Below are 72,089 nucleotides of genomic sequence, written 5' to 3'. Positions count from 1 at the left end.
GAAATGGTATGGTGAAAGTGGATCCAGAAGATTAAGACTGTGCAGAGACGAGCCATAGGTTGGACACTTTCAGTGTTAGCAACTGTAGCAGTAGAAATGGAAACAACTGATTTGTTGCGTTAATAGCAAGTCTCAATATTATGGCCAAATCGTTTGCAAAAATTGCAAAAATTTTTGTTGGATTGTCGACGACGATTGTTGTAAAAGGAAGAAGACTTGTCTTTATTCTTCATTTAGAAGAAAAATATGCAAAAATAGATTGCAAAAATGAAATCTACGTGAAAAACTGGGTAAGGAGCACCAAGACTGCAAAAATTCAACTCTAGGAAAAAGTCGACGGTCAACCCTACTAAAAGTTAACGGTCAAATCTCCAGAAGTCAAATGATGACGTCATCAGCTGACGCAGGCAAGTGACGTCAACGATGACACAAGCAAGTGACGTCAGCGATGACGTAACTAGGGCTGACGTGGCAGAATGACGTCAACAGGAGCGTTAAGGTGTGTGAGGCATGTGAGGGCGCATGATCTAAAGATGCGGTGCGTGGGAGCACATGGATGTACAACCCAGATGTGCAGTGGCGCGTAGGGTGCATGGGCTGCTGCTCAGAAACTTTGAGCGGTGCATGGGGGCGTGTGTGGTCTCCTTCCATGAGTTTGTATATCGGCGCAAGATGATCTTAGTGGTACTTGCAGAAAATTAATTGGAGCAATATTCGCGGCAATGATGCAAAGGGCAGTGGTCTTTGCGGTGTGAAACTCCTTAATTGCGGTAGCTGTAGGTTCGAAACCCAAGGACAACGGTTGAAAGATGTTGGAGGTTCAAGGCTGCGACGGTTGTTGTGATGGCGAAAGCAATGTTGAGAATGGAGTAACACCAATAAAGATAAGATTGCTAAGATAAAGTTAGAGCAGTGGCTCTGATACCATGTTAGAAATACTGAATAAGTGTATTATATTTCTCAAGTAATAGAATATACATGAGTGCCTTTATATAGGAGGCAAAGTGTGCAATACAAGTAAACGTGATATACAAGTAAACAAGGTGGGCTTAAAGCCCACATACCTTAATACACATTAACATTAATAATGATGAGAAAAGAGACTTGAGATTAATTTGTTGCAATTAATTATCTATTCAAAAAAATGAATATGCTGATGCAAGTTCATTGTAATATTGACGTCTTTGTTTTTCTTTTCTTTGCCGAATAATTAATTGCATATGGTTAACTTGCTTATTTTTAGTAAAACTGGTTGGTCACCTACTCACCATGCATTTGGGATAGATTATTAGGTACTTCCGGAGTACTATAAACGCGTAATACCCCCTCTCACATGAATGGTGGGTTTCATCATAAATTTAATTAGTGAGATTTACCATTTATGTGAGAGGAGAGAGTACGCATTTATGGTATTTCAGGAGTACAAAATGATTTTCCTCCTTCCACTACCTTTAGTCTTTAGAAGAAAAAAGAAAAAAAAGAAGTAAAACATGATATTTGAGCTAATTTTTTATTGGTAATTATTATGGAGTATCGAATAGTAGGGAGGATCAATACACTTGATTCCACTATTGACATTGACCTTCGCATAAAAGAATGAGTGATGTTTATTTTACACCGTTTATGAATTCACGATTTTAGTGCCAAAAAAAAAAAATGTTTGTGTGTAATAAGCATTAAGCAACGTGTATTGATACTGGGCAAAAATGGCCCATTACCATCAATTTTGGAAATAATTTGCCCAGAAACACTGTTTCTGAACTATATAGCAATATACCACTTTTTCTGGTACTTCTCAAAAAAAAAAAAAAAAAACGCCGCTATAGGGCCCGAAAACGTCACTATAGGGCTTAAAAACGCCACTATAGGGCCCCTTGAACCTGTTATGGGGACTTATAAAAAAATTTTGCAGGAAAACGCCGCTATAGGGCCCAAAAACGTCACTATAGGGATTAAAAACACCACTATAGGGCCCCTTGAACCTGTTATGGGCCTTATAAAAATTTTTTTGCAGGAAAACGCCGCTATAGGGCCCGAAAACGTCACTATAGGGCCCCTTAACCTGGTATGGGGGCTTAAAAATGCTGCTATAGGGCCCGAAAACGTCACTATAGGGCTTAAAAACGCCACTATAGGGCTCCTTGAATATGGGGCGACAGTGGATTAAAAAAACAAGCTCGAGTACCAGAAAAAGTGGTACATTGCTATATAGTTGAGAAACAGTGTTTCTAGGCAAATTATTTCTAAAATTGATGGTAATAGGCCATTTTTACCCTGATACTGACCCGCTAATTTCTGTAACTCCGTGACCCAAAAACAACAATGTCCTACATTTAAGCCCATCATAAATTAATAAAAAAGAGAGAAACATCGACGAAAAAAAGTAGTGATAGACCAAGACTGCAACCGAGAAATTTGCATCCACATTACAAGTAAACGAAATTACATTTCACATAAAGAAAAAGGAATCATGTTGGTTGTTGAATGAAGAATGGTCAATCAAAGTATTCAAACGTAAAAGACAAACCTCTATTGTAAAAGCAATGCTTGGAAGATTTTGGTAAGCATCAATATGATTTAAAAAGATGACTTTAAAGGCGGCTTTGTTGACTTCAGCCAAAGAATCAAAAGTTGCTTTATGATCTGTACGGTCGCCCACCTTACAAATCTCATCATTTATTGAGGGAAAAAAAAAATCTTATCTTTTATAATTGGCTTTTTATTTTTATTTTTATTTTTTTTATTTTTTAGGTTAACGGACACTTTAGGGTATTAGTTTAATGAATATTTTTGAAAAATAGTAATTAACTTATTTAACAATTTTTTATATTTTCTATGAAAGTGGTATTAAGGATCCGTTTAAATATAATTAAAAATTGAAAAATAATGTAGTAAAATAATTTTTAAATGTGTGAATAGTACCGTGAACAGTGAGATTTGTGGGTGCACGGACCCACTGATGTGCTAAAAAGGATTGAAAAGTCAAATATTATGGCTACTGTTCATGCACTGAACAATGCATGAATAGTAGCCGCCACAGTGAATTTGTCTCCTAAACGCGTGCCCAAAAAAAAGAAAAACGTCAGATGCAGACGCGCTGGCTTTTTTAGCCGAATCCAAACGTAACCTAAAACTTTTCTAAAAATGTTAAGTAACAAATGCCTTAAAAGTATCCATTAATATGAATTTTTTTTAGCATAAAATATTTATATTTGGAATTGGATAATAGACATTAGTGTACCTTTTTATTTGTCAAGGTTGCATTAATTTTTCTAAAATACCCTTTTGCTTTTGCGGGATTAAGAAAAGTGAGTGACACTCCACTTGTCTAATAAAAGCATAGAAAAGTGATTATTATAGTAGGACCACAAATGTTTTATTATCCAATGATCTAGGACACCTATTATAATTTGAGTACATTTACAGATCTAATCTAAATATTTGGAATAGAATTATTTAATGTCCATTTTCCATACGACTCTAAATTAATTGAGGTATTTATGAACCATTCAAGTTTGAATCGAAAGGAGGTTTGTATGTTCATTTATTTAACAAATACGTCAAGTTCAAGATTATGTTTAGGCTTAACTATTTTATTTATTTATTTATTTTTTTGATTGGAGGCTCAACTATTAAAAGGGCTAAATCAAGTTGTTTATGAATAAAAAAATCATGATCATAATCATTTATTTAGCAAACAATCTAAGTTTAAACCCAAGTTTAGGTATGACTTTTAAACGAGTAAGTTTAAACATAATAATGTGTTTGCGAAAAAAACTTGTAAATATGTGGCTCAATTTGGGTATATATGTGTGTATAAAATATACTTTTATATATATATATATATATATATCTAAGCTTTAATTATTTAAATTTGTAAATAAGCTCATAAGATATTAAAATAATTATTTATAGTTTAACTGGGAGAGGAAATAATTAAAAAAATCATAATTGTGGTTAATAAGGAGACAAAGTGCCAGTCGGCATGCTATGTCCTAGTTCGGTATACAGAGTGCCAAACAACACCCTATTCTATAATTTCTTATATATAACATATACCCTTTTATATTTTTTGAAGGATAATTCAAATCTTGTTTCCCTTAGCTGATTAGACTCTAAATATGATGTGATTGATCCTAAATGAAATTAAAGTCATTTAAATTATCCATACAATTGTCTTTTCTTGAATATATATAAATTCAATTGTAATACCAAGTGGAGCAAAAAGGATTCAAATCACTAAAACCAAAGTACTAGATTGGCTTTTAGCACATTTAGGACCAATCAAACTAGGAAGGATTAACCCTAGTCATTCCAATTCAATTTAGAACCGAAATTTATCAATTATAAGTTGAGCTTTTGAACATTTATTTTTTATTCTGGAAAACAAGTATTTTTCCATTGGTTTCTGTGAGGGATTTCACAATTCGCTCCAATACCAATAGGCATGGTCTGCAATCGAATGTTATAAAAGATTTGTGTCCCCTCATCCTTTACCAATTGGTCGTTGGATGGTTTGGTAAGGCACACGGTCTGACAGTTTTGATGATGACCAATTATAATTTAAATTTCTACTCAAGATCAAAGTTGGAGTTTTTGTATTATGTGAAATGAACATTTTTTTTTTCCTTTTAGTTGCTTGTGTTGAAAATTGAATTTTCTCAAGATGCAAAGTGCAATATTTACAATGAGAGAGAGAGAGAGAGAGAGAGAGAGAGCAATACTAAACGGTGGTGTTAAGGAGGCATTAGAATGGCGTTAAGGGATATGGATGATAGTGATTGATTGAGTGAGAGAATCGAAAATCGAGCAAGAAGCTTAAGAAATGAGATTAGGATTTTAGATTTCAAAGAATTGGGGGGTATAATGGCGTGTAAAAGTCATGTGTACTTATTAGTCAATAGGGTTGTGTTTGATTGGTAAATTTTTCTTCTGCTTGACACCCGATTAATCATCTATTTTATCTTCTTCCAAAAACCAAACCCGATGCTCGATTGATAGCACAATTGAAACTGTCATTATCCTTTGACTATGACAGGTGGTTTGGGCTTGCCGAGTCTTTTTAACATTCCTAAGTGCATTGAATGGCACCTAGACACCATGAGTTAAATTAATTCAAAATACATTTTTTTTTTTTGGTAAAAGTTATAATTTGTAATTACAATAGGGTAGAGAGGTTTGAACTATGGACGTCTTTATTGAAAATATAAAAACTTCTAATTGAGTTATAAGAGTCTTGCGTCTTGGTAATTCAAAATGAAGTTTTGGTTTAGTAGAAAATCATAAATGAATCAAATAGAGATTGATTAGATGTTTGGGAACTGGGAAAGGGATGCTTAAAGGCCCAAAGTTTCATTTAATCAACAGCAATAAAGGACAGCTATATGAAATTAAGGTCTCTGGACTCTGGCCCAGTTTGGGTGTCCAAAGTCCAAAGTCCAAAACGCCAACGATAAGGGAGAACCCAAAGAGCTCTGCTCTTCTCTGCTGTCCGAGGCCAGTGCCTGTGAATGGAGGTTCTCGCAAGCTCTTCTACTGCTTTGTTATCTCCTCATTTCGCTATCTCTTATACCTACAAGAACCCTAACTTCACCGCCAAGGCAGCCACTCCACAGGTACTCATTTCAATCAAATCCAATTTCATAGTATTGCCTTTCCTATTGTTTCTAAGAAAATGAAATATGGTTTTACTGATTTCTTATGTTTTATTTTGTTGCTGTGGATTTTGTGGAGTTAATGTTGGAAAAAAAATGACGTGATTGGGTTTTGTTTGTTGGCTTAGTTATGCGAATTTCAAGCTTGGCTTAGATGAATTTGTTTGCTGCTTGCTTGGATTTCGTCCAATTTGATTAATTTAAGCTTGGTTTTAGATTGAACCTATGAGACTTAAAAGCTTGAATGAATCAACAACCTGATAAAGTTTTTTTATCTTTATATTTTTGAATTGGTTGCGGAGAAATGTGGTGAATGCAATGTAATCTGATTCCAATTCAGCAGATTTGGCCAAGGGCCTTGTAGGTCTGTGGCATATCCTGCTCTCACAATTGCTCAAATCCCCCCACCCCTGTTGTTGTAACTAACGAATTATCAACAAAAGAATAAATTCCGCGGATTTGCTTTGTGGGGAGTCTGGCTTCTTGGATTTCTTTTATGTTATCTTGAGCTTACTGCTTTTAATTGAAACTGTTTCCTTCTTAATATGTGGATTTTGAAGAAAATGAGAACTTGTACGCATAAGCTTAACTGTTTTTTTTTTGGGGGGTGGGGTTGGGTGTGGCGTATGAAACAAAAATTTTGGCCTTATTACTAGACCCGGTTTACAACTTCAATTTTGTACTCACGGTGAGCCATGTTGCAAGAAAGATTACTTGTAACTGGATCATTACTACAATTTTAATGTATGGCACTGTATGCTTTTTGTTCCTATTAAATAAATCCATTCTGGCAGTCTCAACTTCCAATTTCCTTATACTGTACTTTGGTGAAAGGTCTCGGAAATTCAGTGTATCCTGAAAAATAGTGCTGTATGAATGTCTGCATGTGAGCCTTTTGAATTGTAGTCAAGGGGCTATTTTACAATTTCAGTTGGACTCTTTCCAGGTGCTGCCATGGAAACCTTACCCCATTAGGATTGTAGAAGCTCAATTAAGGAGTCGCTTACTGTGTAAAAGGACAAATGCCAGAAACAAGCCAAGGAATTTTAGTAATACTGATGGAACTTCTAAACATTATTTCTTGCTTCAATCTATATCAAGCCTTCATAAGAATTTATCTTCAAAGTGTGGCTTTTTTTCAATAAGTTATGGACACTTCAAATTGAGGAGATACTCGGGCACTCTTCAAAAAGTGATAGACTGTTATGAAAAAATTAGGTGGCAAGTCTCTGTTCTTTCCGTCCATTTACTCGTTGGAGTGATGCTGGTCATGTCACTTTCTGTTTCTGTTAGTAAGAGTCCATCCTGTAAGTTTAATCTCTTATAATAATTTTCTGGGAAATTCCAAATATTGAAGAATTAGATTTTTTTTATTTTTATTTTTCATTGTAATACTTATAGTCATTGTTCAGGGGCCCTCACCGAAGAGAATCTCCTCTTCTTAGAGGCATGGAGAACAATTGATCGTGCATATGTTGACAAAACTTTTAATGGACAGAGTTGGTTTCGGTACAGAGAAAATGCACTGCGCAATGAACCAATGAACACACGAGAACAGACATGTATGGCTTGCATTATTTGTAATAATTTAATTATGGTGGTTTTCTGTCTTACCAGTGAGAAAGGGTTTATATGCCCAAATAATAGTCTAGTATTTATGTGGTAACCTGGAGTTATATACTGAATGTGCGGAAAGGATTCAGCAGTGGTTCCAGATGGGATAAATCATATTTTTATTGCATAGTCTCATGCTCATTTGCCTGATGTACTTTTATGATTAAACATAATGAGCATCTTGTTTGGATTTGAACCAATGATTCACTCACCATCTCTTTGTTATGGAGGCTGAATATGTGATATGCCTAGATGCCATTGATTTACCACCTCTTTAATGGTTTTTCAGATTACGATAAATCAATGTGCTGAACGTGTACAATGAACTTCTGCATGTCATGCCTCCTTTGATTTCTAAAAATGTTAGGACAGTTAATTTCTTGGAAAGCTTAGCCGCAGAAACTCTTCATTTAGGAATTTTAAAGATTGCTTGAATAGACTGTTTTCTGGAGATCCCACCATGTCTTTGAATAGGCTATTGTTTCTTCTACCTCAACTTTAGGGCAATGTGAATTCAAATTCGATTGCTAATTCTACTTGTTGCAGTATGTGATTGTGTTAAATGTGTTGGAGAGAGAATGAATTTTCTAGAAGAAATATGATTGGGAATTTACCTTGTTTCGATACATAGATGGTTTTGTGATATGCTGTATTTGATTTTTTGTAATTCAATACGAGTAACTTTAAACCTGTTCTATCATTTCATTGCAATTACTTATTAGTTAAAATTAGTACTTCTGTCTTCCCTATGTACTTCCTCGCTAAATCCTAGTGGTGTATTTGCATTCAGATACGGCAATAAGGAAGATGCTTGCCACACTGGATGATCCTTTTACTCGGTTTCTGGAGCCTGAAAAGTTCAAGAGTTTGCGCGTATGATGCTATTTCTTCATGCCATCTTGGTATACTGCATCTTTGGCTTGCAAACAGAAACTCCTATATATTGAAGAAATGTATACTTAATGGATTAAATTATTTTTTAATTAATATCCTCAATTAGTTGGTTCTGACAATATCTTATGAAATTATACTAAGATAGCATAACTACATAAGCATGTTGCTAAATTGGAATATAGTGAAAGAAGTAATCTAACATATGTACGTGTTCTTTTTGTCTTTTCTGTTTATGTCCTCTTTATTTATGTGTTTTATGCCAAATTTATAATACTTTTTTTTTTCATTTCTGTATTTTATATATTTTGTGCCTTAAATTACTAGCTATGCTATACAAAATTTTGATACTGTCTACTTAAGTGGGTTTTAGATGCATATAAAAATTATCCCTAAAATCTGTTAATATATTCTTTGAAGGCAGTCTGGGACTCAAGGTGCTCTTACAGGTGTAGGCCTGTCAATTGGCTATCCCACACAATTTGATGGATCACCTGCAGGACTTGTTGTTATTTCAGCTGCTCCAGGAGGTCCTGCAACCAGGGCTGGAATTTTGTCTGGTGATGTTATTCTGGCAATTGATGATACAAGTACAGAAATGATGGGCATATATGACGCAGCAGAGCGGTTGCAGTGAGTTTCTTACATTGCCAACCTCTTAACCTGTCAAATATCTGCTATTTTTCTGATATAGTAAATGCAATAATGTTGTTGCATTGTAACTTATTGCTGAAGTCCCATTCTTCGGTTATCACACACTTCCATGCGCAAAAAGAGAAAAGAATATGCAGACTCTTGGATGGGTTGTTTTTTTTTTTTTTGGTGTGTGTGTGTGCGTGCTTTACTGTTTAGTTAGTTCTCCTTGATGTAGTTTGCAAATTGAAATGTACCAAGAAGCAATTCAAAGTAGCCCAACTTTATGCCATGGTGTCTTCGATGGCGATATTGATAAATGTCCATAAGGTGCCTGAGTTTTAGCACTAGGAGTATTTTCCAAATGAATATTGAAATTCCATATCATGAATCCCTCTTAACATTGTCGAGTTTATGCCACATCTCATGTCATAATAAGCCTATAATTACAGAACAGATTATCCAATTCCCACTTTTTGCGTAGAAAATAATGCATGTATTGTAGCCTTTATTGAATCTGTAAAGAATTAAGTTCCTTCAGTTTGTAATGAATTTGAATCATTAACCTTTTCTTGATTTTGAAGTATGCTTTCCTTTTGAGACGATTCCTGGTAATATGCATACCAGAAGGCAAGACCGGGGTGGTCAGAGTTTAGCTCCGTGTTAAGCATACTAACGCATCTTGAGGAACTCTCATAGAAGAGTAAATTTTATTAGTAAGCTTGAAGTGGATGATGTGTGTGTGGATGGTGTGCTACACTTAGAAGAGAGAGAAGTGAAGGATGCAGCTGTACATTTCTATAAAGACCTAAATTTTGAGCTAGAACTCTAGAGACCCTGTGTGGAAAGATTATTGATGTTCACTATTGATGAGAATAGTAGCAGATGGTTGGAGAGGCCATTTGAAAAAGAAGAAATTTTGGGCCTTTACATGGTATGGATGGTGATTAGGCACTAGGGCTGGACGGATTCACAATGGTGTTTTCCAAATGTTGTTGGGACACTGTAGAGGGGAATATTTTACATGTATTTGAGGAGTTCTACAACTACTGCAAATTTAAGAAGTCATGATATGGATGGGGAGAAGTTGGCTGGATGGATTTACATTGATGTTTTTCAAACATTGTTGAGACACTATAGAGGGGTATATTTTACAGGCATTTGAGAAGTTCTATAACTACTGCAAAATTAAGAAGTCATTAAAAGTCTCATTTATTGCTTTAATTCCAATTATATATATACACACATATTTGATTCCTAAGAAGACCATGGAATATAAGGGATTTTCATCCTATTAGTTTGATTGGGAGTGTGTATAAATCACTTGTGGAGGTACTTGCTAACCAATTAAAGAAAGTGGTTGGAGACCTTGTATCATCCTCCCAAAATGCCTATGTTGGAGGTAGGCAAATTTTTGATTATGTGCTTATGGCTAATGAACGGTTGGATAGCTGTATATGGAGTGGTGTACATGGAATTATTTGCAAGTTAGATATTGAAAAGTCGTATGACCATGTGAATTGGGAGTGTTTACTTTCCTATTTTTAAGGTTTGGGTTTGGAGATAAGTGAAGAACTGGATCTAATTCTATATATTAACTGTTCATTTTTCATTATAATCAATGGCATTATAACAAGTTTTTTGGCAGCTCAAGAAAATTGAGACGAGTTGATCCTGGGTTGTATTTTGAAAGTAGAGAAACTGGGTTTTGAATCTTACATCAATTTGGGTTGTAAGTTGGGTTCTTTGCCTATGAATTACATGGGACTTACACTAGGCTCTTCCTCTAAGGCTCGGAATGTTTAGAATACGATGATTGAAAAGGCGGAGAGAAGGCTTGTGGGATGAAAAAAGTTGTACTTATTCAAGGAAGGAAGAATAACTCTAATTAAGAGTATATTATCTTCGCTCCCTACTCTACTTCTTTGTTTACAATGCCCTTTCATATCTCCAATAGGTTGGAAAATCTCCAAAGAGACTTTTTTGAGGGGAGGAATGAGTGATTCAACTAAGTTTCATTTAGTCAATTGAGGTATAATGTACTCTTTGGAGAAAGAGGGCATGTTAGGTATCTGAATATGAAGCACCTTTAATTGAGCCCTCTCAGGGAAATGGCATTGGAGATTTGGAAAAAGGGAGCAACTGTAGAGAAGGATATTCTGAGGATATTTAGTATGGGTTTTTGTACTCATTTAGAAGTGGTAAAAGAAAAGGGAAGTGTATTATTAAAGGTTATGCTACTATGAAATTGGGACAGCTAAAACATAGAAGGATATTCTGAATGTTAATGGTGCCACCTGTTGGATCAGATCTTAGAGCCTAGGGTTTATTTTTTGGATAGGTAAATAGTGGGGGAGGGGGGAAGTGGGGTTCAAATCACAAACATTGGACACCACAAAGGATGTCATTACCATTGGGCTATCACTTGTACCTTAGCCTAGGTTTGATAATATAACCATATAATCAATTCCAAAATGGAATGATTCTCACTACACACAAGAGAAAAGCCCAAGACTAGAGGACAGCTACCATGTGTAAGTGTATGATGTAGCCACTTCAAAACTAAGTGATTATTGATCTGGCAACTGACCTGAGCTTGTTTTAAGTGAACAGTTTCATGATGATTATACTTTACATCTGATTTAATAGAAATCTTTTAGCAGCACATTTTTATTTTCAGCCTGGTTTTCACCCTTTCATTTCTTCTCTAGTTTGCTTAAACTTTTTAATTAAATTGCAGGGGACCTGAAGGAAGTTCAGTGGAATTGACCATTCGTAGTGGACCCGAAATAAAGCATGTAGCTTTGACGTGAGCTCTCTCTCTCTCTCTCTCTCTCTCTCTCTCCAGAGTGCATGAATTTAAAAATGACTGAGGGAAACTTTATTCCAATTTTGCTAGCAGTGAAATTGCCAATGAGCTGTGGCTCAAATGACACCTCCTCTCCTTGTAAGAGGAAGGTGGAGGCCTGGAGGATTCAAGACCCACCGAATTCTTGTGTAATTACCAAAAAATAAAAAAATAATGGGAAATTAACTTTGGATATCCCAGGATAGTTTTGAGCAAGTATATTTATGCTTTATTGCATTAAGCTTAGTCACTTTGATATGAATATTTGTATCATTATTAAATTACAAAGGTTTGACAAAAACCTCCCCAACCCTTGGCTGCCTGAGCTACAGCTGTGGTGGTGAGCTTAGTTCTCATTTGAGCTGGAAAAAAATCAACACTTTTCTTTGTGCATTTTTTATTTTACTTAAAAATTTACTAATTCACCAACTACTGCCTTCCAGGCGAGAGAAAGTTTCACTAAATCCAGTGAAGTCACGACTATGCCAAGTGCCTGGTTCAGGGAGGGATTCCCGTAGGATTGGTTATATCAAATTAACTTCGTTCAACCAAAATGCATCTGGTAAGTAGAACTACTTGTTATCCAAATTTCCTCTCCAATCAGATTTTAATCTGATAAGTTGGAACAAGTATATCTTCATGCTCTCATATATATATATATATATATATATATATATATATATTCATGCATAAGAGCTTAGTTTCTTAATTTCTAGTGTTGTACTGAAACGGTCAACCTTTGTCTTGTATATTTGTTAAGAATAAGACATTTATTTTTTTGATAGGTAAGGCAAATGAGACAGTAATATTTTTATCTTATGTAGTTAAGCATAACTGAAATGGTCAAAATTCCTTATAGTTATTCTTCATTACCTTATTTGATACTTGTATTCATTTTATATTTCAAATATAAATTTCTGCAATTTATCTTGAAAGCTTTTATCCCTTCTAGGTGCTGTCAAGGAAGCAATTGATACATTAAGGAGTAACAGTGTTAATGCCTTTGTGTTGGACCTTCGAGATAATAGGTGATTATCTTTCAATTCACTCCATTCTTTACTTCGCCCTTTGAAAGGCTTTCTTAAAGCTTAAATTTGGTGCAGTGGTGGTCTTTTCCCAGAAGGAATTGAGATTGCGAAGATTTGGTAAGCTACAATGGTAAACAATTTACATTTATATTGCATGCATTCACTTTACCTATTCTGGTGCCCTTATACCGGTCAATTGGTATTATTTTGCTGATGGAGGAAAAGAATGATGAAAAGTTTCGCTCCACCATTAACTAGTGCTTCCTGATAAATGCATGCGTTTCTCATTTAGACAAACACGCATGTATTGATTTGAAACATTTGAGTTGTAATGTATGTGCCCAAACACATGGATGTTTCGTGCACTTTCTGCTGCCCTGGCTTGTGTAAAATCATCCAACAGGTAAAATTTCCATGATTTTTATGATGCAATTTTATATTTTTACTTGGTTAAATACTTCTTTTTTCATAATTAATTATTTTTCTCCTTGAGCCTACTAGATACCTTTCTAGTTACTAATTAGTGGTATGCTTTACTTGTTTAAAAGATTTGGGAAGTGATTATTTTTCTTTAAAGGTCACACATTGGGGCATTACTGTACTGCAATTATATCTTTAGGAGCACCTGTTGCTATCTTGTTCGTAGTCTTTAATAAACTAAGCTGGTATTTCATTTTATGTGATCCAATGTATGCAGCACAAGTTCTCATTTGTCTACTTCCATTCAGGTTGGACAAAGGTGTCATTGTGTATATTTGTGATAGTCGTGGTGTTCGAGATATCTATGACACAGATGGGAGCAATGCAATAGCTGCTTCAGAACCCCTTGCTGTGCTGGTATACTTTTGTATATTCTATAATACAACTTTGTCATGATCATCCGTAATATTTGAGAGACATATTTGCAAATGTCTGCGCTATAGATTTATGGAATTACAGAATCATTATACTGACAATTGTGTATTTAGGTTGTTCATTCTCAATATCTTCTCTCTCAATGTTTAGTCTTGGACTGATTGTTCTTGTTTCTTTTCTTTCTTGCTATTTCTAATTTCTAATATATTGTCTTATAAAGATGGAACCTTTCTGACAGTTGCTATCCAAAGTAACTACAAAACTTCCTCTATATTTCCATGTTTGTTTAATCAAATTATAGGATTTTTTCTGGTCCTAATTTCCATTTTTCCATTGTTATCATATGCATGTGTGGTGGTGGAACTTTATCTTCTAAGATCATAATTGTTCTTATGGTGAAAAATTGATGACAATATCCTTTACTGAATTTCCATTAGGTTAACAAAGGAACTGCTAGTGCAAGTGAAATTTTAGCTGGTGCCTTGAAAGACAACAAACGTGCTGTGCTGTTTGGAGAACCCACATATGGGAAAGGGTAATGACTTTTACTTAAAGCACAATCATTAAAATCATTTATTCCTGACATGAGCTACCCATCCCAATTGCAGCAAGATTCAGTCAGTTTTTGAGCTATCGGATGGCTCTGGCTTGGCTGTTACAGTTGCTCGATATGAGACACCTGCTCACACAGATATTGATAAGGTCAGTTAGTGATTCTCTCTCTCTCTCACACATCTATCGTTCCTAATCCTACTTCCTTCACCTTGACTCCCGGAACAGGTTGGTGTAATTCCTGACCATCCTCTACCCACAACATTTCCCAAGGATGAGGAGGGTTTTTGTAGCTGCCTCCAGGACCCTGCATCTACTTGCTATATGAATAGAGTCCAGCTATTTGGAAGATGACAGAATATTGTGGTGTTAGCAATGCTTTTAAGAGAACTCCAGAATTCTTTATGAAATGTAGTTTTAGAATTATTTAGGAACTTCATTCAATTATCAAGTGTAAATTTAGCACAGCAACAACAGCCTGATTAAGCTGTAAAGAGTTGTTTATTTTATTTATTTATTTTAATTTTTTTAAGGCAATATTTGATTCATGATAGTCAGAGGGACCAAAAAAAATGAAACCCCTTGTCATGGAGAAATTTTCTCGCCATGGCAAAGTTCAGTCCAAGGGCAGCGTAAATGACAATTTCCCAGTGGCCTCGAGAATGCATCAAGCAATTGATAATGGTGCATACATTGTCCATTTGTCCTGTTTAAGAGAACCTTCCCTAAAAGAAATGAGTTCCAACCGGGAGGCATTGTTGATTCATAGTAAATGGAATCTTTGTTATAGGAAATTTCCAATCACGTATGCAGGAGAATTTTCAAACTGGATGAACCCAGGAGAACCAGCCTTTTTTTTTTTTTTTAGTTGAAATTCGATTGTACAGGGTTAGTCTGGATGGGTTTTGGAGGGCCTTTTCCACTTATCTCTCAATCTTACTTCCATATTCGAAAGATAAGATTATAAATTAAATTCAAAAAATGCTACAAAAAGTATAAGCCATGCTGCCAAGGGGAGAAAAAAAGACAAAAAGGCCTTCGGAGTAGGATAAATATATCGGTTCTATAGCAATATATGAAAAACCTTGATCAATATGGCCTTTTCTTTGTATTCTGCACCATGTATTCTGAGGAACAAAGGAATTGACCCGAGCATGTCATCGAATAACCATCACTAGGATGTTTATATACGCAGATTGCTCCCATGATTTTTTCCCCCCTCCAATTTGGCTTAACTGATTCAACTTGAAGGAAAGATGATCAAGTAAGAATAAGAACCCATTGCCCCTTAAATACAGTGATTCAGTCTCAGTCCTTGCAGGCAAAACCAATCAAATTCATGCTCTAAATTCGAGCTTGCTTGGTGGTCATCAGTATAATATCTTGGTCCAAGAACCCAAAAATGGGAAAACAGCAATCAACAATCTCAAGAGCAGAGGTGTGTCACTTTTTCTAACCTTGCCGCTCAACTTTCCGTTATCTGTCGGTGTCTTTCGTGACCCACCAGTTTTGCGAGACGCTCTCCATGCAGATCGAGATCTATCTAGATCATCCCAACCACCGAACTTTGGTGCATCTCCACCACCATTAGAAGCTGACCCATCATTGCCAACTATCCACGATTGGTATCCCACCTTTCCCTTTCTGGTTTCCTGGCTTTCACCTTGTTCTTCTGCCCCCATTTCAACACTACTTGCAGTGCTGGCAGCTGGTTTCCTCCTCATCCTGGACCTGCGTTTTGTCTTGCTTTGTGTCTTTCCCCACAACTTATCAAATGCGAAAGAAAGAGCTGACTGACCAAGGGGGAGTGCCAATGCCATAAGAAAAGCTTTTGGGCCTGTAGCTAGCAGCCAGGATGCAATAATTGCTGGAAGTGCCCAGCCATAGGATGTAAACACCTGCACTGACCAAAAAGCAAACATATTGAAATGTTTTAGACCTTAGACAAAGTCAATCCTGAATTATGAATGAACCAACACAGATTTTGTTCGAGTGAAAAATTCATTTCTTAGAAAAGATTATTGCAGGGTGCATATCTGACCTGGGACTAAAAATTATGTAAATGAAGTGTTACATCATAAATCTTTGTTAGAGAGTTCATTATATCAAAATGCTTCTATACCGAAAAGCAATGATATCACATAATTCCCTCGAGGAGAATAACTTGCATAAATAATATAAATTAAAAACGAGAAGTTCGAGAAATTGGGCAAAAAAGTTAGAACATCATTTCAAATAAGGGGGGACTCATTATTGCCTTGCATTGCTACTAAGTTGGTTGGGGGAGTGCCCTCAACAATAATTGCAGTGATCAAACATATGGCCATAAACAGACATACATAACAAGCATAGTCATTTTAAAATTTTTTAGCTCATTTCAGTAACCCAAAGTTTGTCCCAGAATGTTCTTAAAATTTACTAGCAACTCAAAGAGGTATTCAATATTAATGCATATAGAGAATCAATACATAATGAATCCAGAGCCATCTCCCAAAATTATAGAAAAGTAAATAACAAACAAAAATCGATCCACTCATTTTTTTTAAGACAACAAAATCAGCTAGAGAAGGTAAAGCTTAATTTTGCTCAAATATCAAAATCCAAAGAAGCCCATCTCCTCAAGCTAGTGTAAGAAGTAACAATAAAAAATGGGTTGAATTGAATATACCTTAAAAATCCAGAAACTATCAATGACTTCCTCGAATATTCCACCAGGACCTTCCTCCGTCTCCGGTGAGTAAGAAGAGTCATCAGACCACCAACGCCTTTTCTTCTTCTTCTTCTTATTCCACCTACCTCCGAAGCCAAATTCAGAGCCTTCGTCTTCATCTTCATCCTCTTCTTCTTCAACTTGAGTTTCGACGTTGGAGTCCCAGCGACGGTAGTAGACAGAGGTGCAGGAGCGGCGAAAAGGAGAGGAAAGGTGATGAGGAAAAGAGGTTTTGGGTGGATGAGGTTGTCGATGACGATGAGGAGTAGAGATGAAGCAGGGTGGCTGTGTGAGGATGAGGAGTTTGGTCTCCATTTCGCCACGTCTTTACTTCCTTCTCCTCCATTCAACTTTGATTTCCATCATCTTTGGAGGTTTTGGAGTTCGTATCAAAAAGTTTGGGTTTCCGGAAATAAATAATATGAATATTTAGATAAATGTTATTTTCAAGACATTTTCATAATATTTTCACAACCAATTTTAGTTACTAGGTTGTTATTTGTTTTTAATTTGAATTCATTACTAAAATTACTTTCTTGTCTACCAAAAGCAACAATAAGTAACAACACATTACATTGGATTTATTTTGAAAGTATCGTGGATATAGTATTTCTCTTAAATTAATGAATTCTATTTTAAAAGTCTGGCTAAATAATATTTTTTAGGATATTTGTTAATATACTTGTAGGGACACGATTATTTAAAGGCCCAAGAATGACGCTAGGCTCGCACATGAAAGATCCCTCACAATATGATTTGTAGAGAATGGGCTTAAAAGGCTTGACTTTGATCACGGGGCGATGGTCCGGACCTGATTTTAGGCGAACTCATATAAAAAAGGGTTCAACCTGAACATCCAAGCTCTACAGCTTCGTAATCTGAGGGATTGGACTCCTCGGACTAAGTCCGAGGAGCATTAGGTTCTTCCCCCGGTTACCCGGCGGTGGGTTTTTTGTGGTGTGCATACATCGTTAAGGTGTTTTCACCCCTGGAGTCTTTCTCCTGGAGGTGGGATGGGAGACTCTACTTTTTGGCCATTCTTTCCCCCCCCCCCCCTCTCCAGATTACTTACCTTTTCCTTTATACTAGCCTATGTTCGCTGTCCTTCGTCCACGTGTAGGGTCAACCTTTCCAAAACTGATATTTGTCTCGTCAGTCTAATCCTAGAATCGTTGGGGGTGGTCGAAAAAGCCGAAGAATCCGGTTCTGTTAGGTGCAGAATCTTATCTGGGAAGGGTAATAAGGGCAGCTTTCTCGAGATATTTTAGATTTTCTTCCAAGTTTGTTCCTATACCTTTTTTACCCCTCTTCTTAATGGAACTTTGGGTCTGCCGAGGACTGAACTGTCCTCGGCTGCATCTTCGGGCTATTTTGTGCTTTATATTATTGTGCTTGGGCCATAGCCTTCTTCGGCTTGGGCCTTTGGACTCTCCATGAGCAAGTGGGTCTGGCCCATAAATTATTGGGCCCCACAATAGCCCCTCAAAACCCTGCTGTCCGACCTCCTGGTTGGAGAGGGGGGTTTTGGTAATACCGAGCCTTTATTATGGCTCATTTAATTCATCCTTTGACTGACGTTGGTGATTCTTCACCTGCCCAGGAAATGTACCGGTCTACGAGATGTTCCTCTTAATTTGTTCACGATGCACTCATGCCGTTTGGTTATCCGAAGCGTGTCTTTAATAGTTTCCCTTCACGAGACCTCTCAGATTTAATGGTTACTGATGGTGTGGGGGAGTGGAACGGGCACATTCTTGTTGGCAGATTTCCTTGGAGATCTGAACACATTAAGTACCCTCCTCTTCATCCCTCATATAAAGAGACAAGACAAGAGCTAGTTCTCTCATACCTGAATCCCTTAGATTCCTCCCAGAGTTTACTTTTACCCTCTGGTTATACCTTAACTTGTAATACGTTCACCATAGTAATAAGCAATGAAGAAGCCATTCCCCTCCCAAAAACACCATGTTCTAATAAAGCTCGAAATGGCTCGGTCAGGGCAAGGATGGCGGAGACTCAAGATTTGTCTCACCTTCCTTTCAGCCAAAATCCGAAGCAGGGACTCGTCACGTCTCACATTCGGCGTGACTGAGTCGAGGACACCCATTATCAGTACCACCCGCTCTCTCACGAGCATATCTAACATGGCACCAGTGTGTTAGGAGTCAGGACTGGGGCAGGGACTAAGTGCCCCTGCTTCTTCCTCTCTTCGTTCACTGGCGCCTCCTTTTGCCTCTCTTTCTTCTTCTTTCCACCACCAGATCCATCCTGGTGCTTTTCCTTCTCCCTCTTTTGCTCCTTTTTCTTCCTTTTCATCTCTTCCCTCTTCTTCTCCTCCTTCTTTTCATTCATCTCCTCCATCTTCCTCATTCATCTCCTCCATCTTCTTCTAAAGAGGGTCCTTCTCTCAATATGGGCGATACTGAGGCAGAGATTGGAGAGACTTTGAAGACGAGTTTAAAAGACACCTGGTTGTTTACTTATCTGTATTGCTGATGTTATCGTTGTTTCGGCAGTTTACCTTTTGTATAGGCTTGTTTAAGCCCCTCTTTGTACGTTGTAATACATCTTTATATTAATAAAAATTGTTATCATTTTACTTCGCATGTTATATCTCTATGTTTCCAAAATGATAACGCAATGCATAGACATACAGTCTTGTAAATTCTTTTTATTTTTAAACCGTGACTGACGTCCTGGACCAAAGTTCCAGTTAATAAAAAGATCTTGCTCTGTGTTTATAAAAATAATCCTGCTCAATAATACTGAATCGAACAAATGATACTTAGGAGTTAGGGCTGAAAATCCCATTAGGCAGGAAAAGAAAGGACATTATGATGGGCTTACTGAATCGGCCGAGCACAATACTGCCGACCTTAGTGCAATACTTGGGGCCTTAACCCCTTATCAAAGAGAAAGGCATTTTTACGAATTTGCAAATGTTGTTCGGCACAAAAATATAGCATTTGAATCAATGACAACTAGGGCCAAAATACTTGCTAAGAAAAAGGTGTAACCATAACTTTAATAGAGTTGTTTGGCACAACAATGCCGACCTATGAAGAACGATACTTACCCTAAAACTAGCCGAGATGAAAACTGACTGCTCGATGCGGTGTGGGAAGTAACCATCCGAAGACATATCACCCGCAAACGGAACAGCCCCATTAGGCTACCGAATAGTGGGGCATTTCGCCATCTTCTTAACACTCTTACTGGCCTTAACCTTTTACAGTGTTTGAGCTAAGGACTTTCCCATCCAAGTAGTTGGTTTCCCCATAGGCTTGAGTCCGAGGACCATGCCAGTCCTTGGTTCTGTCCAAAACTTGTGCTTTTTCTTTTGAGTACTTGATTTCCCCATAGGCTTGAGTCCGAGGACCATGCAAGGCTTTGATTCTGTCCAAAACTTGTGTTTGAGTACTTTGGTTTCCCCATAGGCTTGAGTCCGAGGACCATACAAGGCCTTGGTTCTGTCCAAAACTTTTTTGAGTACTTGGTTTCCCCATAGGCTTGAGTCCGAGGACCATGCAAGGCCTTGGTTCTGTCCAAAACTTTTTTGAGTACTTGGTTTCCCCATAGGCTTGAGTCCGAGGACCATGCAAAGCCTTGGTTCTGTCCAAAATTTTTGAGTACTTGGTTTCCCCATAGGTTTGAGTCCGAGGACCATGCAAGGCCTTGGTTCTGTCCAAAACTTGTGTTTTTCTTTTGTGTACTTGGTTTCCCCATAGGCTTGAGTCCGAGGACCATGCAAGGCCTTGGTTCTGTCCAAAACTTTTTTGGAGTACTTGGTTTCCCCATTAGGCTTGAGTCCGAGGACCATGCAAGGCCTTGGTTCTGTCCAAAACTTTTTGGAGTACTTGGTTTCCCCATAGGCTTGAGTCCGAGGACCATGCAAGACCTTGGTTCTGTCCAAAACTTTTTGGAGTACTTGGTTTCCCCATAGGCTTGAGTCCGAGGACCATGCAAGGCCTTGGTTCTGTCCAAAACTTTTTTGAGTACTTGGTTTCCCCATAGGCTTGAGTCCGAGGACCATGCAAGGCCTTGGTTCTGTCCAAAACTTTTTTGGAGTACTTGGTTTCCCCATAGGCTTGAGTCCGAGGACCATGCAAGGCCTTGGTTCTGTCCAAAATTTTTAAGTACTTGGTTTCCCTATAGGCTTGAGTCCGAGGACCATGCAAGGCCTTGGTTCTGTCCAAAACTTTTTTGGAGTACTTGGTAGGCTTGAGTCCGAGGACCATGCAAGGCCTTGGTTCTGTCCAAAACTTGTGTTTTTCTTTTGTGTACTTGGTTTCCCCATAGGCTTGAGTCCGAGGACCATGCAAGACCTTGGTTCTGTCCAAAACTTTTTGGAGTACTTGGTTTCCCCATAGGCTTGAGTCCGAGGACCATGCAAGGCCTTGGTTCTGTCCAAAACTTTTTTGGAGTACTTGGTTTCCCCATATGCTTGAGTCCGAGGACCATGCAAGGCCTTGGTTCTGTCCAAAATTTTTTTTTTTTTTTTGAGTACTTTTTTGTACTTATTTGCTTTTTCGCAGGTCAGCCCCTTGCCCGTGGCGGGGAGAGTTGGCTTAAGGCCGGAAGCCCCTAGAGCTGCCCGTGCCGTTGGCACTGCAAGACGTAGCCCCTGGCCGAAGTTTATGTCAGAACAGCAACTGCATGTTACCGGAGACGAGGGAAAACTCGCGAATCTCTGCTTGCTAGTGAGTTGACTCAAACGCCACCTGCGCCAACGCGTAAGCCTTCCCACAGACGGCGCCAATTGTAGGGACACGATTATTTAACGGCTCAAGAATGACGCTGGGCTCGCACATGAAAGATCCCTCATAATATGATTTGTAGACAGTGGGCTTAAAAGGCTTGACTTTGATCACGGGGCGATGGTCCGGACCTAATTTTAGGCGAACTCATATAAAAAAGGGTTCAACCTGAATATCTAAGCTCTACAGCTTCGTAATCTGAGGGATTGGACTCCTCGGACTTAGTTCGAGGAGCATTAGGTTCTTCCCCCGGTTACCTGACGGTGGGTTTTTTGTGGTGTGCATACATCGTTAAGGTGTTTTCACCCCTGGAGTCTTTCTCTTGGAGGTGGGATGGGAGGCTCTACTTTTTGGCCATTTCCCCCCCCCCCCCCTCTCCAGATTACTTACCTTTTCCTTTATACTAGCCTACGTTCGCTGTCCTTCGTCCACGTGTAGGGTCAACTTTTCCAAGACTGATATTTGTCCCGTCAGTCTAATCCCAGAATCGTTGGGGGTGGTCGAAAAAGCCGAAGAATCCGGTTCTGTTAGGTGCAGAATCTTATTTGGGAAGGGTAATAAGGGCAGTTTTTCCGAGATATTTTAGATTTTCTTCCAAGTTTGTTCTTATACCTTTTTTACCCCTCTTCTTAATGGAACTTTGGGTCTGCCGAGGACTGAACTGTCCTCGGCTGCATCTCCGGGCCATTTTGTACTTTATATTATTATGCTTGGGCCATAGCCTTCTTCGGCTTGGGCCTTTGGACTCTCCATGAGCAAGTGGGCCTGGCCCATAAATTATTGGGCCCCACAATACTATTTTAAGGAAGTTTTAATACTACTTTAACGAGAAATATAAAAAGTTATAAAAAAATTTAGTTGTTTATCCTTTTATTTTTTTTCCCATAAAAAGTTTCTAAAAATATTTTATAAACTAATACATTTATGCCATCTGTTAACTTTTTATTTTTTTATTTTTATTTGTAGATGATGTGGCCAAAATACAAACAAAACTTTTTTTTGAACTTGTCACTTAAAAAAAAGTACAAATTAAAAAAAAATGACATATCACAAACTTGGAGGATGGAATGGTACTATAGTGAAAGGTTGGGATACTAAGGATAGAGCTAAGATTTCGAGTGAGAAGAGGCGAGATACACTCATATCCATGTACGTTTTTTATTTTATTTTTTAAATTTTTTATCCCAAGCTTCTATGGGAAATTTCATTAAACACTTAGGATCCGTTTGAGATCTGCTTATTTTGCTGACATTGAAATTTTTTTGCTAAAAGTACTATAGATAAAGATAAAAGTTAGTTGAAATAGTATAGTGAGACCCATGAATAGTACTAAAAAGTTTAGTGGGACTCATGAATAGTAACAAAAATAAGTTGAATAGTAAAATAAGTTGGCAAAAATAATCTGAATAGTAAAATAAGTTGGCAAAAATATGCTAAATAGTAAAATAAACTGCAATTATCCTATGCTAATGTTTTGAGATAAATTTCATAAATTATTTAGAACCCAGACAGAAACCCACAAAAAGAATCAAACTTTAATGAAAACTAGTGGAGGGCCCGTGCGATGCGCGGATAATGTTATAAGCTATTATATAAGAATGTTATGTAGAATATAGAACATATGTTAAAGTAATAACATGAAAATATTTTTATCTACTAAAAAATAATTGCTGTTAAAATTTCAATTAGAATTATACCAATGACATTTGCCAATTAGTTACATGTTGCATCAATAGAATTTTTCATTTAACATAACATTTATCCACGACTCCACAAATTGTAGATGACTTCAATAAAACAAAACTCACTTGAAGTTAAATAGGGGCACCATCAACCATTCCAAAAAAATTGGGTTTAGGCGGCATTTGTAACGTAACATATATCTTTAGCTCCACAAATTACAAATAACTTCAATAAAACAAAAAAAAGGAAGTAACAACTCACTTTTAGTTAAAATGGGGGCAGCACTAAATGTCACTAAACAAAATAGAAATTTTTTTTGTTAGACTTAGGAAAATACTAATTGCATATGGCACTCCTCTTGCTTAAATTTTTTCTACAAACAAAACTAACGTTGTGTGCTTTCAAAGAAACTAACTATCACAACTTGATATAAAAGGAAATCAGAAACTTTTTTTTTTTTTTGAGAATCCAAACTCGTTAACATTTTATTAAGATATAGGAAAATCAGTAGATACAAAACGATAAATATTTGGTGGAACATCCTCCATCCAAATTAAAACAGGAAAAGAAAGCCTTGTTCTCTGCGCTAAGGCATGGGCCACGGTGTTTCCTTGCCTCCTAACATGACAGAGGGATTTGGTTCGTAACAAACCACTAATAGACTCAATGTTTTTTACAATGTGACTGATACTAGGGATTGAGCAATTTCCATTAGCAAGTGCTTTAACAACCGTTTCTGCGTCTCCTTCAAAAATGGAATGCACAAACTCATTAACATTTTATTAAGATATAGGAAAATCAGTAGATACAAAATGATAAATATTTGGTGGAACATCCTCCATCCAAATTAAAACAGGAAACGAAAGCCTCGCTCTCTGCGCTAAGGCATGGGCCGTGGTGTTTCCTTGCCTCCTAACATGAGAGAGGGATTTGGTTCGTAACAAACCACTAATAGACTCAATGTTTTTTACAATGTGACCGATACTAGGGATTGAGCAATTTCCATTAGCAAGTGCTTTAACAACCATTTTTGCGTCTCCTTCAAAAATGGAATGCACAAACCCCAGCTCAAGCACGAACTGAATTGCTCTGCGTGCTGCCAGAACTTCCAGTATCTTTGAGGATGTTGGTTTGGGTATATTTTTTGCTAAAGCCACCATGACTTGCCCCCTATTATTTCGAACAACCACCCCTATTCCTGCCTGGTCTGATTCAACAAACAAAGCATCGTCAAAATTTGTCTTCACTATCGCTCCTTCTGGTGGTTTCCATTTGATGCTTCGCTACATCAACGCCTTCATACCAGATCGGGAATGGCATTGAAAATCCCTCAGCAATGAAGCGGCACTCTCCAGAATTTTACCCAGTGGTATACTTGGTTCATTACACCTCACCTTGTTCCTTCGGCCCCAAATGAACCAAGCTATTGTAGCAAACATCACCAATTGATTTGCATGCTCGCCAACTAGAGCCACCAGGTCTGTGACCTGCGATATACTTGGGTGGTCTTTTAAAATCCATCCAAAAACCTTTTCCCATACCATGCGTAGCTGAGTGCACTCCCATAACGCGTGCAACGTGTTTTCATTTTCAGTACCACAGTGTGGGCATGTCGGATCTTCCAGCACTTTCCTCCGAAGTAAATTGCATCTTGTGGGCAAAGCTTTGGAGCACGCATGCCATAGAAAATTTTTAATCTTATTCGGTACCTTCATCTTCCAAAGGCGCCTCCAAAAAACTCTCTTGCTTGTCATATCTGACCCTAATGCTCTGTTCTGAGTGTCTAGCTCATAAAGTAATTGATATTTGGATTTTACCGAATGAACTCCGTCCCTGCATCTTGGCCAAACAATGCAATCAGCCTGGTTAGTGATACATAAAAATCAGAAACCTTGATATCAAAGTCATGTACCTCACAATCTTTGTCTGAGACGCCAACATCACCATTCACATCCAATGGAGCAATATCCCTCTACTAGTGAACAACAAGATTTTTTTTTTTTCAAAATAACACTGATTTTCAAACAATTTTGTTAGTTTGCATGTTTTCAAAAAAATTTAGAAAACTAACATCTTGAGTGCAATAAACTCGATTTCGGTGTCTAAATCGAGTACAATGAACTCGATTTCAACATAGAACTTGACCTTATTGGACTCGATTTCATTGAAATTTCAAAGCAATTCTTACCTTCAACAAACTCGGGCAAAACTCAACTCTAGCAAAACCTAGGTCTGATCCAATCCGAGCAAAACCTAGGTGAGCTTTGGTGTCCTCATAGTTTCGATCCGATCCCAGCAACTCCAGCAAAACCTGTCCGATCTGATCTAAGCAAAACCTCAGGTGGGTCTTGGGTTTGTTGATTTCGTTGTTTTTCTTGGTTGTTGTGTTTGATTGTTGGAGAAGAAGAGTTTTGGAAATGGGTTGTTGTGTTTGATTGTTTGAGAAGATGATTTTTTGGTTTTTCTCTTCGTTGTTTTTGTTTTTGTTGTGAGTACCAAAATCGAGTATGTAAGGCTTGATTTCAATTTACCAAAAAACGAGTCTAGTGGACTCAAGTTTAGCATTCCAAAATTGAGTTTGACTAGAGATGTTAGTTTCCTATATAGTTTTGAAAACGTGTTAACTAACGAAATTGTTTGAAAATCAGTGTTATTTTGAAAAAAAACCTTGAACAGCAAACACAAACATCAAAACACATCAAATTGTGCCCTCAACTAAAACAATAGTACCTATACAAAATAATTTTGACATTTAGTCCATAACATCGACACAGTAAGCAAAAAAAAAAAAAAAAAAAAAAATCAAAGAGCTTTAAAAAAATCCATGCATTCTACTTTCATGGCTTCCATTACTACTTAGAACCAACTCAGCTTCTTCCTTGGTGAGACTTTGTTCCATGTGGAGATTTATATATCAGAAAAGTAAAATCACAAAAGTTAAAGTTAAAGGGTAATTTCATCCTATTATTCATTTCTATTAGGGGCTGGCCAAATGAAATAGGAGGAATGTTATCAAAATCAAATTCTAAAAAAAGAAGAAAAAAAAAAAGAGCAAAACACTTGGGCATTTTAACAAACAGTTTGCGTGCAAATACCCATTTGATATTCAAGTAGACAACATAACTATTTAAATAATAAAAAGGAGTGAAGAAAATAGAAGGCAAAAAATACCTTGAGTTTAGCAAAGAAGGAATGAAGTTTGAATCTGATACACAGCTATCAGAGGAAGATGTAAGCTTCAAAGCAGATTGGTATCGATGGAAGAAGCAAAGGCAAAGTGAGAGAATAAAATCAGAGGTATATAAATATAATGGCATTTGGGTTATTCTTAAAAAAAAACAATACACCGGTTCACTTTTCTTTGTCCGGTGAGCTATAGGACTATAACAAGTTTTTATAACATGATACAATGGGAGAAACTCTTTGATTTCAGAAAAAATAAATAAATTAGTAGTGGAAGAGTCCAATACTGAAGTCTAAAAGACTAAAAACGTTGATATCTTTTAATCTTCAGAATTGATTGACTTAGCCAATCAATACATTGAGATTATAAATCTTAGTTTTGAAATGAGCTAAACGTGGGAACAATCAATTACCATCATCTAAACGTGGGGACAATCAATAGAGTTACACTTGGGCTTGTAATTTGCTCTAATTTGTCATCTTAAGCTTCTTGCCTTTAATGAAGTTTAAAACGCCAGCCTACGGGTTTGTTTGGATAGAACTTATTTTGCTGAAACTGAAAACTGAAAACTAAAAACACTGTAGCAAAATAATTTTTAAATGTGTGAATAGTACTGTGGGATCCATTTTTAATGAAAAAGTTGATAAAAAGTGGAGTTTGTGGGACCCGTGAACAATGCACAAATACACTGTTCACAGAAGACCGAGTCAACAGTTGCGGCTGAAAAAAAAAAAAAAAAAAAGAGAGAGAAAACGCAGACGCAGCACTTTTAAGTGCTATCCAAATGAACACTATGTTTTGAAGTATAGTAGGAAGAGTAGGAAGAAAGTTAATGATTAGGCCAAATGCAAAATTAGAGTGCCACATGTGGCAGAACCTCATGCTCCCCCGCATGAGGTCTCTGCTTTTATATATATTGATGATTTGAATAAAGAAAGTGTACTTTTTGTGAAAGCATGGAAGTATTGAAGAAAAAATGGATGTATGTGTGTGTGTGTGTGTGATAGAATCCTCAAAATCCCAAATTTGCTAAAATCCGTTTGGTAAAGATTATTTTTGCCAGCTTATTTTACTATTTATGGATCCCACTGTACTTTTTGATACTATTCATTGGTTCCATTATATTATTTCAGCTAACTTTTACCTTTATCTACAGTATTTTCAGTAAAAAGTTTTCAATTTCAGCAAAATAAGTAGATCCCAAACAGACCCTTAAGCTGCAATTCATTGGTTCCATTATATTATTTCAGCTAACTTTTACCTTTATCTACAGTATTTTCAGTAAAAAGTTTTCAATTTCAGCAAAATAAGTAGATCCCAAACAGACCCTTAAGCTGCAATTATCCTATGCTAATGCTTTGAGATAAATTTCATAAATCATTTAGAACCCAGACAAAAACTTGTAAAAAGAATCAAATTTTAATGAAAATTTGAATAAGAAAAGTGTACTTTTTGTGAAAGCATGGAAGTATTGGGGGAAAAAAAAAATGATGTGTGTGTGTGTGTGTGATAGAATTTTCAAAATCCCAAATTTGCTAAAAAAAAGATGAGAAAGGGAGATCAAATACATTGTAATAGTACATACCAGGAGGATCTATATTTGTAATTTCCTCAATCATCGTATTGGTCTCTATATTTTGTTGTTGTTGTTACCACCTGAGCAATAGTGTGATTTTGTGTTGTTATTTGAGCTATTTTTTGGTTTTAAGTTAGTTATTTGGGGCCCAAGTTTAAATTTTTTAGGACCCAAATTCAAAACCAGGCTTTATACATATTATGTTTTGCCTTTTCTCATAGGTCCAAGCATAGCTCCATCCTTGCATACTGATAATAGCTTAAATGTACAATATTATCTTAGTTTTGGAAGGCATTATAACATCTATTTTGTGTTTATTTCCATACTTACACGTAAATATGAGAGTTTGCAAGTTTCTCTAAAATATACTCCTTGCGTGTATTTTTCTTTTGTAGGAGATTAAAACCAATGAGCTAAGTATGCAGACATGAAGCCAAGAGAATCCAAGGGTGAAGATCAATTGAGAAGTGGCTTTTAAAGAATTTAATGAGTAAAAGATGTGTGGAAACATAAAAGAAAAGAGAGAAATTTGTTTTGAGCCACAGATGGAAAAAATCTTGGCATGGAAATATTCATACCAATTTTGGTATTTTGGCCATATCTTTTTACTCCGATATCTGATTGACTTGATTCTTGTGGCCACGAAAATTGGACTTAAAGATCTAAAACTTTTTAGTTTACCAAAACTTTAGAATCTGCCGTATTCAAGGCCAAGACTGACCTGGAAGTTGACTTGCTGTTGAAAAACAGGAATTGACATTTTATATTTTCCTTTTTGGGAAGCATGTATTTTAGGGTTTTGAATATTATAAATATTAAAGTGATACAAGGGAAGCCACATTTTTGGGCTGCTGGAAAACCTTATTTTTCATCAAGTTGTGAGATTTTTTTATTCTCTATTAAAGTTTAAGAACCTAAGCTAGGGTTAGGGGTGAATCTCCAATGTTGTGAGTTGTCCACTATTCAATCCAAGCATGTTTTTCACGTTTTGATAATTGTAATAAATTGTTCTCTTTTTCATAATTGTTTTGCTAGATTGGTATTTAATTTCTAATTAATTCATAAGTATATTCTTGAATCTTCTTATTGTTAGAATATGATTTAATAATCTCTCTAGTAAAATGTGGTAATTTTGTTAGATATTACTTTAGCCATAGTATCGCCTCTAGGGTATGTGATGTTCTTGAGTTTTTCTAGAAAAGTTATTATTTTCTAGACTAAATTGTTGGAACAATTGATGAATATAATCAGCCAAAGAGAGTTTTATTAATAAAGCTCATTTCTAAATCTTCCAATTGGATAGTTTATGTGTTTACTTTCTCAATTGTGTACTAAATTGGATTGGTAGTGGATGCTTAACAATATTGGTGGACAAACTCTTAATACCCTAGTGATTTTAATTATTGAATTTACCAAACTTTATTTTCCTAGGTTTCAATCATATTTTTCTACATATTATTGGTGCTTTTGATGTGTTCTTGTTTTCCTTTTCTCCTTAGCTACACTACAATTTTCGTTACAAAATTGGATGACACTACACAACAAAATTTTATTTCCAATGAAATAATGATATGTCATTATTTCATTAGAACTAAAATTGATCACTTTAAATTATTTATGGACTAAAACCAATTACTTTAAGGTTCATCAAAATATGTTTTTGAGTTGAAAATAACATTTTAAAAAAAGTACAGTAAAAAAAAAAAACTATTAATTACTAGCCTCATCACACTCGCTTTGTGCGTGCGATGAGACTTTTTTTTTTTGTTTGTTTAGACTCTTTAGAGTCATAATTTTTTATTCATAATCAAATTTTCTATAACACATTTCATATAATTCATGCGTAGTTGAAAAGGTACAATACACAAGATAATTCAATTGAGAAAGTAGTATATAATTTTGTTCAAAAGCTTACCAAATTTTACAGAAAACGCTTGACCATTGAAAAAAATTCAATATATGAAACAGAGAGTGCGGAAGAACTGAAAGAATATTGTAAGTTTGCAGTTTGAGGGATGTTATTAGAATTTTTCCTTACGCATTCCACAATGTTGAAAAGGGAAAGAGAGGAAGAAATGAAAATGGAAGTTTTCTTTGGGGCAAATTGTTGTATATATAGGTATATATATGGATAGGTTGTAATAACGATGTTCGAGTTTGGAGAGTATTGTTTCATAAAGTAAAAATTCAAGTTTTGGAATTTTCTAAGTGAAAATTTAAAATTCAGTATTTTCAACCAGTTGAAGCTTTGGCTCGATCGATTGAAATAGTAAGAAAATAATCCTGGAGTCTTTGGATGATTTGATCACTATTCGATTGATTGAAAAGAGCATTCAATTGAACGAAAGGAACTCTCGACCGATCGAAACTCATAAAACTAAATTTTCTACAGAATTTTCTTGTAACTGTTCTGAATGTTTGAAGAGGTATCAAGCTTTGTGAACGGTTTTATGAAACATTTTGACTCTCCATACGTGCCTTTTGATGAAATATAACCCTATAGGTATAAATAGAGATTTATGTTCACTTGAAAAACAACTGACTCCACAAAATAGTAAGTTAGAGAAAAACACAAGAAATCCTGTGGTTATTTTTCAGAATTGCTATCTGTAGAACCCAACAACTTGGTTGTATCATGGGGATAAATTTGCGATAATCATTTAGTAACAAGAGTGTGGGGGCAAATATTGTCTAAAGATAACAATTTTGTGCCTCCAAGTTATCTATTTCTGTTTGTCTTTTGTGTTATCCTTATTCTTCCTTTATTATTTTGTGTATTATTCACAACACAAATTACAACTTATCTACCTATAGTTTGACTAAAATTTAAGTTACCTATTTATGGTTTGAAATTTGACACTTTACACATCTGAAATTTGACCAAAATTCAAGTTGTCTACCTATGGTTTGAAATCTCACGATACAAGTATTCTGCTGGATTCTTTTTTATCTTATTTGATCTTGTATTTTTATGTTTTTGGAAAATAGAGACATAAAAGTAGAACAAAATTACATATTTAGCAATTTTTTAACAGATGTGGATTACGGAATTCTAATTAAGTTAGCCTCAAGTGCCTAAAGTATTAAATTTCAAACTACAGATAGATAATTTAAATTTTGGCCAAACCATAAATGAGTAAATTGTAATTTATCATTTTTAAATTTTTTTTTTTTTTAAGAAGTTGAAATTGATTTCTACGTGAGTTTTATTATTATTTTTTAACGTGTGGCATTTTTTTTAAAAAAAATAGAAGGTGGAGTACGAAACTTTTTGTGATAAAGGTTGGGTCACTTGGGTAGGATTGTAACTTTGTAAGAACGTATGGAAGTTTTTTTTTTTTTTTTTGGATAGAAGGACTGGTGTACTAAACTTTTAAATAAAACGACACGCCGTCAAACAATACGCCTTTTAAAAAAAAGAAAAAGAAATTTGAGTGAACTCACCCTCATTATATAAAGCTTTGCAATAATTCCTCTAGAACCTACAGAAGCGAGAGATATTTTATCAGAAAACCGAATTAGCAAAGCCCTAGAAGGAGATGAGAGCAATGCCGATGGACTTCTTCGCGGACATGGACGACCAGCCTTCGACTATGGCCATGGACGTGGACGACGTTGATCCACTCGAGATCTTCGGTGAGGGCGTCATCTCCATGGACAGCAAGCTCGCCGATGCCGATTTCTACAACGCATTCGAAGACGACTTCGATGACTCTGACATCAATTGAACCCGTCTTCGTCTTCATCTTTATCATCATGATTTATGAATGTTTCTTCTTTTCTAGGCTCTGTTTTAAAATCTTTTTATTTCTCTGTTATGAAACTATGTGTCTGCCGCTTTAATTCAATATATGAATATCTGTAGATATCTAGTTTCGACCTTGTTGAATCTTTAAATATTTTTGCCATGTTCTTGAGTTATGGTGATTTTTATGTTTTACTTTTTTTTTTTTTAGGGTTTCTGTAAATTGCAGAGAAAATTTCCTCTGTTTGGTTGCTTAGAAAATCGATTGAAAATAAAAGAAAATTCAAGGGAATGTGATTGCTAGATAACTCGTGTGATTGAAGAACGAAGAATCAATATGCAAGTCAAAACCCCATTATATATAAATGTGGATTCCATTATAATTTATTATTAATTTAAAGGAGTGAAAGATGTAGCCCTGTTGTGGATGTATTTGGATTGAGGGGGAGTAGAGTAGAGTTGACAGGAAATTAGTGCCAACTCTACTTTACTCCCCCTCTATCCAAACGGGTCTCCTGCTTTTATTTTCTCTCTCAATATCTTTTATTTAATTTAACATGTTTTTATAAAATAATACACAAATGGAATTCTTAACTTAATTAGAATAGGTTGTTGTATTTTGCCTGGAGATATAGTGAGCATTAGTCTGTGCGTAAATATGCTGTTGAGCTGAACAGGACTCTCTGCTTATGTGGTTCATCTTTGAGTTAATGCAAGTTTTATCTACTTAAAGTTCTACCCATCCAACATGGGTGGGGACTGTCTCAGGTATTTTCTATCTGAGAAATCGTCTTGCATACGAGTATAATCCGCATTGGGTTCTTCTTTGTAAGGTTCCCAAGAAAATTACCTGTCTCATTTTCTGTGTTATTTGGAATTTTCCATTAGGTGTTTGTGGTCATGATTGAATTTTAGTGATTGTTGCTCCAATTCAGAGGCAGATTTGCTTTGTGGGACTTAGTATGGATTTGCTGTGGTGTTTGATTTAGGATTCATGCTGTTTTGATGAAGGTATGATTTGGTTACAACAATGATATCCAGAAAACCTACATATCTGACTTTAAGCAGGATGCTGGTACTTTTAGAAATTTTGTGAATCTGCTAGGACCAGTAAATGTTTTAATTTCTTTGAAATTTTTTATTGTTAGGTGATGGATTTGACCTTATTTGGCTATCTAACATCCTTGACCTTGAGTTTGGGATCTGTAGTATCTATGTTATTTGGAATGCTAATTATTGTATTTGATCACACTTTGGTTTAACCTTGGTAGGCTAGGTTGCTTGTCTGTTTTAATGCACTCGAGGTGTATTGGATTTGGTACTTTTGGCTAATGTTGCTGATCAGCTGGATTTTTTTTGGGTTGCATTAAGGCAGCATGTTCATCTAATAATATAAATTAGATTAGAATGATTCAGACATTAAGCCAGTTTTGCTGAATGGGTTACATTACATGGACCTTTAATTGCTTCAAACACACAAATGGGTTAACTATTGGACAAGCTGAGGTAGTTGTCCATAAAAAGAGAAATTTTGGTTTGAACATTTGCATCATGAGTTGCAGATATTTGTAGAGTTTTGGTGGCTTTTTTTTTTTTTTTTTTGAAAGGGAAATGGTATGGAATTAAACCATAACAAAGAGTCATACAGAGACTACCTGCGGAGCAGGATAGAAGCTCAAATTACAAACATATCAGCTAGAAATAAAAGAAGTTACACAAGGGGACATGACTCCAATCCAGAGGTTTCTGCACCTTCTAGCAAAATGAGCAAGCTCATGAGCAACGGAGTTGAAGTTTCTGCTTAAATGTTTGAAGATGCAGGTCTCAAAAGATTCACAAGCTTGAAGAATACTCTGCACAATGTGCCCATAGCTGCTGCCTGTGGCCTTGTCTTGGACTGCTTGAATGGCGTTCTGCGAATCTGATTCAATTATGATCCTGGATAGCTGAAGCTCCTGAGCCAAAAGAACACCATGCTCCAGAGCCATTATTTCTGAAAGTTCAGCAGTAAAGCAAACTTGAAGAGGCTTGTTGAGAGCAGCTACAACTTTGCCAAAGCTATCTTTAATGACAACACCGATGCTAGAAGAATTTTCCAAGTCAGAAGACGCCCCATCTACATTTATTTTATGAAAGCCGTGGGGAGGGGGAACCCAGCAAGTTGGGGTAGCCCTTGGGAGACTGAAATCCCACAATGCCGAGCCTACATAATTTTCAACATTACTCTTCGCCATAAGCCACACCTGATTGGGAGGGAGCCCACAACCCTCATGAACAACCTTGTTTCTATTGTACCAGATGGCCCAAGCAATAGTAAAGAAAAGCTCTGAGTCTTGGGGTGTTGCATGGGAGAGAATGAAGATAGTAGAGTCAAGGAAAGAGTTTTTAATACCATGGGTATTCAGCGGATTCTCCAGCCAAAAATTCCAGACCAATGATGAGGAAGTGCAGCTAAGGAGAGCATGGTCAAGATTTTCAGCTTCATTTTTACAAACCGGGCAGGTCTTAGAATGGGAAATCCCTCTCTGGTTTACGGCTTCCATCGTAGGAAGGCCATTAATACAAGCTCTCCAAGAAAAGATCTTAATTTTAGGTGGGAGATTTAAGTGCCAAAGCTTCCTCCAAATCAGTTTGCACGGGTCTCCGGTTGAACATTCTTCACTCCCATTTGAATCCAGCATGTTGTAAGCTAGATGGTAGACACTTTTTACAGTGAAGTTCCCATGGCTATTTCCAATCCAAATGATTTTGTCTTCAGGAAGGTCATGACTTAAGGGAATCTTTAGGATTGTTTCCGCTTCAAAAGGAAGGAAGGCGGCCTTTATTATGTTCACTCTCCACCACCTTGTCATTGGATCAATTAGGGAGGAGACCATTGGGAATTGAGGGATATTACTTGGAGGTGAGATGACTTTGTAGGTAGATGGTGTTGGCAGCCATTTGTCATCCCATATGTGAATTAGCTTCCCATTCCCCACTTTATTATGTTCACTCCCATTTGAATCCAGCATGTTGTAAGCTAGATGGTGGCTTTTGGTGTTGTTTTTGGTTGGTGGTTGATACTACCTAGTTTAAGGTTTTTTTTGGGTGGCTATTTCAGGAAAATTATCTTTTATAAATGTGGGAATGCAAAGATAAAATATTTCTTTCTACTAGAGTTTTTGGAAATTTTAAGGAGTGAAGTTCCTGTTGAGTCTGTCTCCCTTGGTTAGAATCAGTCATCCATGAATCCCTGAACCTGAAGACATGAAAACTGAGAGAGGATGGTGGAAACGTGGGTCTAAGAATGCGCATGGTAACAAAATACAGTGATATATATATATATATATATATATATATATTTTTTTTGAGGTAAACGATAGAAAAATACAATAATATATATATATATATATATTTTTTTTTTGGAGAAAAATATAGTGATATTCTAAGAAGGGACCCCTTGAACTTGGATAAATTCCCAAATTAGTCATATCATTATGTGCTATTATGTGCTGTGCATTGATGCTGCATAATAATCTACGCACACATATCATATACTATATTATATAATAAAAGTTGGGTTTAGAAGTTGTGATTGTGCCAAGTGGCTTTACCGAATTGCAATTTTTTTTTTTTTTTTTAGATTTTAAAAATATGTATATAATTTTTTTTCTCCTATAATTTCAAAGTTGATAGAAATCTTAATTTGATTACAACCCAAATTCTTCATCTAATCCATTTGTAATAATTTCTAAGTTGATAAAAATTTTAATTTGATTACAATCTAAATTCTTCATCTAGTCTATTTAATCCTTATTTTCTAAGTGTAGTGTATTATAATCCAAATTCTTCATCTAATCCATTTAATCTTTATTTGTATGTGTAGTGTATTATAAAAAAGTAGTTTTAACAAAACATACAACTTACATTAAAAATAAGTGTTTTAACAAAACATGCTACCTACATTCAACAAAACATAAAATTTTAAAAAGAGACTAAATTTAGTTGGTTTTCTTCTTTGGGAAGTCAATTTAGTTGGTTGGTGCCATACAACTACAACCTACAATTGTATTTATCTAAATATTATCAACAAAGCCTCAAATAATAGGATAGAAAGAAAACAAAATCCAAAGCATAAAGTATTAAAATGTGTAGTTGTGTACGTAGAAGTATAGCTAATCTCATAAATTAAAAAAAAAAAAAAAACTTTCATTGGGAGGATATACACACGGAGAGGAATTAATAATAAATTTGTTATCTACTTTTTTTTCAAATATATATAGTTTTAATTTATTTATTTATTGGATAAATATGAAATTTTTGGATAGCCAAAAAAAAAAAAAAAAAAGCTAATAACATTGATAACTTGATCTTTACCGTATATTAGGAAAAAAAATTGTAATTAACGTTAACAGCTTGATTTTTACCGTATATTATGGAAAAAAAATTGTAATTAACGTTAACAACTTGATTTTTATGGCATTTGATTTTAAATAAATTCCTTTTTTTTTTTTTTTTTTTTTTTTTTTTTTTTTTTTTTGTTGCTTATAACAACTTCTTCACAATTTTAAATTATTGTTTTATATAGAAACAACTTTTTATCACCTTTTTTTTTTGGGTTGAAGTTTACCATGGTTGAAATTTTGTTTGTTGGATAAATATAAGAATGATTATGGATAATAGTTTTATTATACCATGACTCTCATCTTTAGATTTTCAAGTCACTATAACTAATAAGGTCAAATTCATGATTTTTTTCATTAATATTTTGACGTCCAAGTTTCTTTCATTTTTTTTAAAGTTATTTGTTATTTGTTTTTCTCTCAAGTTTAGTCTCTTTTGGCTTCAAAAAATAAATTCACAATTTTGTTTGGTTTATTTATTTATTCATTTATTTATATATTTTTTCTTTTCTGAGAGTTTCCTTGAGGTTTCGAAGCACTTGATCAAAAGTTTTTCTCAAAAAAATTTCTTGAAGTTTATATTTACACATTTTGTTTTGATAGGGTGAAATTCAGTGTCTCCTTCCTCACTTTCAAGGACAAAAATTCAATTTTTACGTAAGTTTATCTACTTTTATTAACTATTACATTGAGGTTACCACTTAAATATGCTTTCAATTATTGAATTCAGGTTTTTCATTTAAATATGCACTTTAGTTTTAATTTGCAAACTCCCTTTATATTTTTCAGGCATCTCCTTTTATATTAGTTGCATAATTATCTACCATATTCCATTCAATTAACTTTGGACTTATATATGATTTTTTTTTAATTATAAAAATTTAATCTTACACAATATATATTCATTATATAACTTAATGTTCCCTAAACCTATTTAGAATATTAGGTAGCGTGGACGCCCTTAATGAAAAGATGGGAGTAAATCTTACCCATCACGATGTCAACTAGGTGTATAATTGCCTACACCTTAAGAGTATGAGATATTACCTTAAAACTAGGGTTTCCGAAGTCAGGCTCATCTCGTGTCTCCCTGAATTTAACAAGGGCATGGACCAAGATTTTTTGATTATCTCGGGTGAGTGGCATGATGGTCTTCATTTTCCGACACGAGAAGGGCAACTAGGTGGGGTATTTTAGGTTTAAGTACCCTGTTTTGACAGTGAACACTTCAATCTCATAGTTTTTTGTTTCTCTTCTTGTAGTTCAAAAACATATTTCTTTTGGTTTAACAAACCTTTTCTCTAACTATACCTTTGTTCTTTGGATTTTTGCAAACAAGAATTTCACAGCCCCCAATTTCAATTTCGATAACGAACCTGACCTCACCATGATACTCAAGTCTGAGATTTTTCTCCATATGGACGGACAGCTGCGTGACTCTCACGTCATCCTCGGATACAAGCCGATCTCATCCAGTTTTCAGTCCCCCTAGTACGTCATAAAGGCTAAGGATCCTCTATTGTAGCAAATCAACATCGCAGTACCTAGATTTCTTGCTAGTCCTCCACTTGAAGGTACTCAGCAAGTTGAGTTGCCCATCCAGCGTGTTACCAAGGAAGAAGCAACCTCCTCACACCCAACTCCCGAAGAAGAAACGACTAGAATAATTGAGGTTGTAGACTCTGAAGAGGATTTTGAGGTTTTTGATCAGCCACTCCCCACAGAGTCTCCACGTGCTACCTTCTCCCATTTACCCTTTGCTCAAGTAAGTAGCAGTCAAGAGCCATCCAATGTTCTAGAAGCCATGGTGCTCTAATGGAGAAAGAACACCAACCTCCTTGAACTTTTGGAATCGCACGCTGGAGGGTCTACTCCCGAGGTGGCTGCCCAGCCTCGGCCTCCGACTCCCCTCCCTACCCATACTTCCCCTCCCGAACAAGCAGATAAGAAGAGGAAGAGAGATAGAAAGGGTAAGGAAGTGTTCGAAGATGGTGAAGTTGTTCCCTCTAAAGTACTTGAGCCAAAAAAAGGGGCAAAAATCGCCAAAGGGGCACAAAGAAAGACCTCGGTTGAGGTATGGATGCGGAGGTGGTAGTTGAGCGTCGCCTTAAGGTTCCCACCTGGACCCCACCACTTGAGCTAGATGGAGCCCTACTCCTACTGGACTCTTCCATTAGGGACTTCCAGAAAGGCAAAGCTGACTACGTAGCCAACACATTGGAACAACCTCTACTTCTGCCTCAAGACATGGCCGACCTGAGGACTCTAAAAAAGCACAAGGTGTTTCTAACCTTGAAGAGGGACTTGGCCATGCTATGCACTTCAGTCTATTTCTTGTATCATATATACGTATATTTTTTTCATTATTGTTGTCATGTACTTATATTATTATTTTTTAAAAAGATTCACTTTGCTGCTTTCTTCTAGGTAATCCAAGCAACAAATATCGCTGAGGAATGGGTGGATGATGCCCATGCTTAATTGAAGAACGAGGAGGCACGCCGTGTAACTGCTGTCAAGACTCTAACTATGGCTGAGAAAAAAGATTAAGGATCTTGGCACCAAGTTGACTGAGGCAAATAGGGAGAAGAAAAGTGTTGAAACTGCACTAGCCAGCGTTGAGAAGTAGGCCTAGGATCAACATCTGTAGCTTCGTAAGGTCAAGGAACAATTGGCCATTGCCCGCGAACAGATCGAGGCTAAAAAAAAAGAGCTAGAGAAGAAAGAGGAAGCTCTCGCTGAGGCTTAACAATCCAGCTATGACACTGGGGTGAAGGAAACAGAGGACACTCTCAAGGCTTAGGTCATAGGAGTCTGTTGAGGCTATTGTCTGTAAGTGTGGACCGAGGCATTGAATTTGGCTAAAGTAGGAGCTTTCTCGGATCTGAGGAAGACAGAGAATATTTTCTACCCTTCAGCGTTGCAAATAGCAGCTCCTCCTGCCTCCTAAGCAACCCCTATTCCTAAGGTTCCCACAACTGCTCAGCCTGTTGGTAAGGCCTTTACCACTGCTTCATCTATTGCCAAAGCTTTCGTAGCTATTCAACTTGCTAGCGTAGGTACCACAAAAGCCACTTCTGAATCCATATAGGCATCAAAAGGGAAAGACGTTTCCCAGGGAAATGAGGCTGCCACAAAAGCTATCTCGGAAACTCCAAAGGTGCCAAAAGAAAAAAAAGGTTTCCCAGGGAAAAGAAGCTGAGTAGTCAGAGTCACCACCAACAACCAAGGCTGATCCTCCACCATCCACAGGCAGCTAGGACCCTATGGTAGCTAGGACCTTACTGCTCCATAACACTTTTGTTAACTTAGTACTTTTGTTAACTTTAACTTTATTTATTTATATTTTTTTTATATTGTTTCTAGAAAGGAAATGATACAAAGTGTAATGTACTCCCCTTGTTTTTCCAAAGGAAGATTCCATGATTTAGTGAAAAGTCTCGGTTTTCTTTCAGAGCATATATTACTATTATGATGATTTTTTTTAATGCATAATACACATTGCTATCAATCTTATCTTAATCATAGTTACGATTGAATTTTTAAGAATGAACTGTAAGTCTCCAAAGATTGTCAATTGACACAAAGCGGTTCTAGTATATTCACAAATACCCAAGCAACAAAGCAAAGAAAATACTTAATAAAATACTTATGTACCTGAGAATTAATCAAATAAACGATGCTAATGCGCTTGAGGTGTGTAGTCTCAGGAACCATGCATAATTGAAATTATGTTTATCACTTAAACAAATAAAAAACATTAATTTACTCAAGTTTAGTGGTCCAAGGAACTAGGCATGATCGAGATTCTGTTTAACACTTAAAGCAATAAAAAGCATTAATTTACCCAAGGTATGTGGTTCGAGGAACCAGACATGACCAAGGTTCTGTTTAACACTAAGAGAAATAAAAAGCATTAATTTACCCAAGGTATATGGTCCAAGGATCTAGGCATGACCGAGGTTCTGTTTAATATTTAGAGCAATAAAAAGCATTAATTTACTTAAGGTATGTGGTCCAAGGAACTAGGCATGACCAAGGTTTTGTTTAATACTTAGAGCAATAAAAAGCATTAATTTATCCAAGGTATGTGGTCCAAGGAACCAGGTATGATCAATTCTGTTTAACACTTAGAGAAATAAAAAGCATTAATTTACCCAATGTATGTGGTCCAAGGAACCAGGTATAACCGAGATTCTGTTTAACACTTAGAGAAATAAAAAACATTAATTTACGTAAGGTATGTGGTCCGAGGAACCAAGCATGACCAAGATTCTATTTAATACTTAAATAAATAAAAAACATTAATTTACCCAAGGTATATGGTCCAAAGAACTAAACATGACCGAAGTTCTGTTTAATACTTAAACAAATAAAATTGGGGGCATGTAATCATCAAAATAAAAGATGGCAAGATTGCCTTTCAATAATAATAGTACCTTCGAAGATTATTTACATTCCACGAACGTGGTACAACATTTTCATCTAAATCTTCTAGAAAATAAGCTCCTATCCTGACCATCGAAGTGATGTGATATGATCCTTCCCAGTTAGGTCCTAGTTTTCCCCAAGATGGGTTCTTTACAGTTCCTTCCATCCTTCTCAACACCAAATCCCCCAGTGATAACGATTTGACCTTCACCCCCACGTCGTACCCTTGCTTAAGCTTTTGCTGATAATGTGCTAGTTGAACCATGGTAACTTCTCTTCGTTCATCAATTAAATCCAGACTCTCCCGTAGAAATTGATCATTGTCGTCGGGATTGAATTGGCTGGTTCTTAACATTGGAAATCCTATCTGTAAAGGGATTACGGCCTCGAAGCCATAAGTCATGGAAAACGGCGTTTCCCTAGTTGATCGACAAGGAGTGGTCCGATATGTCCGGAGAACATATAGAAGCTCATCAACCCACCTGCCCTTAGCTTCATCCAGCCTCTTCTTCAACCCATTAACTATGACCTTATTGGCTGCTTCAGCTTGCCCATTCCCCTATGGATAGGTCAGGGTTGAATACCTATTCCTAATGCCAAGCTCACCACAATATCTTCTGAAAGTTTTGCCATCGAATTGGAGCCTATTGTTAGAGATAAAAGTATGGGGAATCCCAAATCTAGTAACAATATTCTTTCTGACAAATTTCTTTGCATCAACATCCCTAATATTAGACAACAGCTCAGCCTTGACCCACTTTGTGAAATAATCAGTATCGACAAGAAGCCATCTTCGGTTTCCCACTGCTCTAAGAAATGGCCTACAATATCTAAGCCCTATTTTGCAAATGGCCACAACTTAGAAAGAGGATTGAGCATGCCCCCAAGCTGATGGATGTTTGGGGTAAACCTCTAGCATTGATTACATTTTTTAACATAATCATGTGCCTCTTTCTGCATACTTGGCCACCAGTAACCTTGAGTAAGAGGTTTATGAGATAACGACCTTCCCCTCGTATGACTACCACAGATTCCTTCATACAATTCCTCTAGCAATGGTTCCACCGCTTCTAGGTGAATGCAAAGTAAATAAGGCCCTGTAAAAGAGCGCTTGTATAACTTCTGTTCCTCAGACAGCCAAAAGCGTGGAGCTTTTCTTCAAACTTTATTTGCCTCTTCCCTATCATTAGGCAACGTTCCTTCCTTCAAGAATGCAACTATGGAATCCATCTAACTTGGACCGACCCTTATCTAGTGTACCCCAATCCTTATCAACTCCACCTCGGCAGGCATCAATAAATCCTCGACGAGGATTACTCGAGGAAGAGGTTGCTAAAGTTGCCAAAGAGTCTGCTTGAGTATTCTTACTCCTTGGGACCTACTATATAAAGAAGGTCTCAAAGGCAAATTGTAATTGTCGAGCTTTACTCAAATATCCTTGCATCCTATGATCCCTGGCCTCCAACTCACCTTTAATTTGCCCGACGACCAACCTTGAGTCTGAGAAGACCTCAACAACTTTTCCACCTAGTTTCTTGACCATAGCTACTTCAGCTAACAAAGCTTCATATTCAGCTTCATTATTAGTGGCTGAGAAGCCCAATCTCAAGGATTTTTCAGTAGTAATTCTATCTGGAGATACTATCACTATCCCTACTCTAGACCCCTTTTGGTTAGCCGCCCCGTCAACATAAAGGTTCCATGATGGACATTCATGGATCACAACCACTGTGACCTGCACCCCTCTTAATTCCACCTCCTTGGCGATACTTGCCTCCGGGTGTTCTGTGAATTCTGCCACTAAGTCTGCAAGTACCTGTCCTTTAATAGCGGTGCGAGACATGTACTTTATGTCAAATGCCCCCAAAATCGTCCCCTACTTAGATATCCTTCTCGTATAATCAGACCTCTGAAGTAATGATTGTAAAGGAAGTTGAGTGAGAACCACCACAGTATGTGCTTAAAAGTAGTGAGGGAGCTTTCTCGTTGCATGCACTACGGCCAAAATGGACTTTTCCAATGACAAATAACGGATCTCTGCCTCCTGCAAAGATTTGCTTACATAATAGATTGGTTTCTGCAACCCAGCCTCTATTCTAACCAAAACTAAACTCATTGCATGACAAGCTACTGCAATGTAAGCAAAAAGAACTTCTTCCTTTTCCGGCCGAGAAAGAATAGGTGGTTGAGACAAATACTCCTTTAACCCCTCAAAGGCAATTTTATACTCTTTAGTCCACTCGAATCCCTTCCATTTGTGAAGGAGCTGAAAGAATGGTCCACATCTATCTGTTGACCGAGAAATGAATCTGTTTAGGGCAGTAGTCATTCCAGTAAACTTTTGTACTTCTTTAGGATTTCGAGGAGGTCGTAAGTCATTTATCGCCTTAATATGATCTGGATTAACCTCAATTCCCCAGTGTGTGATCATATATCCCAAAAATTTACTAGAACTGACACCAAAAGAACACATTGAAGCATTAAGACATAACTCATGTTTCCTCGGTACTCATGTTTCCAACTTGAGACTTAAACATTCTAGTCATCATTCTCTCGTAGGTAGACCCAGCATTCTTCAATCCAAAAGGCATTACTCGGTAGTGATAATTCCTAGTTGGCGTCATGAAATCAGTCTTCTCTTGGTCAGCCAAAACTAATGGTATCTGATGATACCCCTGGAAGGCATCCAAAAAACTTATCCGAGGATGACTGATCGTAGCGTCCATTAATTGGTCTATCCGAGGGATCGAGAAAGGATCCTTGGGGTAAGCTTTATTTAGGTTGGTAAAATCTACGCAAACTCTCCACTTTCCTGACTTCTTCACCTCAACGGTATTGGCCAGCCCTTCTGGGTAAAAGACCTCCTTAATCTCTCCTGCACGCTTAAGTTTTATAACTTCTTCCTTAACAGCCTCGGCATGTTCTTTAGAAGAGTGCTGAGGTGGTTGTTTCTTAGGGATCACCGTTACATTGACATTTAGATGATGACAAATGAAATTCAGATCCACCCCAGGAGCTTTATAGGCACTCTAAGCAAATAAATCAACATTCTTTCTAAGAAAGGCCAGCAATTCCTCCTTCTCTTGAGGAGACAATTGAACTCCAATTTGGAAATACTTCTTTGCATCAACATCAATAATAACTTTCTCTAACTCCTTGCACTTCACACCTTCATCTACAACGTTCGAGGATGTTTCCACTTCAATTAATTGCTACAAGGCCCTTTTTGGGGTGGCCGAGGATTCACCCTCAGACTGGTGTCTGATAGTCGCAACTAGGCATTGCCTTGCCATAGCCTGACTTCCAATTGACTCCCTAACCTAGTCCCCAGAGGGATATTTCACCTTTAGAAGCAAAGTTGAAGAGACAACCCCCATAGCGTGAAACCATTGTCTTGCCAAAATAGCAGTATATGGTGAATAAGCATCCACCACAATGAAACTTACTTCAACCACCTCTGACCCTGCTTGAACAGGCGGTCTGGTTAGGCCCTTTGGGATAACGGTCTTCCCGTCGAACCCTACTAGAGGGGAGTCGTAGCTAACTGGATCCTCAGGCCTCAAATTAAGTCCATTATACAAGTTGGGATAAATGATCTCTACACCACTAACCTGATCTACCAAGACCCTCCTTACATCATACCCCCCTATTCAAAGGGTAACCACTAAGGCATCATCATGTGGTTGAACTGTTCCCATCTTATCATCATCAGAAAAACTCAAGGCTGGTCGGACTTCCATTCTCCCTCGTTTAGACTCAAGGACCGAGTCCTTGGTACATGGTCATGCTATGGACATAACCTTAGATGGACATGCCCCAATCCAACCTAGGGATGCTAGAATAATACTGATTGTTCCCAGGGACAGTCTCATGGAAGACTCCCTCTAATATGCTGACCCAATCTGACTCCCCTGTCCAGGAGGTTGGTGCAAAAATTGTCTCAACTTCCTGATCTTGACCAGTTACTCCAGATAGTCACTAAAAGTTCTACAATCTTCTGTAGTGTGTCCATGGTCTCGATGATATTGGCAATAGAGACCTTGATTACGCCTCATGGGGTCACCCTCCATTTTATTTGGCCATTTAAAGTATGGTTCAACCTTTATCTTCTCAAGAATCTGATGCACAGGCTCCTTGAATACTATGTTGACCACCTGGGTAGTGGGAAGCCTAGTATGTCCAGTAAAATCTCTCTAAGGTTGGTTGTTATTATACCTCTTAGACCTAAAGTCTTTTCGGTCAAGGAGAGTCACTTTTGCCTTCCCCTACCCCTACTACTGATCATTCTCAACCCTTTTTATGTTTATCAATCTGGTCCATGAGCTGACGCATGCTTTGCGCTGGTTTCTTTGTCAAGGACTTCCTCAATTCATGCTCAGTAGGAAGGCCAACCTTAAATGTCCTTATTGCCATGTCTTCAAAATCTCCATCTATCTCATTAAGCGTCTTCCAGTACCTATCCGAGTAAGTTTTTAGTGTCTCACCCTCTCTCATCACCATGGACAATAAGGAATCTAGGGGATGAGGAACCCTGCTACATGTAATAAATCGGGCCCCAAAAGCCTTGGTGAGCTCTTGAAAAGAGCCAATTGAGCCTTCATCCAACCCATCAAACCACCTCGTCGTGATAGGCCCCAAGCTTTCTCCATCTATCTCATTAAACGTCTCCTAGTACCTATCCGAGTAAGTTTTTAATGTCTCACCCTTTCTCATCACCATGGACAATAAGGAATCTAGGGGATGAGAAACCTTGCTACATGTAATAAATTGGGCCCCAAAAGCCCTGGCGAGCTCTTGAAAAGAGCTAATTGAGCCTTCATCCAACCCATCAAACCACCTCGTCACGATAGGCCCCAAGCTAGAGGGGAATACTTTACACATTAAAGCCTTATTCCTTGAATGAACAGCCATCCTCTGATTGAAATGACTGATGTGCTCAACTGGATCAGTCTTCCCGTTGTAAATGGTAAATGTGGGTTGTGCAAACTGACGAGGAAGTTTGGCCCTGTCTAGGGGTGTGCAGAAAACCTGCCAAACCTGATCCAACCTAACCCAACCCACCAGGTTGAGTCGATTTTTAGGACTTAGTGGGTTGGGTTACAAATTTTTATTTTTATTTTTATAGTGGGTTGGGTTGGGTTGGAATCATAAAATTACAAACCCGACCCGACCCACCCATATTTTAATATATATTATATATTTATAATTTTTTTTTTTAAAAACCAGCTGTCTAGCACTTCCTCGTTTCTTACTATCATATATAATATAAAATCCTATTAGTTCTTTTAATATATATTTAAATATATTATATAATTAATAAAAAAAAATTTTAAAAACTAGCCGTCCAGCACTTCCTCGGTTTCCTCCTATCATATATAAAATCCTATTAGTTCACAATCACACAAAGCTAATGTGCCGCCTCCCTCTCCCCCTCCCCTCTAAGTTTTTAACACTTCACTCCCTTTTGAACTCTAACACTCTCTCCCTCTACTGAGCCACTACTGTCCATCAACTATTATCATCGGCTCGACGGTGGTTCTATCTTTTGGTGGTAGCTCTCTCTTCCGGTGTTAGGTAAAGTTTCTCAATGTTTTCTCTCTCTCACTCACTCTATATGTTTACCTCTCTTGCCATGGTGGATCAATGTTTAGCTTTTGCTTTGTTGATTTCTTAGTTTTCTTTTGGCTGATTTTTAAATGTTTTTGCTTTGTCTCAACCCATAGTTGTATTGCTTACTCTATAATATTTTCTCTTGCCGACTTGCTGTGTCCCTTTCTCTCTATCTTGCTTTGCAGGTTTCTCTCTGTTTGGCCTTTTTCCTATTGTTTTTACTATTGTTGTTTAGTCATTAGTGTTGTTTGCCTTTAAGGAGTTACATTGATACTAATCTTTGGGTTTTTAAAATATATTTATATTTATAGATGGCATCTGAAACTCAATGCAGCACAAATGAGGTTCCTGTGATATCCATTCCCACAAATGAGGCTCCTTAAACGGCGGCAACAGATACTTGTGCTGCTACCTCAAATCTCCATATAAAAAAACCTAACCAAACACCATATGTATGGGGTCATTTCATCTTATTAGAAGGTGAGGGAGTTGGATGTAAGTATTATGGCAAAACTTATGCTGCTGGGTCAAAAACTTATGGCACTACTAACTTAAGAACTCATTTGGAAGTTCGGTGTAAAAAATATACTATGAGGGTCTTAAGTCAGGTAATTTTTCAACAAAGTAATTTTTTAAGATTGTAATTTTTTAATTGTTATATAAGCCTTTTGGGTTTTGAAATTCCACTGTATAATTTATTGTTTTTTTTTTTTAATTTATTTGTCTCAGAGTTTGCATCTCAAAGCACCATAACAGTGGAAGAGGAAGATTAGTTGGAAATTAGAATGCTAGATAGCTTGGATATTTTGGTTCTTAGTGGGACTAGTATAGAACTCTTTTGAAATCCACTCATAGAACTAGTTCTGTATATTTTGTTTATAAACTTAGTTTGATATATTTTGTTTATAACTAAGTTAGGAACTTAGGATACTTGTTCTGTATATTTTTTTTACCAACTCAGTTACATATATTTTGTTTATAATTGAGTCAAGAACTTAGGACACTAGTTCAATAGTTCATATATATTTTGTTTATCAACTCAATTGGATACTTAGACATATTTTGTTTACAACTGAGTTGGAATATTAGTTTATATATTAATATATATATTTTGTATATCAACTCATTTGGAAGGTGTGATATTTTTTTTTTCTGCTCAATTTAATAATAATAGTAATAAAAAAATTGTCCAACCCATGGGTTTAACCTGACCCAACCCAACCCATGTGGGTTGGGTTGGACTTATGTGATGGGTTGAGTCAAAAAACCCCCTTAACTCAACCCATGCATACCCTTAGCCTTGTCAATCATTTGCGTAAACGGTGATTTTGAAATCTGGCACAAAGCTCTACTCATTGCATCATTCCCCAAGCTCTTATGGGTCGGACTTTTACTCCTTTGTTTATGATACCACTCCTCCTTGTAGGAAAAGGATTCATTAGGAGGGGTTCTTGATCGTGGCTTGTAACTGCTATCTTCCCCTAATTCGGATCCAGAGCTTGAAGGAGATGCCATTCTCTATTTACAACATAATTTTCTGCGTAGATGGTCTGTCTCCAACTGAAGATTCCTTGTTTCCTCCCCATATGACATGACTCCCAGTTCTAGAATGACTTCTACTAGTATGAGTCGTATGCACACTAACTTTACGATCTCTCCTCTGTTCTAAGTTAAGAAAATGGTCTTGATGTCGAGATCCCATAGATTCTTCTTGATTTGGTCATGAACCCACCATGACTAAACAAGATTACAAGTGCTTCCTTGTTTCCCACAGACGACGCCAATTGTAAGGACTGGAATTAGACCCTCAGCCCAACGAAGATGGATGATGGCCCAACAAGCCTAAAACAATATATTTGTTAGAGAGTGGATTTTACAAGTAAAAGACTCTGTAAATCAAGTATGGGTCATAGTAGATTGGATTCGTGCTAAAAAGATAAGAAAACACAATTTGAAGGAAATAACACTCCTCGGTCAAGTCCGAGGATGTAGTGTTCTTATGTTCACTTAAGTTTATCTAAGTACAAGATGTTCTATTCTTTTTCTCCTTTTCTTCTAAGATTTCGTACCCCATTTTTCACGGGGGCCATTTTTTTATATAGTCCTATTCTTTTCAATCCCAACCTTCCACTTGTTGATCATGTAGGCGATCTTTTGGATGCTTGTCCCATCAGAAATATCCTGGAAGCTTTGTGGGTAGCTGTGAGCTGAGATATTCTTGCTCAGGGGTCATTTCCACATAAATGCGGCTAGTTGGTTAGATGCAGAACATTTAATATGGTGGTAGCAGCCTTCTTCTCAGATATTTCCTGGTTTACTGTGAACTCCTTCATCTAAAGCTTATCTTTAGAAGTATGGTATCCTCTTGCACGATATTCTCTAGGCGACCGGGCTCCAACCCCCCACAACGCTTCCGGAGGAAGTTTGGATCCTCGGGAGACAACCTTTGTTCGTCATTACTTGTCCTTGTCCTCGTCCCATTGTCCCACACGCTTATCTTACTGTTTGACCATTCTTGGGCTACCTTACATCCTCGAGCATGACCCACGGCCCAATATTCCTACTCAGCTCATTTATCCCAACAATAATAATAATAATAACCATCCAGAATATTGTTCATTGGTTATTCTTATACACCATTGTTATAACAATTTCAATTTTTGGTGTTCTAGATTTTGAGATATAGTAGGTTTGGATTAGAATAAATTACAGTTTGTTTCAGAATTGTCTTATTTATGTTGGACGCATATATATATATATATATATATATATGTATAAATGATCAAATTTATATATATATATATATATATAAATTTGATAATTTGATAGAAATATTGTTTTACCGTTGTATGTTTTGATTCTAAACATATGTGTTTGGAAATGATGTTTATGCATATATTGGATTTTTTATGGATTTTGGTTTTGCTAATATTTGGTCTAAATAAGAAAAAAAAAAAAGAAAAAAGAAAAAAAAGAAAAGAAAAGAAAGAAGAATCTTAGGGATCATTAGAGACAGTCAGACATTATGTAGTACTTGCTAATGAAAAATGGGGATCTATGGGTTATGAAATATGGATTTTAATGAAAATTTTCAGATTATATGATAGTCTGGGATTAAGGGGTACGTTTGTGGTTTTATTGATAGGTATTGTAACATGTTGCTACAATAGACACCTGTTAAACAATAAGTTTAGGGATATAACACTTTTTAAAAGAGAGGTGTTACATCTACAATATTTTTACAACAAATCATAGGTGGTTAATTGTTATTAGTTCTAATTTGAATCTAACACTAAGATTACTTTTTTTCCTAACAATAATAACTAGTAACAACCTGTCATTTAGGATTTGTTGTAAAAATATTGTGGACATATCATATCTCCTTTTTAAAATATTAAATTCCTATTTTGCAGATTTTATTTTGAAGTTAGATCAAGAACTACACTTAGTATATTGGGAACAAATTCAATTTGTTCCATAAGTTTTTTTATGCATTGTAAATAATAATAAATGTCATTTTTAATGAAATTTTCATGAGCTATTATTTATATTAATAAATGTTTGAAACATATAGTTGTTGTTGGAGCATTTTAATATTAAATAATTAAAATGAATAAATGTTACAACATAAATGTAAAGATGTGGGAGTGAATATGGAAGAAGAAGAGTTAGTGAAAATGTTTAATCTCACATTGAAAAGGAGAGAGACTATTTTATTATTTTTAATTGTGGTGATTAATGGGCTAACATGAACTGTGTCAAATATTGGACTTGATACACAGATTAATATCACACAGACATAGTGTTGTGTAATTTCTCTCTTTAAATTAATAAAATTCAAAAGTATTATTCAATTTCTCTTTGTGTTTGCACCAATAGTTGTTTTAGCTATATGGTGTTATAAGAATTTAATTTCTGTTTTTTAGTAAAATAAACTAAGATTAAATCATATATCATTCTCAATACATTTTCTGTGCATTGCACGGATTAACAACTAATAATAAATAATTTTATCATACAAGCTAATAAAAAAAAAAAACTAATAACAAATCTTTTTAAAATTCATTTGATTCTTCTTTGCTAGTGCCTGCAGCGGTAAGAACCACACTTGACCACCCGCCTCTCAAAATCATTAGTGTTGTGAATGACTCGTGATGGTACGAATGATAATGGCAGACTCAAAGGGCTTGTCTCCAACCAGAATGATTCAGTAGGTTTTCATAGAAGCCCTTGTTGACCCTTTTGGTTTTGATGTAGAGGTTGCCCTTGCCCTCGAGTACGGTAAGATCAGACTCAGTTGTGGACATCAACACCATCAGGTCTCTTTTCTGTGATCTAGGATTTGCAGTACTCGATATATTGTGTATGTATGTTGGGTGAGAGAGAGAAGTAGGAGTTAGAATAGAAAAGTTTTTATTTTTTATTTTTTATTTTTAAATGATATAGAAGAATTTGGAGGTGGTTGTTTGGGAGGCTGCCGGTAAGGTGGTAGTCCTTGGTTGTTGGAGAGAGAGGAAGATGGCGAGAATACAGAAAGAGAAAAAAAGAAAACGAATTTTTATTGAAGTTTACTATATATATAGGGTGATATTCTATTTAAATTATAACGTGCATGGCATGTGATAGTATTTTCTGTCTGGCCATCTAATATTGGAATGGTAATAGAAGGATCAATTTGGCCTTTGTCGAAGTTCAAGAGCTTCTAATTTTACATAGAAGAGTAAGATTAGTTTGATTTTGATCCAAAATTCTGAGAATGTTCTTACATTTAGCCTCTGCTAATAGTTAAGTCATGAGAGCTTCTCTGGCGACGTGTATTGTCTCTTCTATAAATTTAGAACAACCTAATGGGTTGTGGTTCCCTTTCTTATTCTTTTTGTTAGAAATATAGGATTATGAACTGATGGTTTAATTCTTCAAACTTCACATTTTCTTGATGGCACGTGCTTCAGCTCAAAGTCACATGTGAACTCAAAAGCATTCGAAGACAATATCCTTTGTATGTGTTAGAAATACAAGTAACCTAACTGGGCCTAAAGCCCATAACATAATATACATTAACAGCCCCCCTCAAACTTAAGGTGGATGTGAGACTAACTTGAGGTTGTCAACTAAATCACGAGTGCGTCTCTTAGGAAGTGACTTGGTGAAGATATCTGCAAGTTGATCTTTGGAGGAGACGGAGAAAAGCTTAAGAGCACCATGGATAAGATGATAACGGATAAAATGACAATCAATCTCGATGTGTTTAGTTCGTTCATGAAAGACATCATTGTGAGCAATATGAATGGCACTCTGGTTGTCACAATGAAGGGGAGTAGCAGAGGAGGTGGACACACCAAAATCCTTAAGAAGCCATCGTAGCCAAAGGAGCTCAGATGTGGTATCAGTAAGGGCACGATATTCTGCTTCAGTACTGGAGCGGGCCACAAAAGTTTGTTTCTTACTTCACCAAGAAATCAAAGAAGAACCAAGGAGAAAGCAATAACTTGTAATGGACCTGCGATCAGTAGGATCTCCTGCCCAATCAGCATTAGAGAATGCACGGAGTACAAGAGGAGACTGAGCTGAGTAAAAAAGGCCATGAAAAAGGGTACCCTTCAGGTATCGAAGAATGCGCAGAACAGCAACATAGTGAGTTGATCGTGGAGCAGACAAAAACTGGCTCACTTGATGAACAGCATAGGAGATGTCTGGACGAGTAACTGTGAGATAAACTAAGCTGCCAACCAATTGTCTGTAAAGAGAAGGATTAGACAATGGTTTCCCCCCTAAGGGTGTCAGATGCGCATTAAGTTCAACTGGAGTGTCAACAGTCTTGTTGTCAGTGAGTCCAGCTTGAGACAACAGGTCAGAAGCATACTTGGCTTGAGTAATATAAAGACCATCTGTGGAATGAGTAATTTCAAGACCTAAGAAATAGCTGAGATATCCAAGATCTTTTATCTCAAACTGCTGACTGAGAAAATTCTTGAGTTCTTGAATGCCACTGAGGTCATCACCAGCTATGATCATATCATCCACATATAGAAGAAGCAAAATAGTACCTTTATCAGTACGACGAAAAAATAATGCAGAATCATACGAACTGGTAGTGTAACCCAAGCGAAAGATAGTGGAGCTGAACTTGGCAAACCAAGCTCGTGGGGCTTGTTTAAGACCATAAAGTGCACGTCGAAGATGACAAACCTTGTTTGATTCAACAGAGAGACCAGGAGGAGGTTGCATATAGACTTCTTCACTTAGATCCCCATTAAGGAAGGCATTTTTAACATCCATCTGAAAAAGATCCCATTTACTAGCAGCAGCAACAGCTAAGAGAGCATGAACAGATGAGATACAAGCAACTGGAGCAAAAGTCTCTTCATAATCAATCCCATACTCCTGTGTAAAACCTTTGGCAACAAGACGAGCCTTGTAGCGCTCAACGGATCCATCAGAGCGAGTCTTGATCTTATAGATCCACTTACAACCAACCACAGACTGTCCAGGAGGGAGAGTAACCAGATCCCAAGTATGGTTTTTGGTTAATGCATCAAATTCCTCTTTCATTGCAATCTGCCATAAAGGGTCAGTAGAGTCCTCACGATAGGTTTGAGGCTCGTGAAGTGTAGAAAGGGCAATGTAACAATGATAGTCAAGTAAATGTGGAGGAATGGATCTTACCCGGGTTGAGTGGCGAGGTGGAATGTCTTGTGGAGGATCTTCAGGCAGAGCAGGAGCAGGGGACCCAGGCTCAAGGTGGGGTAGCTCGTCATCAACCTGTTCATCTTCAACCTGTCTAGGAGAAACATCAAAAATATCTGGAGAGAAGTCCAGAGGAGGATCAAAAGTATTTGTAGAAGGAACAAGAGATTCATCCGGAAAGATTTCTAAAACAGAGGAGTTAGTCAAGGAAGAACGAAAGTGAGAGAGTTCAATAAACAATTGGTGTTCCCAAAAGACAACATTACGAGAAACACGAAGGCGATGAGAGACAGGATCATAACACCTATACCCTTTTTGAGTTTCGCCATAACCAAGGAAACAACAAAGTCTAGATCGAGGCTCAAGTTTGTTGTGTTCATGAGGCTGAAGAAGAACGAAACAAGCAGATCCAAATGAGCGAAGGTGATGATAGTCAGGGGGTGACCTAAAGAGACGCTCATACGGAGTCTGATTATGGATGACAGCACTTGGAATGCGATTAATTGCATGAATAGCATGAAGAGTAGCTTCACCTCAAAATGGGGCAGGAACTTTGGCAGAAAGAAGAAGAGCACGAACAGTGTCAAGAATATGACGAAGTTTTCTTTCGGCTCGACCATTTTGCTGAGAGGTACCTAGACAAGTTAGATGATGTACAGTGCCATAGGAATGTAACAGAGCTTGAAACGCATATTGAGTATATTCAAGAGCATTATCAGATCAAAAAGTTTTGATACGTTTGGAGAATTGTGTTTCAACCATTTTTGCAAAATTGCTGTATATTGGTAAAATTTCAGAACGAGATTTCATAGGAAAAATCCAACTATAATGAGAATAATCATCAATAAAAACAACAAAATATCGAGATCCACCAATACTAGCAACAGGAGAAGGTCCCCAAACATCAGAATGAATTAACTCAAAAATACTATTAGAAATGGATTCACTGTTATTAAAAGGCAAAGCTGGCTGTTTTCCTAATTGACATGAAGTACAATCAAAATTGTCTTTAGACACAGAACCCAACAGACCCCTAGACGCTAACTGTTGTACCCGAGGAGATGGTGCATGACCAAGACGAGAATGCCAAAGTGCAAGAGAAGGTAGGGAAGAAACTGCAGCAGCTGCAGCAGCAACAGAAATAGGAGCAACAGGTGGAAGATGAAGATTGTCCACGGGAAACATACGCCCAACTCTAGGACCGGTCCCAAGCTCCTACCCCGTCCTCGGATCCTGCACAATATACCCAGAATAGTAAAAAATAAGGCGATAACCTAGTTCAGCTAATTGTCCCACAGAGCACAAATTATAGAATAGGTCAGGTACATGGAAGACTCCAGGAACAGAAAGGTTAGAGGTTGAAACACAACCTAAACTATTCCCATGCATGGTGGAACCATCAGCTATATGAATATTTAAAGGATGTGGTGTAAGGTCAAGTTTGGAGAATAAGGACGAGTGAGGTGTCATGTGATTGCAGCAGGCAGAATCAAAAAGCCAAGTTTGAGACTTACCGGGTAGAACAGATAGGGCAGTGGAAAGAGATGAATTACCAGCCATAGAACCTGAGCTATGATCTCCTGTAGTTCAATGGGGGAGAGGTTGATAGTGGATCCAGAAGACTAGGACTCAGCTGAGATGGAAGCCATTGGCGGAGTAGGCTCAGTATTAGCAATAGCAGCAGTAGATTTGTTGCGACGGTAACAAGTCTCAATGGTGTGGCCAGAACGCTTGCAATAGTTGCAGACCTTTTTGTTGGTCTGCTTGCGACGATTGTTAGAGCCAGAGGAATCACTTGATTGCTGAGGTTGCTCTATGAGTGGAGTAGATGGAGTAATAGCCAAAACATTGAGCTTATTCTGGGCTTGAAGGGTTGCAAGACGAGCTTCTTCTCTAACTAACTCATTCACAGCAGTATCAAGAGAGGGAGCAGGACTGCGATTTAGAAGCTGGCCTCGAATGGGCTTAAAGTCCTTGTGAAGTGACATCAGGAATTCATAGAGACGAAATTCATCTCTGATGGAAGCATATTGCTGAGCATCCTTTGAGCATGCCCAAGTTGGATCAAAAAGGTCAATTTGGTCCCAAATGAAGCGAAGCTGATCATAATAGTCATTGATGGATTGCCCTGGTTCTTGCTTGAGTTGATGCAATTTAACCACTAACTGATATTTCATGGATCCATGAGTAGTAGAGTACCTTTTGGCCAACATATCCCATGCAGATTTTGCATCATCAAAGCTGCCCAACAGATTGGAAATAGAGGGAATGGAAGTGTTCCGAATCCATGTGAGGATCATGTGGTTATGACTATCTCATTCAATGATGCGACCAAGAAAAACAGCATCTTCTTCACTTGCTCCCTTGACAGGAATAGTGATTGCACTAGTACAATAATGCCAGAGCATGTGACCCTTAAGAAAGCTGCGCATAGCTTGAGACTAAGATAAGTAATTTTTATTCCCCTCCAATACAGTATTGATAGGGCGAGGAACAAAAATATCCTTTTTATCCATTTAGAGACACAATATGCAAAAACAGACAACAAAAATGAAATCTACGCAAAAAACTGGGTAAGGAGAACCTGGACTGAAAAAGTTAACTCCGAAAAAGTCAACGGTCAACGGCAGGTCAAAGTCAACGGTCAGGCAGATGACGTCATAGGATGACATGGCGATGACGTCAGCAGATCAGTGGATGCTGATGTCAGCTAGGGCTGACGTGGCAAAGGTGATGACGTCAGCAGATTAGGTTCCGGCGCGTGGGAGCGTGTGGCGGAGCGTGGCGACGCGTGGCTTAGACAAGACGCGCGTGGAAGCGCGTGGAGGCGCGTGAACTGCACGTGCAAGAAAACTGCGGCGCGTGATCAGCGTCACAGCAGCTTTGAGCGGCGCGTGGGGGCGCATGCGGTCTCCGATGTCGGCGAGGCTTCCACGAGTGTGTAGATCGGCTCAGGACGATCTCAATGGTACCTTCAAAAATGAAATCGGAGCAATATTCGCAAAGGTGATGCAAAGAGCAGTGGTCTGTGCAGTGTGAAACTCCTTAACGACGGCGGCTGCAGGTCTGGAACCCAAGGACGACGGCTGGATGACGTCGGAGGTTCAACGGCGAGAGGCTGCGGCGGCAGTTGTGATGGTGGAAGCGTTGTTAAAAAAGAAAGCCAGACTAATGAAGACAAGACTGCTAAGAAAAGGTCAGAGCAGTGGCTCTGATACCATGTTAGAAATACAGAATGATTGTATTGTATTTCTTGAATAAAAGAATATACATCAGTGCCTTTATATAGGAAGCATATGTGTGCAGTACAAGTAAAGTGTACTATACAAGTAATCTAACTGGGCCTAAAGCCCATAACATAATATACATTAACAGTATGAATGGAATTAGGAACGAATAGTAATGGTGGCTTTGGCTGCATACATGAATGGATTGGAGCAGTTTCTGAAACAATAATTGGAAGTTTTTTCTTCTTGAAATTGTCCAAATGCAAATTTCTTGAAGTTCGGTTTAAGGTTTCTCTTAACACATTGAAGTAAAGCTACAAACATAATTACATCCTTTAGATTATATATGGCGTTTGAGTTGTTGTCAGAGGTGTTGCAGTATCCACAAACTTGGTAAAAATCCAAGCTTGGGTTGACAAACTCATAATCTTCAGCAAGGGAAGCATTCCAAAGATGAAAGAACCATAGCTCTTATGTAATAATAAAAAAAGAGTGAATAATCGGACTGTAGAATGAAATAGTTTCCTGAATACAATCAATCTATCACAGAACTTACTGATGATGATTTGAGAGAGCACGAAAAAATCCCGAACAAGACCATATTCTTCTATAACTGTTTCCCGATCCCGCAGCATCTAGGAATTTCCCGTTGATATAATGTGTTTTTTTCGGCGGATAGGTCTCTGGCTAGTCTTCCTACAATGCTATTTCTTGGTATCTTTCCTGTAAGGCTCCCCCTTACAAGAAATCAAATAGACAAATGAATAAAAACCGGAAGGCTGTACTTCCAATTTTCTCTTGCAATCAATGTTGTTTTTTTCTTTTTTTTGTTTCTTTTCTTTTTAAGAAAAAAATTATTTTCCCTTTCAAAGCAAAATCCTAATCTTCATTAAGAAGTTGTGCAACTTCACTTTTAATCTTTGGCCTTTTCCACATTATAATTTTTTAAAAAAATTAGAAAAAAAACCCTTCTTTGGCTCTATTTCGTTGAAGCAAAATCTTGATCTACCATCCCTAGTTCCATCACTCCATGGCATCACTACAAGAAGGAAAGGAATTAGGTATTAGAAATGTTATCAAGGAGTAATATTATATGGAGGATATCCAGATTGTGATTAAAAACTTTTTTTAATTCAAAGGCCTAGAATAAAAGTGCTTTTAATCTCATCCATTGTAAGTGGTATTGCATGGTACAATAGTCCTAGTTATTATACCAAATCTCAATTCAAAGAAATCTTTTTTTAAGAATACAGATCATCTGTTCCATTTTTAGTATTTCATTTTATGTTTCACCAATTATAACTTACAATATTGGTAGTTTTATGAATTTTTTTTAGTGTAGTCATTAAGAGCATTCATATTAGTCTGTATAAAATGGCATAAGAGTTGAATTTCGCACAACCAACCACAAAAATCATTCACATCAACTTATTTATTATTGTGCAAAATTCATTCATAGTTTCAGTAACTTTGCAAACATATATGGTTATGTTCATATGCAAATTTGTTTTTTAATACTTTCTTTTCTCATATATATAGAGAGATAATTTGGGAGAGTAGTAAAAATTGATAAAGAAATAATATTTTAATAAAATGTAGTGTAAAATAGATAATTTAATATGTATTTTTTTGAAAAGTAGTTATGTAAAATAGAAAAATTAAGTTTTTTTTTTTTTTTATGCTAAAAATATAGATAAGAATTTTTGCGCTAGAAATTTTTATTATTACTCAACTTATTAATTTTTGTAAGTGTTTAACATTATTGGTCAGTGGAAATTTCAGAATCATTTGCAGCAAAAATATAAATTGGATAAAAAACCAAACGTGAGCAGCAGGATTCGAACCTGCGCGGGCAGAGCCCACATGATTTCTAGTCATGCCCGATAACCACTCCGGCATGCCCACCTGATGCAGAGATTAGTCCATAATCCGACATTATTTGCTATACCTGCCTACCATTGAAATAGAATCCAACAAAATTTATGAGGCGCAGTTCTATGTGCATGGTATGTCCTCCTCAATTTATGGTTTCCTGTGTAAAAAGGAAAAGTGGTGTGTTTCTATGTTTGCACTTAATATATAACAATCGGATTTTGTTTATCAAGTTGGATAGGACTCCTGTTATATGAGTACTACGATGCTGAGGAGGAAAGCTAGGCTATATATAGTTGTGAGTTCAATGTATTTGAAATGAGTATCTTGATTGCATCTCTTGAGAAATGATACAACAAATGTTGGTATGTACTTTAGAATCTTAGACGATATCAACAATTGTTTGTTCCACATTTTTCACCATTAACAGAAAGGATTCAGTTGTTTTTCCATTTTTCTGTGAACTTTGCTCTTGAAGTAATTTATGGTAACTGGTAAGTGAACCTTTTAGGCAGATTGCAATTTATGCAGTGTGTTAACTTTTATTTTTTAGTAATTAAATATTTTTGAATAAAAAAAAATAGAAGATAGATTTGAATCTATAACATTTGCTCCATGATAATTATTTTTTTTATCATCATGTCAAGATACCAATTAGTTTTTAGTGTAGGTAGGATTTGAATTTTTTTCTTTTCTTTTTTTGATAAAGTTTTAACCTATAACGTTCGCTCTTGATAATAGCTCTTTTATCATCAAATCAATACACTAGTCGGTTTTTGATGTAGGCGGAGATTGAACTTTAGATCTCTTATTTAACTATCACAGATTTTACCAGTTGAGTTAACTAGAACATACATATAGGATTTGAACTTAAGTTCCTTATTCTAAGGCAATAGACTTTATAAATTGATCTAATTAGAACTAACTATAGTGGTCTAACTTTTGTTTACTTTGTGTAGGGAGTAAGATGATAATGCCAAAGTGAAGATAGCATTCCAGACTCTCCTGAGTCCCGACTTATGTGGGAAATGTTGTTAGAAATCCTAATAAGGAAAAATTCAAAGAAACTAGACTCAGTAACCAAACTTTTCGTGTTAGTATTACTTCTTACTTCTAAGATTAGTTGTACATAACTACATTTAGTTCAGTCTAAGACCAATAAAACCCTAATTCATTATTGGTTTTACACATTTTAGATCGTTTGTAGAAAATTCCAAAATATAACAAGTTTTCCCCACTTTGATATTTTAGGTACGCAATTGCTCATACTCCTTCCGTTTCATTTTGATAGTCCTATATTCTATTTTGAAAAGTCAAAAACACAAGATTAATAACTTTCTTAGCTGGACTTTAGCTTATTTAAAAGTCGATAACTCATTTTCTTAACTTACACAACATTAATAAACTATAGTTTGGGTCACTTTTGTTCTTGGTTTTCTAAAATGATAATTTATTGTTAAGAGTTTTGTAACTTGTAGTGTTGCTCAATTCTCCCGGGAAAGAGAACTTAGATTTGAATCCCCCTCAACCTTTTGTTGTTAGGGGGAAAAAATGCATTAAATAATGTTCCTAAACAAAACCAATAAAATGAGATTCATAATCATTACACTTTTTTCTTAAACATGCTACCCAAAATAATATGAAAATAGCCAAAAGGGAAAATGTGTTATCTTCTTTAGTGACCGAGTCACTTCTAATCATTGAATGATTGGACAATCCCAATCACCTAGGTATTATAAAGAGTCTAACACTTAATCTTTGATCCTCAAAATGGGTTACATGCCAATGTCCTACTTGACAAATTGAACCCTTATTAGAAGTGTTCGAATTTTACTCCCTGAGGTTCTATCCTATTTGCATCAATAGCCCCTCCATCAAGTGCCACATAAACTTGTCACGTGTGTTTAGTTTATCTCATAAAATGATGCCACATCATTTTTTAATTATTTAATTTTTTTAGGCTACAAAAATGATGTAATATCATTTTATTGCAAACTAGACACATGTGACAAGTTTATGTGATACTTAACGGAAAATGTGGATGGAGGAGCTGTTAATGCAAACTGAATAAAACTTCAGAAGGTAAAATCTAAATTCTAAAATTTCAAAGTATAAAATCCAAACATCACCAAACTTTTAAGGATATACTTTGCAATTTAGCCTTATTAATAAAATTTGTGTGTTTTTGTTTGGTGCCAATTCCAAACAATGGTTTACAAGGCTATTCTAAGTGGGGGAAGCTAGGGGCGGTGCCACCTTTAGTTCAGGGGGTTCAAATGAACCCCCTAAGATGGCCATTTTTTTTTTTTTTTGAGTGACTTTTGATTTCCTCAAATAAAATTTTGAACACCTTGTCTCTAATTTTTTTTAGACTCAACTAATATAAACTTGAGGATGACCCTATTAACAAACTATTTTTGTAAATAACGTTATAATTAATTTGAGAAATTCTATATTCACAATATTTTCCCAACACTTTTACAAAAAAATTTAAGTAGCAAATTGTTATTGGCTATTACTATTGGGTAAAAAAGTAATTTCAGTGGTGGTTTCAAATTAGAATCAGTAACAACTTAGTACCTAAGATTTATTTGTGAAAATGATGTAGACATAACAATTCTCAATTAATTTATACTTTTGACCAAATATGTGACTAGAGTAGCTGATTTTGAATGTACTTTTAATTTGTTATTTCTTGAGTTTGAGTTGGGATTGGGGGCGTGAGTCAATTAGTTAGTGGGTAACAAATGTTAACACTAAAAGAGAATCAAATAATTAGATAGATGGTGATTCTTAAAAAAAAAGAACAAAAAAATTAGACCAGGGGTGTGGGATAGGAGATAGATTGGGTGAAGATAAAAGCAAATGTTAACACAACAAAAATTTTATTAATACAATTACAAAGACCAATTGTTATCAAGTGAAGTTGAATTGTTAAATAAAATAATTGTAAGAGTATAGACAAAAACTAATAAATAAAAACATTCTAAGCTTCAATAATTAAAATTCACTTAACAACAATACTTAACATGTTTATTGTATTTAGAAATAATAGATGATTTCTAATATTTAATCTTAGAAGCAATAATTAATATGTTCATTGCCTAAAGAACTAATAGTTTATCTTTTGTTCTCTTACTAGTACTATGTACAAATTTGAATAAGGAAACCACGTAAACCGCAAGATATATCTTTTACCCAAGATATATCTACTTATTGACCCCTCTAGAAAAATTTTTTGGAGCCGTCCTGGGAAGCCCTACTGTCCTGAGTCAGGATTGGTCAACACAAGCACAATATTTTAATATCTCCATTTGCTATTTCAAAATTTTCCATCCACAACTTTTTTTTTTTTTTTTTTTTTTTTGAGAAAGCACAACTAAAAGTTAAAAGAACTATATTGACACAAAAATAAAAGGTTAAAAGGACTCAAATGAGACATTTAAAAGGTTAAAAAACATTTTAAAACATAGGGTAAAGATTGAGCGCCAAAGTGATAATTAAACCGATTATTTTTTTCTAGCAGGCTCAATGCCTAATTTCTCTTGAATGCTCCTGGCCTGATAACATCTAAATTATACTCTGAATACATCTGATGGAAGGTATATGTACGACCTCGCTATTGGCATTGGGTCATCACAACCTTCTTAGCTGATTGACAAAGCTATCCTATTGACCAGATTGCGGCCTCACAACATTTTGGTAATTCGATCTCATTTTCCTGAAATATGAAAAGAGAAATAAAATGAAACCAGTTAGACCCAGTAACAGCAATCAATAATGATGCATAAACTGAGAACTAGAAAAGGCACAACAGTTATATACAACTTAAAAGAAATATGATTAATCAATTCGTTAATTAACCGGAACCTTAACAGTTGGTTTTTCCACTTATCCATCATGATTAGAAGGAGAAAACTCCTTAGTGGGCAGTGGTTTTCTTTCAAAAAATGATCATCTCCATTTAAAATAGAACCATTTCATGATTTAGATATTCCTACTGCCATATCATTTAAAACTTTAAATGACAAGACAATCAGTACACTCTTAAATTCAAAAAATAAAATTTTAATCAAAATAACTTATCTCAATTTCAAATGAAGTGGCTTTCCTACAAACTGAAACAATGCAAGTCAAAATGATCAAACACGTCTATTCCCCTCCCCCACCTTAGAAAAAACCGAAAAATATGTGTATTTCTGAGGTCACCAAATCGTAATCTCATGTTGAAATATTCTAAGGTGCATTTCTGTCTACAAAACTCAAGCTATCTTCACCTGCCTTAGTTGCTTTGAATTCATAATAAGCGCCTTAGCCTGCTTCTAAAATAAGTACAAAAGGAGGCTATCAAGCCTACATATTCAATTCTCCAATAAGATGATTGATAAAAAGGCTACAGGAATACTTTCTATACTTGCTCTAAAATCAACGAGACTCCCAATCCTTCAATTTCTTGCTTCCTTTAGGTTTTGCTATAGGTGCATTCATTCCAGCCATTTTTGCATTGTATTTTGTGCGTAGAGGATCATTGTATGTCCACCTGCTCAACAAACAAATATTTGAGAATTGAGATCAAGAATAGACATGGGTAAAGAATATTCAAGTAACCAAAAGTAGCATAAAGTTTTTATTTTTTACTTCACATACACATCATCAAAATATAGAACTGATGTAGCAAAGACTAACAAGAATCAGTAGAGAAGCAGATCACTATCAAAAGTGAATGTATATATGATATAACAATTACTAATGAAAGAAGAATAATCAAAGGATCCAACTTACGGGTTTTCCCAGTCGGTTGTATCCTCATTGACAAGATGAGTCCATTTTGTCCTTCCACTACGACCAAAGTGCTTGACCTGCATGACCTTAGGCAATATTGTCTTGTCCATCTTATCTTCTCCAGTTGGGGCAGAGAAATCCCGAGTGTAAATATTATCTGATCCAGCAGTTGCAGCAGTGTCATCAGCATTTGACTGGAAGAATACACCCTTGTGGTAATATTTCTGCATGAACCTCCATTTCTGCTTTGGTGGTGGAGCAGGTTTTGGATTCTTCCTCTCCCACTCCCTCCTCTCTTCCTCTGTCATGTTTCTCACCCTCTCAATCTCTTCCTTCTCCTTCAACATCGACTCACGGTCCTCCCTATCCCTCTTGATCCTAGCAATCTCCCTCACCTTCCAAGCTTCATACTCCTCTGCCTCATTAATTTCATCATCAGTATCCACATCAGCAATATTTGCCTCCATTTCCAAATTCTTATGAATCTCTTCATCCTTTCGGATCTCCTCAACCACAATCTGCTTGGTCTGCATCTTCCTCTCCTCCAATCTCTTCTTCTTTGATTCCTCAAGGGCCCGTTCCTCAGCCTCAAGACGTTCCCGCTCAGCAATGGTATCCCTCTCTGACTTGGGAACAAAGACAGGCTTAACCATTGCAATACCCACATGTTCTTCCTCCGAGTCAGTCTCATATTCAGATTCCTCTTCCTCCTCCTCCTCCTCCTCTACCTCCTCCTCCTCTTCTTCCGGAAATGCAGCCTCTTCCTGCTCCTGAAGCAACTTCTCCCTAATTCTTCTTCTCCTTTCCTCTAAAGCATCTGCATCATCTTCCTCCATATCTAACTTTTCCTGCCTTCTAGCTTCCTCTTCAATTGTTGAAACAATCTCAGCTTGTCGAATGCGCCGGTGATCAGCTCTCACTTCCTCACGATTATCTATCCTACTCTGAGCCAAGCGACGCAGCCTAGCATCATCCTTCCTAACAATATTTGAGTCTTCCTGACTCGGGAACGCTTGTTCCAGAGCAACCACTCTATCCATCTGAACATCTCCATCTTCATGGGCATCATCAGCCCATTCAGGTGCTCTACCAGGCCAATACCTTTTAACTTTTGTTTGCCCAATTTTTCCCCTAAGCTTATCCCTAATGGCAATTATAGTATCACTAACACCTGCTGTCACCGACATTGTAATTTGTGATACAAGCCCAGAATAATAAGAGTGCCAAAAGGGAAAAAGAACTGACAGAAACCTCCCGGCTCTTCCCTGTTTCTAATCCTAATTCATCAGAGTTCAAACCTCAAACATTGACAATTACCAGGTCTGTAATCCCTGAAAGTGAAGAAATAACAGAAGAATTTAGCATATGTTTTGGCCAATATTGCACACAAAATAACCAAATAACAACTGAATGTATCCATTATGCAGATATATTATTGGTAGAAGCATTCCAATAACAAAAGAAAATATGAAATTCAAGCAGAAATAAAAGAAAGTAACTATTTTTCATCAATGATCAGTTGTACTAAAATTATACACAAGGACATTAAGTGCTAAGAATTGACACTTTATGAGAAAACAGACATTACCATCTCTTCTAGAAGTAAATGAAACTCTCAATAACAAACTCTTTGACACTATATCTAGAACAAAAGGGTCCAAGTAATATAAACATAACTGTGGATTCAATATTGGAATTTTTCTAATTTTGACCCAGTACTAAAACCTCTAAATTAGAAAAACTATTTCTTAGAAACCAAAGGCCTCTAATCTGAACTTCCAATGAATTAATCAAAACTATTATACTTCAAAACAAGAGTGGGAAAAAAGACCAGAAGGAACCCTTTTTTTTTTTTTTTAAGTGGCTTAAATTTACCATGTAATACCTCTACTTAATTTATGTGTATTTTTGCTTATCAAAAAAAAAAAAAAATTATGTGTATTTATATGTATACCCGTCTATTTATAACCTGGTGGGCAGGGCTAGACGGTACCCAGTGTTGAAAATACGCCAGGCTCCACAATTAACCAAATTTCAAACACAGATAGCAGTTTCTCAAAATAGCATTAATTTTTATTGATATGCGGGTTTCAATTTAAGTCCAAAGCATAAAATGTTTACATAATATCATAATTTAAATCAACCTATTGGAACAACTAGACAAATCTTATTAATATTTCTGCCATCATAAATCTACCCAAGAAACCTTATTTTTATCAAAGAAGGGATTTCTACACAATTACAGCAAAGGTAACGAAGTGCTTTGCCCTAAAGCATAAATGGATACCATATTAGAACAACTAGTTCTGAAATAATAATCTCCATTGAAATACTTTTATCAAAACATTAATTAACAAAACGACCGAGGTAAAATTCTTAGAGAATTCACATCAGCCTCCTCCTTAGACTAAGCTACCATCTACAACAATAGGTAGCAGCTCAGCTCCCAAACACTAAGCAAACACACACACACACACACACACACAAAAATCATGAATATATTCAGAGAACATACCAAAATAAGAAAAAAAACCTATTTCCCTTTGCTTTCCCACACTTTCTCAGCACCCAAACAGCATCAAGAAGATTGTGTTTTTTTTGGGTTAAACGTTTTTGGGATTCTTGAAGTTTGTTTCTGAGAGACTAAAAGAAATGCAGAAGAATAAGGTTGTGGCACCGCTTGTGTGCAACTTTGTTTCTGAGAGAAGAAGAAAGTTGTGGGGAGAATGGCAAAATGGAGAAGAGGAAGGTAGTGGGGAGAGAAGAGATAAAACATAGGGTAATAAAACAAACCCAAAACGACGTAGTTTTGTGTTAATAAGGAGAGTTAAAAAAAAAAAAATGCATTTACCATGGGTCGAACCTGAATTATTATTATTTTTTTTTGAGAGTCAAAACTGTGTATTATTATTACGATACTGGAAAATCAGAAATAATAACATGACTAATTTCTGCTGGAACATGCTCCATCCAGACCAATAAAGGAAAAGAAACAATTGCTCTCTTGGCTAAAGTATGAGCTACACAATTGCCCTGCTGCCTAGTATGAGAGAAAGAAAAAGTTCTTAACAAACCTAAAATAGACATCGTGTCTTTGATAATTTCACCCATAGATGAATGAGCTCCATCTGCTGTCCTCAACACCCTCCAAACCACCTCGGAATCACCTTCAAATTCAGAAGCTGTTAATCCCACTTCCACTACAAACCTTGCTGCCCTTCTTGCAGCTAGTGCTTCCAGAACCTCCATAGAACCCGGGTAAGGAATTTTCTCAGCTAAAGCCGCAATAACAAGCCCCTTAAAGTCTCTAATTATGACTCCTATCCCTGCTTCCTCCGATTCGGCAAAGACTGCACCATCATAATTAGTTTTATACGTTCCATCCACTGGGGGTCGCCATTTTATACTTCCTTTTTGTTGCTGCACTTTTGTAATCTGGAGTTTGGACTGAAAGTCCGATAGGTATCCCTTAGCTGCGTCAAAAATTTTTTCAGTTGGCAAGCCTCTCTCATTCAATCTCAACTTGTTTCTTTGGTTCCAAATGAACCAAGCCACCACCCCAAACAGCTCTAAACTATTTGCCCTTCGTCTCACCACGTTAATCAGCTCTTGCATGTCCTGGAGAAACGGATACTCTGTTCGGACCTAGCTGAAACAGGGGGCCCAAATGTTGGTTAGTTTCTCGCAACTCCAAATGGCATGAAATGTTGTTTCCTGGTCCAAGAGACAAGCACTGCACGCTGCTTCTTCCAGAACTTTTCTTTTCTTCAGATTAACCTTTGTGGGTAGAGCCTTGGAACAAACTTTCCAAAGAAAGCATTTGATTTTATTTGGAACGCGGAGCTTCCAAATACTCTTCCAGAAGGCCGACTGATGTGATGAGTCCGAACTTGATGCAGCACCAGAATTTGCTTCTTGACATAACATCTGGTACCCTGCCCTCACCGTATAATCCCCATTATGACTATCTGGCCAGATTAAGCGGTCTCTCTGATATGTCCAGCACAATGGTATCGCTTTGATTCGGCTTGCTTCAAAGCTCAAAAAATACTGGTGTAACATGTTAATGTTCCAAGTGCTCGTGTCTGGGTTTATGAGTGCAGCAACCTGAGCACCTTCTAATCCTGGAGCATGTGGAGAAACCACCTTGGCAGACCCCTTCCCTGGCAGCCAATTATCTTTGTATATATCAACTCTTCCCATCTCCTATTCTCCACCTCATGCCCATCGAAATCACCTTCCTCGCCTTAAGAATACTTTGCCACGCATAAGACCCCTTGGCTGCTGCAGCTTCAAAAATGGACCCCTTAGGAAAGTATTTTGCTTTGAAGACCCGATAAAACAGCGATGATTGGTCCTTCAACAGTCTCCACACTTGTTTTGCCAACATAGCATCGTTGAATTTTTCCAAATCCTTGAAACCAAGTCCCTCATCTGATTTGGGTCGGCAAAGAACCTCCCACTTTTTCCAATGAATTTTTCGCTGCTCACCCTTTTGCCCCCAAAAGAATTTACGGATTAAAGCCTCAATTTCATGACAAAGATCCATCGGTAATTTGAAGCAACTCATTGCAAAAGTAGGAATCGCTTGCACCACGACTTTGAGTAGGATCTCTCTACCCACTTGGGACAATAGCTTTTCTTTCCACCCTTGAAGTTCGCTCCACACTCTCTCTTTAATGTAATTTAGACTTGCTTTCCTCTTCCTTCCCACCACTGCTGGCAAGCCAAGGTACTTTTCATACTCTTTCACTTCTGGTACTTGTAAAAAATCTGAGATTGAGGCCTTTGTGTCTTCACTCACCGTCTTACTAAAAAAGATGGTTGTCTTCTCCCGATTTAGCTTTTGACCTGATGCTTGTTCATACAAAGACAGGATGTCTTGGATTGCTTGCAAATCTGCCATAGATGCTCTACAAAATAAGAGAGTGTCATCTGCAAAGAATAAGTGTGAGATTTTTGGTCCCCTTTTGCATAATGAAAAACCCCATATAGTGTCATTGGAGGCTGCTTGCTGCAACATCCTATTCAAACCTTCTGAACACAACAAAAAAAGGTATGGAGACAAAGGGTCCCCTTGTTTAAGGCCCCTAGATGGCCTAATATCTCCCTTAGGCTCTCCATTAACCAAAATCGAATAGGATACCATGGTAATACACTCAAAAACAAGAGACACCCACCTATCACAAAAACCCAATTTCTCCATAATCTTCCCCAAAAAGTTCCACTCCCGGTCATACGCTTTACTTATATCTAACTTCATAGCCATAAAACCCATCTTCTTGGATTTTTGATTTTTCATATGGTGTAAGGTCTCGAAAGCAACCAAAATATTATCAGAGATTGCTTTACAAGACTGAAAGGCACTTTAAGATTATGAAATAATACTTGGTAAAATATTCTTAAGTCTATTCGCTAAAACTTTAGAAATAAGCTTGTAAAGAATATTACAAAGTGCAATTGGGTGATATTCAGAAACTCTTACCGGGCTTTTAACCTTTGGGATGAGGGTAATAAAAGTATGGTTTATTGAAGGTGGGATTGAACCTATGTTGAGGCAAGTGAGAACAGCTTCAGCCACTTCATCTCCAATGACCGGCCAAAATTGTTGGAAAAACAGTGGAGGCATCCCATCGGGTCCTGAGGATTTCAGAGGGTCCATCTGTTTTAAGGCAATGTCCACTTCGGCTCTCTCAAAAGGGGCTACCAGCACATTGTTCATCTCCTCTGTTACTACCGTGGAGTAGCTTCAAGGGCTTCCTCAATCCGATTTGGAGCAGATGAAGCAAATAAATTTTGGTAAAAATCCACCAAAATATTTGCTATACCATTCTCATCCACACACCTCTCACCCATATTATTTTCCAATTCTTCAATTCTGTTGCGGCGATACCTGTGAGTGGCTCTACTATGAAAATAATGTGTATTTCTGTCACCTTTATGCAGCCACAATGCTCTAGATCTTTGTTTCCACATCTTTTCTTCTTTTGATAACAAATCATTGATTTCTCTTTTCAGCCTTATCACTTGGTTTATAGACCTCCCTCTTATCGCCTCATCTTCCGCCTTTCTTAACAACTCTTTTTTTTCCTTCAATGATCTGGTAATATTCCCAATTGCAATTCGACTCCACCATTTTAGTTGTTTTTAACAATGGCTAATCTTTCCTTCCACTCTTTTCATTGCTTGACCGGGTGCATTGAGAAGCCAAGCCGATTCTACTATATCCCTACATCCCTCCTCCTCCAACCACATATGCTCAAAACGCCACGGCTTTTGTCGAAGTTTAGGTATACCATTGAGGCAAATAAGAATTGGTTTATGATCAGACAAACCACACTCCAAGTGAATTACCTTGGTTGCAGGAAATTTATCTAACCATTCCATTGTAGCCACCGCCCTATCCAACCTTTCCCAAATTGTAAACCCATCGAGATGGCCATTACACCATGTAAATTTCCCCCCCGTAAAGCCAAGGTCCCTGAATCCACATTCATCCAACACATCTCTAAAATCTTCCATCTATCTAGCTGGCCTTTGCCTTCCTTCAAGTTTCTCATGACTCCGTGTAATCTCGTTAAAGTCACCTGCACATAGCCATGGAATTGAATTTCTGCCCCTTAGTCTTCGCAGGCAAGCCCACGATAGGTGGTGATTACTAGTCTCCGATTCCCCATAAAACCCTGTGAATCTCCACTCATCCTCCTTAGCCTTGTTCAAAACCCCATCAATGTGGTTAGGGGAAAAGGTACCTAGAGAAAAATCCACTTCCTTTCTCCAAAAAATTACAATTCCCCCTTCTCTCGTATCTCTACACACTTCAATCATACCACCAAAATTTAGTTTGACTCGAATATCTTCTAGCCTAGCCTTATCCAGCCATGTTTCAGCTAAGAACACAACTGAGGGATCTTGTGCCTGGATAATATCCCCAAGCTCTTGCTCTGTCGATTGGTTCCTAAGCCCTCAACAGTTCCAACATAAGAGATTCATTGCTCTTGGCGGGGCTGGCAAGCAACCTCCACCATTGAAAAATTTTTCTGACTATCATAATCAACCAATCTCCTTTTTTTTGGTAAGTCACAATCATCAATCTCCATGAAAGAACGTTTAGAATCACCTGTTGCTTCTGTCTTAGCCCGATCATCACCTTTTTGAGCGAAGTGAGCTACTCGTTTCCAGGTTCTTTGATTTGCCAGCCCTTCCTTACCACCACGGCTAGAAACCCCACCCTGCAAATCGAGTATTCTTTCTCTATTAGGTTCAGCAAACTTTGGAGTTAAAGTCTCCACGTGACCAGCCCCTGCCTCCAGCCCCTTCTCCACGTGACCAGCACTTGCTTCCGACCCTTTTCCAAAATAACGGGTAACTCCTTTGATGCATCACTACTTGAATTTTCCACGTGGACTTCTATATTTTTTTCCGCCTCTTCCCCTTCACTGATTTCAGAGATATCCACACCATTTAATACGCTATCAATCTCTAGAATCTGATCCTCCAACGGCATACCATTATTTCCATAAAAGTCTCCATGATTTTCACAATTATTCTCCCCATTATTCCCGCTATTACTCTCAGTTAACCCTTTTACCGTTTCAAACATTGAAAACTCTGGTGCATTAATTGGTTCCGTGATTACCGCTTCAGAATTTATTGCTTCTTCCTTTGCCGTTGAGCTGGTCTGGTTGGTCTGATTCCTGCACCCTTTCCTCGTCGGTTTTTGTATCTCAGTTGTCGGAGTATTGGACTTTTGACCACACTTCTTCCTAGCCTCATAGAATCCAGGAACCACTACCACAGGTTTCCACCTCCCTTGTGTTGGTGTAGCCCGAATCCATGGTCCATACTCCCTCTCCCTACTATCCAATGTTCCATCACTTTCAATCCACTTCTCATAGTCCCTATCAGAGTGGTCCAGACATCCGCACCAGTAGCAAATATTGGGAAGTCGTTCATATTTGAATGACACCCAACATTCTTCGCCATCCTCCAACGCTAACACTCGACCCCGACATAGAGGCAACGAAATATCAATACGCACCCGAACTCTAAAGAAGCTGCCTCGATCTACTTCAGTATCTTTTGCACTTCTATCCACTACTCCGATTGCTTCACACAAATGCTCTGCCACACCCCTGTTCAGTAAGCACACTGGAATATGGTGCACCTGGACCCATATTGCTGAATTAAGCTTTAACACTTGCATCGAGGTGGAGCTCTCTAGCCATTGGAGGATTACTAGATGCCTATCAAAACTCCAAGGTTCACTCACCAGAATTTTGTTCACTTCTTCTGCATTATCAAACACAAATAGCATGGTATGTTCGCCTGCGTCTCGAACTTTAAAACCATTTTTGGCTCGCCACAAAGGGTTGAAAGTCCGCACAATGGCCTCAGTGTTCAACACACGTTTTGTTAAAAATTTTTCCACGAGAGTAAACTCTTGAGTGGCTCGATCCTTCTTCACCACCAGTTTTCCTCCTTCCTTATCATTGAGGGACAAATTGCGCCAATGTTTCGTCAAGTTCTCCATTCTCTCTCAAGTGTGAACACACGTACTTTTGCATGGGACACCGAAACCGAACCAAAAAATTGGACTCGGTTTCAGTGGTTTCAACCCATTTTTTTAGTTTACTGGTTTTTTGCACACTCTTAAGCTAAACTAACCCAAAAAACTCTACTTTTATTAGTTTAGCTATCCATGTTTTTTATGCATACACATTAGACTCAGTACTCTATTTATTTCTCCAAAAAATAAAAAGAGACTCAGTACTCTATTTCTTACTTCATTTAAATATTTATTTTTTCTCTCCTCTCTTCATCCCAACCACCATAACGCTGCTACTGCCTCAACCCACAAAATTGTGCAAATAATAAATAATAAATGAAATTTAACATAAATAATGAAGTTTAACATAAATAATATCATGCAAATAAGGAATTCATTATTACAAGGACCTATGATTCGCTATGTAGTTGTCACAAGTGCTCTACAAGGTTTGATAGGAGTTGAGAATGAGTTCCTCTGTTTCTAATTAATGAGATCAATGAACTCCATAAATTTAGGCGTATGATCATGTGACACTAGGTCATGGGTAGTTCCATCAAATTGCTCATAATCAAGCCTTTAGCTCCATTGAGATGACGTTCATCTTCAATAATCATGTTATGCAATATTATGCATGCCATCATAATGTCTTCATTTAAATATTTATTTTTTCTCTCCTCTCTTCATCCCAACCACCACAACTCCCTCCATCCCAACCACCACAACACTGCTACTGCCTCAACCCACAAAATTGTGCAAACAATAAATAATAAATGAAATTTAACATAAATAATGAAGTTTAACATAAATAATATCATGC

At 37.0% G+C, this 72,089-nt stretch overlaps 4 protein-coding genes and 1 non-coding gene across 6 annotated transcripts; 2 read left to right on the top strand and 3 right to left on the bottom strand.

Annotated features, from left to right (window-relative positions):
* The first annotated feature begins 5,422 nt into the window (after positions 1-5,422).
* Positions 5,423-14,612, top strand: LOC126688515 (carboxyl-terminal-processing peptidase 2, chloroplastic). The gene is made up of 13 exons (XM_050383233.1): positions 5,423-5,615; positions 6,601-6,961; positions 7,067-7,216; positions 8,059-8,141; positions 8,584-8,792; positions 11,533-11,601; positions 12,084-12,202; positions 12,593-12,668; positions 12,744-12,785; positions 13,397-13,505; positions 13,961-14,058; positions 14,132-14,225; positions 14,304-14,612. Exons 1-13 carry the CDS (start codon positions 5,511-5,513, stop codon positions 14,427-14,429), a joined length of 1,641 nt encoding a protein of 546 aa, XP_050239190.1. The 5' UTR covers positions 5,423-5,510; the 3' UTR covers positions 14,430-14,612.
* Positions 14,613-15,020: 408 nt separating this feature from the next.
* On the bottom strand, positions 15,021-17,184 carry LOC126688516 (uncharacterized). The gene is made up of 2 exons (XM_050383234.1): positions 16,744-17,184; positions 15,021-15,973 (listed from the first exon to the last, which is right to left on the bottom strand). Exons 1-2 carry the CDS (start codon positions 17,098-17,100, stop codon positions 15,446-15,448), a joined length of 885 nt encoding a protein of 294 aa, XP_050239191.1. The 5' UTR covers positions 17,101-17,184; the 3' UTR covers positions 15,021-15,445.
* Positions 17,185-31,438: 14,254 nt separating this feature from the next.
* LOC126688514 (small acidic protein 1) lies at positions 31,439-31,867 on the top strand. The gene has a single exon (XM_050383232.1). The coding sequence runs from the start codon at positions 31,525-31,527 to the stop codon at positions 31,711-31,713; it is 189 nt and encodes a 62-aa protein (XP_050239189.1). The 5' UTR covers positions 31,439-31,524; the 3' UTR covers positions 31,714-31,867.
* Positions 31,868-57,890: 26,023 nt separating this feature from the next.
* TRNAS-AGA (transfer RNA serine (anticodon AGA)) lies at positions 57,891-57,972 on the bottom strand. The gene has a single exon. It is a non-coding gene; the product is annotated as a tRNA-Ser (tRNA).
* Positions 57,973-61,353: 3,381 nt separating this feature from the next.
* LOC126688513 (uncharacterized) lies at positions 61,354-65,486 on the bottom strand. 2 transcript variants are annotated; one of them, XM_050383231.1, is made up of 4 exons: positions 65,237-65,486; positions 62,722-64,052; positions 62,354-62,479; positions 61,354-61,660 (listed from the first exon to the last, which is right to left on the bottom strand). In XM_050383231.1, the coding sequence occupies exons 2-3, from the start codon at positions 63,906-63,908 to the stop codon at positions 62,365-62,367; spliced, it is 1,302 nt and encodes a 433-aa protein (XP_050239188.1). In that variant the 5' UTR covers positions 63,909-64,052; positions 65,237-65,486; the 3' UTR covers positions 61,354-61,660; positions 62,354-62,364. The 2 variants fall into 2 exon arrangements, with proteins under 2 accessions (XP_050239188.1, XP_050239187.1); XM_050383230.1 differs by lacking the exon at positions 61,354-61,660 and having other exon boundaries at positions 61,992-62,479.
* Positions 65,487-72,089: the final 6,603 nt, after the last annotated feature.

The sequence above is a fragment of the Quercus robur genome, chromosome 6 (assembly GCF_932294415.1).
Source record: "Quercus robur chromosome 6, dhQueRobu3.1, whole genome shotgun sequence".
Classification (NCBI taxonomy): Eukaryota; Viridiplantae; Streptophyta; class Magnoliopsida; order Fagales; family Fagaceae; genus Quercus; species Quercus robur.
The sequence above is the reverse complement of the archived record's forward strand: the minus strand, read 5'-3'. Positions and strand labels throughout refer to the sequence as shown.

What these genes read in the sequence shown, in the direction of transcription:
- LOC126688516 (XM_050383234.1), bottom strand. Translation starts at nt 17,100, where the DNA reads ATGGAGACCAAACTCCTCATCCTCACACAGCCACCCTGCTTCATCTCT. An exon ending in ATAGTTTCTGGATTTTTAAG is followed by an intron (nt 15,974 to 16,743) that starts GTATATTCAATT and finishes TGGTCAGTGCAG; the next exon opens with GTGTTTACATCCTATGGCTG.
- LOC126688515 (XM_050383233.1), top strand. Translation starts at nt 5,511, where the DNA reads ATGGAGGTTCTCGCAAGCTCTTCTACTGCTTTGTTATCTCCTCATTTC. An exon ending in AAAAGTTCAAGAGTTTGCGC is followed by an intron (nt 8,142 to 8,583) that starts GTATGATGCTAT and finishes CTTTGAAGGCAG; the next exon opens with TCTGGGACTCAAGGTGCTCT. An exon ending in CAGAACCCCTTGCTGTGCTG is followed by an intron (nt 13,506 to 13,960) that starts GTATACTTTTGT and finishes AATTTCCATTAG; the next exon opens with GTTAACAAAGGAACTGCTAG.
- LOC126688513 (XM_050383231.1), bottom strand. Translation starts at nt 63,908, where the DNA reads ATGTCGGTGACAGCAGGTGTTAGTGATACTATAATTGCCATTAGGGAT. An exon ending in ACAACCGACTGGGAAAACCC is followed by an intron (nt 62,480 to 62,721) that starts GTAAGTTGGATC and finishes TTTGTTGAGCAG; the next exon opens with GTGGACATACAATGATCCTC.
- LOC126688514 (XM_050383232.1), top strand. Translation starts at nt 31,525, where the DNA reads ATGAGAGCAATGCCGATGGACTTCTTCGCGGACATGGACGACCAGCCT.